At 43.1% G+C, this 71820-nt stretch overlaps 3 protein-coding genes across 3 annotated transcripts in view; all 3 read left to right on the top strand.

Moving 5' to 3' along the window:
* Positions 1-16107: 16107 nt before the first annotated feature.
* GDPD3 (glycerophosphodiester phosphodiesterase domain containing 3) lies at positions 16108-36070 on the top strand. Its single transcript, XM_083379180.1, has 10 exons — positions 16108-16486; positions 16814-16856; positions 16951-17086; positions 18119-18164; positions 18292-18410; positions 20754-20843; positions 21954-22087; positions 29203-29262; positions 29560-29611; positions 35781-36070. The coding sequence occupies exons 1-10, from the start codon at positions 16345-16347 to the stop codon at positions 35916-35918; spliced, it is 960 nt and encodes a 319-aa protein (XP_083235306.1). The 5' UTR covers positions 16108-16344; the 3' UTR covers positions 35919-36070.
* Positions 36071-40762: 4692 nt separating this feature from the next.
* Positions 40763-49337, top strand: YPEL3 (yippee like 3). The gene is made up of 5 exons (XM_083378646.1): positions 40763-40925; positions 44772-44983; positions 46815-46858; positions 48588-48696; positions 48813-49337. Exons 2-5 carry the CDS (start codon positions 44867-44869, stop codon positions 48900-48902), a joined length of 360 nt encoding a protein of 119 aa, XP_083234772.1. The 5' UTR covers positions 40763-40925; positions 44772-44866; the 3' UTR covers positions 48903-49337.
* Positions 49338-65193: 15856 nt separating this feature from the next.
* TBX6 (T-box transcription factor 6) overlaps positions 65194-71820 on the top strand; it is a gene marked incomplete at both ends in the record, with an annotated part of 11592 nt that continues 4965 nt past the window's right edge. The window contains 5 exons of the mRNA XM_083379061.1: positions 65194-65317; positions 66423-66651; positions 69535-69802; positions 70580-70723; positions 71774-71820. The exon at positions 71774-71820 is cut by the window's right edge and continues 24 nt beyond it. Of these exons, the coding sequence (XP_083235187.1) occupies positions 65194-65317; positions 66423-66651; positions 69535-69802; positions 70580-70723; positions 71774-71820 (812 nt within the window). The remainder of the gene's footprint in view (positions 65318-66422; positions 66652-69534; positions 69803-70579; positions 70724-71773) is intronic.

The following is a 71820-nucleotide window of genomic DNA, read 5'->3' as shown; positions in this document are numbered from 1 at the left end:
TTATAGCAATTGCTTAGGAAATGTACAGTGCCTTTGGTGATTAACTGGGATTGTTACTAATTACTGTTAAGAGGAAGGAAGCTCCTTGTGATGTAAGGGCTTTAAAGCAGGATATACTGACCGTGTCTTCACTGTTTCTCAACTTGGATTCTGCATAAGGTTGATAAACTTGTATTCCCCATGTGACTGAGAACTAGAAAACTTGTACAAATTAAATACTTCCTGCAATACAAAAGCCATAATTGGTGTTAGGTTGTGAATTAAAACCAGATCCATCCAGAGGACCTTGGGAAACTCAGATTTTTTTTAGCCTAAATCTAGTCTCCCTTCTCTACCATCACTCCTGGAGTACTTTTTATTCCAAATTTTATCTTTACTCCAAATATTATCTTACTCCAGGTATTATACTCTCACTACATTGTATTCTGGTGAAGTTATCTTTACTATTTGGCTATCGCAGCATCCATGATTAAATGAAAGATGATTGAATTCCAAGCCACAAAGAAATATAATACGTTACCAAAACTGCACGCTACCATATCCTTTGTGTGCTGCTCAGCTTATCTCTGTATGGTTCCTCCAGCCCTATTTAGATAGTAGCAGCAAAATATGAGACATTTTTCATGACATACAAGGATCATGTTCTAGAGCCATGGCTTAAAGGCTTTAGAAAATGTTTGAAATATTGCCATGGGTGAGGGTCCCTTAAAGATAGGCATACAATAGGACATTAGGATATTCTTGCAGGAAGGCAGTCAGACTCAGTGATCTAGTTTGCTTCACAAGCTGAAGAATAACAGCCCGTTCATGTAAGTCAGGGTTTCCAAACCTTATGCTTGCTTTAAGATGTGTGGACTTCAAATCCCAGAATTCCCCAGTCAGCCATGCTGATAGACCCACCCATACTGCAGTACTTTTGAGAAATGGACTTTAAATCATGGGAAGCCTTTTATCCGCAAGGAGACAATCATTAAGGTAGGAAAAACCCAGCCCCTGTAAGGTGGTTTCGTCACTTGCAGATCTCAATCTTGTTTGCTAGCTAGATTATTATGCTTCCATAAGCATTATGATTGTGGCTATTACTTTGCAGGTCATTATCCATGATTTACTCATTAGTACTTAATGACATTCCATGCTTGTGCCATCTGCTTCAAAACATACCTGGTCTTTGTACAGTGATCATCCCATTTCCTAATGTTGACATCAATGTTAATAAACTAAATTGTATGTTTGCTTTTATTTTGTTAATAAGCCTTCGTTATTACCATCCAGTTTGAGGTATTTTCTTTATATATGCTTTTTTTAAAAAAAACAACCCTCCGGTGCCATAGGGCTAGGCTACAAAATACAACTACTGGCAGTTTTCACAGTTCTCCAAAGGATTAGATCAGAAACATGTGTAGGTGACAGAGAGAAACAGGTGTAGGTGACAGAAAAAACTCTTAGGCTGCCTCACTGAAATTAAATTTGTATGCTGCCAGACTCAACAAACCTGGGCAGCGCACAAAGTACCCACACAAACATACATATAAGCTTTTTTTTAAAAAAAAAATAAACTATACAGTTAGAAAGTTAGCATATCATGGTATATAGGCAGTTGGCCAGATATATATTCCTTATAAAAGAAGCATTGAATATTGCACATCGCCACCAACATAATAAATAATGCAGTCCTTTCTATTTTCTGTGTGCGAGTGTGTGTTTGCCTTGGAGTCAGCCAGAGACACTAGTGCCTGCTGTTTTCCTGGCAGCTTTTTCCAGAAATTTTCTGCTCCATTATGCTACAAGTAATACACACCATCAGTTGTTTGTGCTCTTCGTGGAATCTTCTTTCCATTTTAGCTGGATAAACTTATTATAAGAGAGTCTATAATTTATTTCCAACAATCTGGGAGCTTCAAAACTAGTTTTCCCAGCCAGGAAAAGAGTCATTTGTCTCTTATTAATATTAAAAGTGCATTATTTGAAATGAAGCTTAAAGGACAGCCACCTCACCAGGCTGAGTGGAGCATACCTGTAAGCAGATTGTATTATGAGGGACAATAGAGGGAGTATTAATTACTGTTGTTCTTCTAATCCAGACATGTCAAACACAAGGCCCCGGGGCCGGATCCTGCCCACGAAGTGGTTTCATGTGGCCTGCGAAGCCATCCTGGAAACAGTGAGGGAACGGCCCCCACTGCCTTGGCCCTGGCCCAGAGACCCTCCTTCTGCCAGAGACCCTCAGATCTGTCCCACTCCTGCCCAGGACCCCATAGGCACCCTTGATGCCAACGATGTAGAGCTGGCCACGCCCACCCAGTAGGCCATATGCACTCTAGCCACACCCACCCGGTAGGCCACGCCCACCCTGGCCATACCCACCCGGCCCCCTGAGGGCAACCGCAATGCTGATGCGGCCCTCAATGAAATTGAGTTTGACACCCCTGAATCTAATCTAAACAATTGGAGGAAATCATGGCAGAATGTTTGTTGTTAAACAGCTTGAGGTTGTATGACTCACTTTAGCTTCAACAAGAAGCATGCATATATATATACATATATACATATATACATATGCATATACATATACATACATACATACATACACAAATCCAGAGAGAGAAAAAGATTTGAGATGAAATGAGATTCAGTAGTATTCCAGAAACAAGAATTTTCCAGGGGTGTGGTGGAATTATAGCTCCCATAACCCCAAAAGGTACAAAAAGAAGCTGAAACAGGCAAATCAAACAGACCTTCAAAAGCCGTGTTCCTCAATCTTGGAAAACTTGAAAATGTGTGGACTTCAACTCTCAGAATTCTGGGAGTTGAAAGTCCGCACATTTTCAAGTTGCGAAGATGAAGGAACACTGTTCTAAATGCTGTTCGCTTTGCGAGAAATTCTTTAAAAAGCTTGGTCGATGCAAAATATTTTTACTAAGTGCAGAAGGTTGGCAGAAAGAAAAGGAGAGAAAGAGTTTTAGCTCCTCTTTATCAGCCAGTGCAAGGTGTTTTTAGAACAGGTGTTTTTAGCAAGGTGTTTCTATTTCTTTGCAGTCCACCTGTTGCTGAGGCAGGGCAGAATAAATGTTTCTCCTTCAGAAGCCTGTCTGGTTGGTTGCCTGTTATTAGCACACCCAGGGCTTTTTTTTCTCATAGAACGCTCAGAACGGAGTTCCGGCACCTTTTTTGGACGGAACCTTGTAGGGTAGGCAAGGCGGGTTGTATGACATGTGTGAGTTCCGGCACCTTTTTCTTTTACAAAAAAAGCACTGAGCACACCAATGCTTAAATGCATTGCTCATTTGTAGAGCTATTATTATTTCTTAAGAAAACGGAGGACAGTTAAGCGCTGATGTAATACATTATTTGAGCTGCAATGTCACTTGTTCAAACTGCATCTTAGTCATGATCATTAGGGAGCTTTGGGTGAATCACTCTCCTCTTTTGCCTGGGCTGGGCTGGGAAAAAGAGGCTGCAGGTGTGAAGTGCTACAGCTTAGTGGCAAAGCACACGTTAAGTGTGCAGATGGCGCTAGATTGGATTCCGAACACTTCTAGAGAAAGCTTTCTAAAAAGTCCTGTTTAACAACCGTTTAAGTATGTGCCAACAGTGTGCTGCAGCTGCCAAAAGGGCTAGTGCAATCCTAGGCTGCATCAACAGAAAGATAGTATCAAAATCACATGAAGTGATAATATCGCCCAAAATAACATTAAAAAGTTACTTCCAAATCTTTTCAGTACAGACTTAAGTTATAGGATAAAATACACTTGTTTTAGTTTAACAAAAAGAAGATACGAAACTAAAAATATAAAAGATATACAGTACATACCAAACAAATAATAACAATATACAATATCATACTCTCCATCTAAATAAAATATTACCCATTAGTACCAATCCATACATAACACTAGTAAATATTTCTATTATCAAACGTGTACTTTAAATTTAAACAAATACATAAAAACCTACACAAACTCCTCTCCAATAGCACGCAACATTTCTATAATCCAAACACCTAAATCATCAAATCCCAAAGCCAAATATCATTTTTTATCAAGTAAAAAGTCCAAAAATGGTTTCCATATAGAAAGAATAGCAGTCAAATTATTATCTTTCATCAAAGCGGTCCATTTTGCCCTCTCAGCCAGGTCCATTAACTTCACAAACCATTTTTTCCTTGTGGAAATTCATATATCCTTCCACCTCTGTGAATATAAAAACCTTGCAGCAGTTTTTTAAATACATATATACTGCAACGCTCTCTACATGGGGCTGCCCTTGAGGACCACTTGGAGGCTTCAGCTGGTGCAAAATGCAGATGCGTGAGTAGTAATGGGAGTTTCCCGATACTCTCATGTAACACCTCTTCATGAGCTGCATTGGCTTCCAGTTGCCCTCCAGGTGAGATTCAAGGTGCTGGTGATGACCTATAAAGCCCTAAATGGCATGGGCCCGGATTATTTGAGGGAGCACCTGCTGCCAGCATCAATTTCCCATCGTCCTGTGCGCTCCCACAGGGAGGGCCTCCTTAGGGTTCCGCCGGTTAGGGATTGCCGGCGGGTGATTCCCAGGGGGAGGGCATTCTCTGTGGGCGCACCCGCCCTTTGGAACGAACTGCCGATGGAACTTCGGACTGCCCCCGACCTTCGCTCGTTTCGCCGGGACCTGGTTGTTTGAACTGTCTGGCCTGGACTGAGGGGTTTTAAATTAAATTAATTTTAAATTTAAATTTTAACTTTGTCTTAATCCTGTGGGCTAGTATTAATTTAATTCTATTTTATCTTTCCTTTTTTGTATTGTTTTAATTCGCCCTGTGAACCGCCCCGAGTCCTTCGGGAATAGGGCGGTATATAAAATCAATTAATAAATAAATAATAAATATAAGAACATTCCGTTCTAACAATATTGAGCCTCTTAGCCACAAGGTTTCTTGGGACAACTTCAGGGTGCAAAAAATATGGCTTGGGAGGGAAGCGTTTCTTGCCAGGATCTCCAGAGCTTTTGGCCTCTTTTAAGCTTCTAGGCTTTGTTTGTTCGTTGTTTTTGTTTCAGGAAGGTGTTAAGAAGCAAAGCAGAAAGCCATTCTCTTCACCTTTGAACATCCCACCCTCCTCCTCCTCCTCCTCCTCCTCCCCCTCCCTCAAAAGGGAAATTACCTTGCCTGATTCAGGAGTGTTAACTCTCAACACTGAGGTAGCTGTTGAGCTGACAGAAACTGGCCTACTTTGCAGGCTGAATTATGGCAGAGATAATGAGGAAGTCCTTGAAAATCTTCCTACCTGGCTAGAGATTTGCATCTCTAAATATATAGGTAGTCCTCAGCTTACAACCACCACTGAGGCCAAAATTCCCATTGCTAAGCGAGACATTTGTTAAGCGAGTTCTGCCCCATTTTACCACCTTTCTTGCCACTAATTTGGGGAGATGTGATGCTGGCTCGGATGACAAGGAAGAACCAGCTCTGGGGACTTTGGAGTGGGCTCAGGAAGACTAAGGGGATCTGCACCAGGAATGGATGGCAAGAGGAGAACCATTGGAGGAACTACTGGATGAGCGCCTGGCTAATGAGGAGAAGCAGCTGCAGCCAGGAGGCTCAGATGACCAGCCAGTTCTAAAAGAAAAGTCTCTGGTTTCCATTTTAGACTCATTTTTTTAAAAAAATATTCTGAATTAAAATATAAATCCAATATTTTTTTTTTGCTTTGTCACAAGTCCACCAAATATGATTAAAAAAATTATTCTTTCCCATTACGTTCCCAACATACTCTGGAAACATTTTTATACATCTTTGACAATTTATCAGGCGTTAAATACCAACAACACATCATTTTATAGTAATATTCTTTTAAATTATAATTCAGTGTAAATGTTAAACCTTTCATCCAGATGTTTTCCCATTACTCAAGGGTTAGTTCCTTGACCATTGAATCATACTATGTTACACATATTGATTTTCCAAATTAAATGTTAACATTTTATAAACCTTTGCAATAACATGTTCATCACTGGAAAACACTACAATTTCAAATTATTTTTAATGGTTTAATCTGTAATTTTTAAAATCTAAATTAAATCCTTCATTGTAAGTACATAAGCCAGTGATAAAAACACGCCCTTCTGCTTCCAACTCTTCTTTAAACTTAAGGCTGAGTTCACCTTGATCAAAAGATATTATCTTATCATAATGCATAAGAGTTTGGGAAGGCTATCAACTTCTTCAGTAGTCTAGGATCTTCATCTAATTTTGGAGGTTTAAACTAATTTAAAGCAAACAAAAAAAGATGCCCCAGGTCAAGTTTCTAGCAATCATAAGCTTCATTTCATCTTTCACAATTTCCAAGAGAATACATTATGATTATTCTAGAACAGTGAAGTAAAGGTAATCATAGGCCACAAAGTTGCTAGGCAACTGCATTTATGCATCCAAAAGCTTTCTTATCATCATCCTCCCCCCCTCCCACCCCGTTTACTAATCCAGGTAAGAAACATGATCAAACAAGGACAACAGTGAGGGGAGATGAGAATCAGAAAGAGGGTGGAGAAAAAATAGTGCAGAGGGAAGGGGACAGATGTGCAGGTGTAAAAATAGGAAATGCTTAGAAGAAGTGTAGTAATGCCTCTTGGGAATGAAAGAAGGCTATAAACGTACAGAGCAACAATAGCAGCAGAAAAGATGACAATGAACATCTATTCAGAGCTGTTTATCAGAGAAAGAGAACAATCTTTACCACTGTCCCAAAGGTGCATTTTCAAAAGGCAACTGGACTTTTGTTTTTCCTTGAAGATGTTTCACTTCTCATACAAGAAGCTTCTTCAATTCTGAGCTTCTGGGATCAGAAGTGAAACATCTTCAAGGAAGAAAGAAAGAAAGTCCAGTTCCCTTTTGAAAAAGCACTTTTGGGACAACCCTGACCTGAATGACTGAGAATCTCCACAGACACATATTTAAGGCTCATCCAGGTGTCTTGTTTGCCATGCCATAAACATGCCCCGTTGTTTGTGGAGGACATGCCCAAACAGTGTTTCTTCATCTCTGAGGCAACCTGAAGTCAACTTAAGGTCTTCCAGTGTGAAAGTGGTGTTTTCCCTCTCATCCTGGCAGAAAACATCTGCAGTGGACCACTTAGGTTGCATGGAGAGGGAGGGGTTTTGGCACGATGCAGTCAAGGTCAGCAATCTGCTTGGTTCCAATTGGCCCATCAAATCTGCTATGGCAGGGGTAGGCATCCTTGGCTCTTTTATGACTCGTGGACTACAACTCCCAGAATTCCTGAGCCAGCCAAGCTAAGGAGAAATGGAGAGGTTTTCATGCTGAGCCATGCTGGCTCAGGAATTCTGGGAGTTGAAGTCCACGAGTCATAAAAGGGCCAAGTTTGCCTACCCCTGTGCAATGGGATCGCTTCCTCCAGTCACTGGCTAATAAGCCTCTAAGAATATCTGGTTTTAGTTACAAGAGAGACAGAACACCTCCCTTGCACAGCCTCTTCCTTTTTGGGAAGAGTTAGGCATAGCAGTACCTCATGGATGACCAAACATAGGCCCTTAAGGAGATCATTGTTCCCCTTTGGTGGAAAAAAAAACCACTACAAAATCGATAATTCCAATAATGTCTTCAGATCTTACATTTTACATAGGTATATCACCTTCCCCCCCCCAACATCAGATCGGTACAGGTAGTCCTCAACTTACGATTATCATTTATTTACCATTTGAAGTTACAACAACAGTGAAAAAAGTGACTTTTTCACACCTCATTTAAAAAGGTTTTTCACACTTACAAATGTTGCAGCATCCCCGTGATCACATAATCATAATTTAGGTGCTTAGCAAGTAACTCATATTTATGACAGTAGCAGTGTCCCAGGATCATGTAATCACCTTTTGTGACCTGACAAACAAAGTCAATAGGAAAGCCAGATTCACTTAACAACCACGTTTCTATCTTAACTGCAGTGATTCATTTAACAATTGTGGTAAGAAAGCTTGTAAAATGGGGCAAAAACTCACTTAACAACTGGCTCACTTAGCAACATAACCTTTGGGCTCAGTTGTGGTCATAAGTCGAGGACTACCTGTACTGTGATGAAATATTTTGTAGATGCCACCAAGTTGACAGTTATCTGAATTATAGCAAACTGCAATTTTGTTTTGATTCCAACCTAAGCAATCTGATGACGTCTAGGTGGAAACATCCATGGAAGTATTTTGCAGAATTATTACTCTTTGGGATGATTGACAATTCAAAGAAATAATATTAATCCGGGGTTGAATCACCAACCCCAACCTGATACAAATTCAGGAAAGGAGTTGATGGCAGATGTTCTTGTCAGCAAGTGGGAGGGGGAAATGGAATAGGGAAAAGCACCAGGAACACTGACACTTTTCAAGAGAGGTGTCAGTATCGTGTACATATTTTTTACACCCACAGATTATCACTCCTAAATGATCTCATCCGAGAGTTTCAGGTGGATGACAAAATTGTCATCCTCGGGAACCTCAGGGCCTAGGAGATCTCATGAGGAAGAATCTAGCCTACTCCTGAGAGATAATTCAGAAAAATGTAATTAATTACTGAAAACAGCCTTTTCAACAGTCAATAGGAGACCTGACTGGCAGCAGTGACAGTTGTATGACAACCTGCCTGAAGGGTATCAGATTAGAGCAGTCTTTTTCAACCTTGGCAACTTGAAGATGGGTGGATTTCAACGCCCAGAATTCCCCAGCCTGGAAGTCCAGCCATCTTCAAGCTGCCAAGGATGATAAACACTGGGTGAGAGAAACTGATTAATGGCACACACAGTTCTCTTTTCAGTGCTTGTGCACGATGGATGGACCTTCATCCAGAAAACCCACCAAACACAATAATGATAATTCAGAGAATCTTCTGTGAACGCTCCAACACTGGAAGATTTTAAGAAAAGATTGAACAATCTTTTGTCTGAAATGGTATAGGGTTTCCTGCCTGAGCAAGTGATTAACTAGAAGACCTCCAAGGTATGTTAATAATAATAATAATAATAATAATAATAATAATAATAATAATAATAATAATAATAATAATAATAATAATAATTAGTAGTAGTAGTAGTAGTAGTAGTAGTAGTAGTAGTAGTAGTTGGAATTCTCCAGTGTTGGAGCATTCACCACTTCTGGAGGCAGGTTGTTCCACTGGTTAATTGTTCTAACTGTCAGGAAGTTTCTCCTTAGTTCTAGGTTCCTTCTCTCCTTGACTAGTTTCCATCCGTTGCTTCTTGTCCTGCTTTCAGGTGATTTGGAGAATAGCTTGACTCCCTCTTTTTTGTGGCAGCCCCTGAGATACTGGAACACGGCTATCATGTCACCCCTCACCCTTCTCTTCGTTAAACTACACATACCCAATTCCAGCAACCGTTCCCTCTATGTTTTAGCCTCCAGTCCCCCAATCATCCTTGTTGCTCTTCTCTGTACTCTTTCTAGAGTCTCGACATCTTTTTTACATCGTGGTGACCAAAACTGGATGCAGTATTCCAGGTGTGGCCTTACCAAGGCATTGTAAAGTGGTTTTAGTACTTCACGTGATTTTGATTCTATCCCTCTGTTAATGCAGCCTAGTACTGTGTTGGCTTTTTTGGCAGCTGCAGCACACTGCTGGCTCATTTTGAAGTGATTGTCTACTAGGACTCCGAGATCCCTCTCACAGTTACTACTATTGAGCAAGGTACCACCTATACAATACCTGACTAAATGTAGAACCTTACTTTTTTCACCATTGAATTTCATTTTGTTAGATAGCGCCCAGTGTTTGAGTCTGTCCAGATCCTCCTGTATTTTAAGCCTATCTTCTGGAGTATTGGCTATTCCTGCCAGCTTGGTGTCGTCTGCAAATTTGATGAGTTCCCCATCTATCCCCTCATCCAAATCATTAATGAAGATGATGGGCCCAGAACAGAGCCCTGGGGCACCCCACTACACACTTTCTTCCATGTAGATGCAGTTCCATTGAGGACCACAATATTTCTTTAAATATTCTTTATTAATAATAATGTGCTCTTTGGGCTCCATCAGACTGTTTGTTTTTCAGTAGACCTTAATTATTGTGATTCATTATTTTTAACTGGATTAGTCCTTTTTAATAAGATCTTTCACATCTTCTGGTTATTTATACTTCTGAAAGAGGGTACCTATTTTCCATTTATTTAGTTTTGTCATTTATATCTTGCCCACCTACTCCCTTAAGCGAATAGAATATAAAAAGAAACATGGACAACTAATGCTTTATCTGCCCACAAGCTAGTTTTGCAGCAGACTGGACTGGATAAAAATAATCAACATTAAAAATAAATAAATACCTGGAGCGTCCAGCCACAGGTCATTGCAGCATCTTGCTCTTCCAAAAATTGCTTGATGGAAGATGGTCTATTTTTATCATGTCTGGAAAGGTTTCATGAAAAGTTGTGAGATACAATACAGTCGTCCTTGACTTATGACCATAGTTGAGCCAAACGTTTGTGTAGCTAAGCAAAACATTTGCTAAGTGAATTTTATCCCATTTTACGACTTTTCTCCCCACAGTTGTTAAATTGCTAAGTTAGTAACACAGCTGTGAAGTGAATCTGGCCTCCCCACTGACTTTGCTTGTCGAGAGGTTGCAAAAAGGGATCACATGATCCCAGGACACTGCAACCGTCATAAACACAGGTCAGTTGCCACGCATCCAAATTTTGATCACATGATCATGGGGATGCTGCAACTGTCATAAGGGTGGAAAAAATGGTCATAAGTCACTCCTCCTGAGGTGTGGCCCTGGGGCTCAGTTGGGCTTGTTGCTGACATACCTGGTGCCCAGCTGTGTAGCAACGGCCCTGCCTGGGCTTCTCGACGCCCTTTCAGGGTTGGTGGTTGAGTTTCCCAGACTTATAGTTCTGGGTGACTTTAACCTTCCTTCCCTGAGGGGGTCGTCAGAGTTGGCTCGGGAGTTCATGGCCTCCCTGACGGCCATGGACCTGACCCAAATAATTCAGGGTCCGACTCATGGGGGGGTCACACTCTCAACCTAGTTTTTCTATCTGGACAGTGGTTTGATGATCTGGGAGGGGGCTCGCCAACGATTGTCCCCCTGTCATGGTCCGATCATTATCTCCTGGTTGGTCTTCCGTTTTGCTACCCCTCGCTGCTGGGCTACAGAACCGACCAGGTGGTTCCGACCCAGGTGCCTAATGGATCCGGAACAGTTCCAGACGGCGCTTGGGTCTATACCTATCTCCCCCACTCACAGCCCGGCCGACGCCTTGGTGGACGCCTGGGAAAAGGTTGCCGAGGTGCTCGACTGCATTGTACCCTTGCGACCCCTGATCCGGCGCAGGTCCCGATGGGCCCCATGGTTTTCTGTGGAGCTCCGGGAGATGAAGCGTCGGAGACGGATTCTGGAGAGCAGTTGGAGATCCAGCCGGTCTGAATCTGACCGATTGTGGTTGAGAACCACTACAAGGTTTTACCTCGCGGCGATGAGGACAGCGAAGTCTAATTACTTCGCTGCCCTCATCGCGTCTGCAGATAATCGCCCGGCCGCCCTGTTTAGGGTGACCCGCTCCCTCCTTAATCAGGAGGTGAGGGAGGAGCCCTTGCAGGGGCGGGCTGAGGAGTTTAGTCATCATCTTGCGGACAAGATCGCTCAGATTCGGACCGGTCTGGATTCTGACTGGGCAGAGACTGATGGGGAGGAATCGAGCGGTCTTGAGAACATCATTTGGAATGAATTCGATCCTGTGACCCCGGATGAAGTGGACAGGATCATGAGAAGACTGAGTTCCGCCACATGTTTATTGGACCTGTACCCCTCCTGGCTGGTGTATGCAGCTCGGGAGGAGACACGAGGCTGGTTCCAGGCAGTAATAACTGCTTCTTTGAGGGAGGGTATCTTTCCCGCCACCTTGAAGGAGGCGGTGGTGAGGCCCCTTCTCAAGAAGCCTGCTCTGGACCCTGCTGTTTTAAACAACTATCGTCCGGTCTCCAACCTTCGCTTTTTAGCGAAGGTTGTTGAGAGCGTGGTGGCACATCAGCTTCCTTTGTTCCTGGAGGAAACTGATTATCTAGACCCATACCAATCGGGCTTTAGGCCCGGGTACAGCACGGAGACGGCATTGGTCGCGCTGGTGAATGATGTCTGGCAGGCTCGGGACAGGGGTTGTTCCTCTGTCCTAGTCCTGTTAGATCTCTCAGCGGCTTTTGATACCATCGACCATGGTATCCTACTGCGGCGTCTCAGGGGGTTGGGAGTGGGGGACACTGTTTTACAGTGGTTCTCCTCCTACCTCCTGGGCCGCTCGCAGTCGGTGTTGATGGGAGGGCAGAGGTCCGCCCCGAGGCCTCTCGTTTGTGGAGTCCCTCAGGGGTCGGTCCTCTCTCCCCTCTTGTTCAACCTCTACATGAAGCCACTGGGCGAGCTCATTCGTGGTTTCGGGGTGGGGTATCATCAGTATGCTGATGATACGCAGCTTTTTCTTTCCACCCCGAACCAACCCAGTGATGCCCTCGAAATGATGTCCCGTTGCCTAGAGGCGGTCCGGGTTTGGATGGGGAGAAACAGGCTTCGACTCAATCCTGCCAAGACTGAGTGGCTGTGCATACCGGCATCTCGGATGAACCAGTTTTGTCCATCGTTAACTATGGGGGGTGAGGTGTTACCCCCTGTTGATAGGGCTCGCAACTTGGGCGTCCTCCTGGACTCATGGCTCAGTTTGGAAGATCATATAGGAGCCGTGACCAGGGGGGCTTTTGCCCAGGTCCGCCTGGTGTGCCAGTTGCGGCCCTATCTGGACCAAGATGTCCTACACACAGTCACTCATGCGCTCGTGACCTCCCGGTTAGACTACTGCAATGCTCTCTACATGGGGCTGCCCTTGAGGACCACTTGGAGGCTTCAGCTGGTGCAGAATGCAACCGCACGAGTTGTGATGGGAGTTTCCTGATACTCCCGTGTAACACCTCTCCTCCGTGAGCTGCATTGGCTTCCAGTTGTCCTCCGGGTGAGATTCAAGGTGCTGGTGATGACCTATAAAGCCCTAAATGGCATGGGTCTAGATTATCTTAGGGAGCACCTGCTGCCAGCATCAGTTTCCCATCGTCCTGTGCGCTCCCACAGGGAGGGCCTCCTTAGGGTGCCGCCAGTCAGTGAGTGCCGGCGGGTGATCACCAGGGGAAGGGCGTTCTCTGTGGGTGCGCCTGCCCTATGGAATGATCTACCTGTGGATCTCTGGACTGCCCCCGACCTTCATTCGTTTCGCCGGGACCTAAAAACCTGGTTATTTGATTTATCTGGCCTTGACTGAGGGGTTTTAAATTTTTAACTTTTGGGGCTATTAATTGTTATTTAATTTTATTTTAACTCTATTTTAACTTACCGTATATTGTTTTTTAACTTTGTCCTGTAAACCGCCCTGAGTCCTTCGGGAATAGGGCGGTATATAAAACCAAATAAATAAATAAATAAAATAACTCATTTTTTCCAGTGCTGTTATAACTTTAAATGGTTACTAGAGGGATGGTGGTAAGTGAAGAACTACCTTGGTGGAGAATTCTTGGATGCTGCTTAGCTACTGGTCCTGCAGGACCAGTAGCTAAGCAGCATCCAAGAACTACCTTTATGCTATTCCACTGCTGATTCTTTTTTAGCTTTGATGTTTTTAATATATAGTACAATATCATCACATCACCTGGAATGGCAGGAAATTATAATGAATCCAGCACTGTCTGAGTGAACCATACAGAATTAAGAACCCATAGGGCGTTTTAATAATAGGTATAGCTTTCTTCCAAAGAGTGCTCAGCCCTCATTTTAAAATGCTAAGGTTCACCTGCAACACCAGTGACCCATAAGCCAAGATTTCCATTTGTCAAAACCAAGATTACATTGTCACTTTCTATCCAAGCCAAACAGGGAATCAAACAATCATAGGCATGCGCACTCTGGTACAGGGGTCTTCAAACTTGGCCCTTTTATTTTATTTGGCCCTTGGATAGAAAGTGACAATGTAATCTTGGTTTTGACAAATGTAAATCTTGGCTTATGGGTCACTGGTGTAGCAGGTGAACCTTAGCATTTTAAAATGAGGGCTGAGCACTCTTTGGAAGAAAGCTATACCTATTATTAAAAGGCCCTATGGGTTCTTAATTCTGTATGGTTCACTCAGACAGTGCTGGATTCATTATAATTTCCTGCCATTCCAGGTGATGTGATGATATCGTACTATATATTAAAAACATCAAAGCTAAAAAAGAATCAGCAGTGGAATAGCTTAAAGGTAGTTCTTCGCTGGCTGAGGAATTCTGGGAGTTGAAGTCCACAAATCAGATAAGGGCCAGGTTTGAAGACCCTTGCTCTAGTTACTTAAGAGGGGCAGGGCCTGTTACATCCTCAGTGGTTCTCAATTCTGGCAACTTTAAGATGTGTGGACTTCAACTCCCAGAATTCCCTTGCTAGCACATTTGTCAAGACCGAGAAATATTTCTCTAAGAATTTTCTGACCATACCCTGCAGTAATATGCTACATCCATGGCAAAAGGTTTAAAGATGGAAAAAAACACTTCAATGCCCAAATTGCTACAGACATATTAAGGCTGCCCCTGGCATAAGACAGAGAACAAAGAGGAAAGTACCTCAAAAAATAAAAATAAAGGTTGTGACGTCATATGAGATGCACATTAAAAATACTTTCACTAGCATTCTAAGTGGGGCACCATCACTGAACATTTAATTAAGCCCTTAACATTTACCATAAAGGATTAACACAATTTAAAATACATGCAGTCCTCCACTTAGGACCAGAAGTGAAGCCAAAATTTGTGTTGCTAAGCGAGACATTTATTGTGAGTTTTTCCCCCATTTTACGATCTTTCTTGTCACAGTTAAGATGAAGCACTGCTGGTTGGTAACATGGTTGTCAAGGGAATCTGTATTCCCCATTGACTTTGCTTGTCAGAAGGTTGCAAAAGGTGATCACATGGCTCTGTGACACTGCAACTGTCACAAATACGAACCAGTTGCCAAGCATCTGAATTTTGATCATGTGACCGTGGGGATGCTGCAGTGGTCCTAAGTGTGAAAAATCCTCATGTCACTTTTTTCAGTGCCGCTGTAACTTTGAACGGTCATTAAATGAACTGTTTTAAGTGGAGGACTGCCTGTATAAAGATATGAATGCCCTTTAGGGCAGGGGTCTGCAACCTGGCTGAGGAATTCCGGTAGCTGAAGTCCACAAGTCTTAAATTTGTCAAGGTTGCAGACCCTTGCTTTAGGGCAGGGGTCGGCAACCTTGGCTCTTTTATGACTCGCGGACTTCAACTCCCAGAATTCCCGAGCCAGCTATGCTGGCTCGGGAATTCTGGGAGTTGAAGTCCGCGAGTCATAAAAGAGCCAAGGTTGCCGACCCCTGCTTTAGGGGGACGGTGAGCGTTTGGTTTTTACAAGCGATGGGATCCAGATTCTTTGACTTAGGAAAAATTGAAAACAGTTCTTACACGAAGAGTTTTTGACACACACAAATGCCACCAGCTAGCCACCAAGGGGACCACCGTAGGTGTGGTGAAAATATTGTGCTTTCTTTCTCTACAGCTGTCTCAAGAAATAAACCAATCCCTTTTCTGAAGCAAGTATATCGCCATTGGAAGGGAACCTTCTACAGGCCACAAGGCAATCCTCCTTTGTTTATGTAACTGTGGAGATGGGATCTGCGTGGCTTCCAGAAGCCTCCAGGTGTGCACGGTGATGAAGGAGACAGGTGTCCAGATCCGAAAGTGGAGTCCAATTCTTGAGGGCACAGAAGGTAGAAGCAAGTAGGCCCAATCCTGTCTTGACTCTCCTGTCAAGAAAGCGGCTTTTTTCCCCCCACGGGTGTGGCAAAATGACAATATAAGCAGCTTGGCAGAAGGCTGGGAGGGGCCGAACCATGTGTGCCCATTTATGACCATGTGACCTGTACACACACACACACACACACACACACACACACACACGATAAAAACCAATAGGTAAAAAGTCATGATGGGCAGGTGCTGGTAGCAAAGGGGAGGGTTACATTTCTGTCCTTTGCTTCTACACACCCATTAACTCCTGCCCTTCAGAAATTTCACTGCCTTGCTTACCTACAGCATTCAAGATTCATGGCACCAGCAAATCAGGATTTCCAATCTACCTGATTTCACCCACCGACTTTTTCCAGGCTCTCTGCAGATGACCTAATCCCTACTTTTCCTGCTGAGAAAACCAGGAGCGCTTCTCATTCCAGAGCATCTGAGTATCCCAGCTCCTGGTTGCTGCTCCTTGCTTTAATTTACCAAGCTCAGAAATACTAACCATCTGCTTCCTCGTTGCCACGTACCACAATGAGCTGCAACGTGCTCCTCTATGGGCTACCTGCCTTGGGAATCTACGCGCTGGCATCTCACTGTCTTCGGAAGAAGCCACATCTCCTTCACAAACCGCACAGGTTTCCCGTTCGATGCTTGCATGTCTCTCACAGGGGTGGTAAGTTGTCAGGTGTAAATTGGGTATTTTGGATGGAGTGGCTTTGCGGGCAGCTAGAGGGAGGCTGGAGAGGCCAGCATGTCCACCTCAGCTGCAAGTCAAGGATGAATGAGGGAAGCAAGGAGAAAAAGGCAATAAGTCATGAGACTCCTGCCTCTGCTTCTCCTCTTGAGAAGTGGGCAGGTGGGATATTTGCATTTCTTCCTGCTCCGCGGTGTTAGTCTCAAGACTTGTAAAGCCACATTCCTAAAGCCCAAAGCAGAACCTACCTTCCAAGGAGGTAGACTGCCCAAGATAAAGTTTCTTGGAATCTGATTTCCTCTTCAGGTGCTGGAGAGCAGATTGAGAACACTTTGGGCGCCTTTAAAAAGTGAGTAATGCAATCTCCACTCTACCTCAACTTGCCCTTCTTCTGCACTAATCCTGTCCTTCAACTTCTCTTGCCAATCTTTGCATCTTCCCAGTGCAGTGAGCCAGGGGACAAACCTGCTTGAACTCGATTGCCACATAACGAAAGATGGGGTTGTGGTTGTGTCCCATGATGAAAATCTGAAACGCCAGACAGGGCACAACATTGATATCAGCCTCACAAAGTATAAGGTGAGCGTCTCTAGATCCCTGGTCCCCCACATGCTCTGGCTTTGGGTTGTTTATTCAGTTCCATTCTATGACAGATTTTAAGGCAACGTATGTAATGTTCCCAGACTGTTTCACATATACATACATACATACATACATACATACATACATATATATATATATATATATATATATATATATATATATATATATAGTGCTGCGTAACAGAGTGAGCACCTGTTACTTGTCCCAGCTTCTGCCAACCTAGCAGTTCAAAAGCACGTAAAAATGCAAGTAGAAAAATAGGGACCACTACGGTGGGAAGGTAACAGCGTTCCGTGCGCCTCTGGCGTCTAGTCATGCCAGCCACATGACCACGGAGACGTCCTCGGACAAGTGCTGGCTCTTCGGCTTTGAAACAGAGATGAGCACCGGCCCCTAGAGTTGGAAACGACTAGCACGCATGTGCAGGGGAACCTTTACCTTTATCTATATATATAAAAGTGTTAACAATGGAGAGTGTTAATATATATCCCATTGAGCTAGGTTGGGTGGAGTGTGTGTGATTCGCCCAAAGTCACCTCGTGAAATGTATGACTGGGAGAGGGCTTGTCTTTGGGTTGGGCACCATTGTAATGATATAATGATCCTTGACAAAACCACCATTGTGCCATCACAATGCAAACTTCACCACTTTTGAGAGCGCAACACGATATCACATAACAAAAGACATGAAGCTTGGGTCACGACAGAATAAGGCTGCATTTGGATGAAGGTGTTGATCTCCTACAAATGGATCTATCTTGGACCTTATCACTCCTATTTCAGCATTCCAACCACTGCACCCCAAGGGCTTTATCCATTTTCCAGAAACAAGATCACTTCCATATTACTCCCTTTGAACAATGGTTCTAGCTCTATGGGGAAAACCAAAGAGCTTCTCCAAAAACTTCTAGGAAGGCCTGCTCTCCATTCCCTCCTTTCAACACATATGGCAAATCTCTCTCAAAACCACTCTTACCACTCCTTACTCTCATTGGTTGTGTTCCCTAGGATTTGCCACACTATCTGTCTTCTCTGGAGGTGACGTTTGCTCCAGGTGAGTAGGACTATGAGTTGCTTTGGGGGAAAATGCTCTGTGGTAGAAAGCAAATCATCTGTTCTCTTTGTCCCTGAGAAAAATGCTCAGTTCTTTGTAGCAACCCTCAACCTACCCTTCCCAACAGGAAGCTTCTCCCATGGCACTGATCATCAGATTCCTCGTTTGGAAGAGGTTTTTGAGCAGTTCCCTTCAGTCCCGATTAACATTGAAATTAAAGAGGATAATGATGAGCTCATCCATCAGGTAAGAAACCCAACTGAGCTATTCAAATGGCTTTCCTGTCCAACATCTCCAGCACCATTTTACATGGAGCACAGACCTTGGCCAATGTCCACCTTCCAGCCTCTACATCTCTCTTGCTTTTATACCTGTCAACATGAAGCTATGTTATTCACCAAAACAGTCTCCCATGCACAGAACCATATTCAACTTGAAAATCTCTTATCAATTAAGATACAGGACACTTTCTATTTTTCTAGCAGACAAAAATAATGTTAATAGTAGAGGTGTTCCTTGTGCGTCTAATCACACTTGGTCAATAAAAAAATATCCAACCCTACCCTACCCTACCCTACTCTATTCTATTCTATTATTTCTATTCTTATTTCTATTTCTATTGCTGTTCTCTCATTCCTGTAATTCAGTCACATTCCTAAGAATATATAGAACATCCAGGAAGATGTTGACCTCCCAGGTCTCATTCCACTTCTGCAGTTAACTCTTTCATCTGAGGCTGCTCAAATCTGTTGAGAAATTTGGATTCATCATTTTGAAGGAAAAAAAAGTTTGCTACAGGAATGAACTTTCCATGGGTTTTAAAACATATCTGGGATTTTACATAAAAATGGCAGCCATAGAGGAAAGGAAATAAGTAATCAAAGGCTTACATAGTGTCAAGAAATATTCACAACATTGAATTATGGAATCATAATTTAGAGCAGGAACTGGCAGTCTTCTCCTGAGAGATAACTAATTTTGTATAAGGCTTTCAGTTTTGCTAGGACCAGGAATATCACAGGCTGCCGGAGTCACCAAAACCAAAAGAATCACAATTTTTTAGGTCCTTTTGACCATATAACAACAGAGAGTCCTCAGTTTACAACCATTTGTTCTGAAGTTGTGAAGAAAAGTTATTTATGACCCGGTCCTTGCACTTACAGTCATTGTAGCATCCCCCTGATCAAAATTTGGACACTTGGCAACTAGCATGTATTTATGGAGGTTGCAGCGTCTGAGGGTCACTTCATCCCATTTGCAACCTTCTCAGATGGCTCCCAACAAACAGGGTCAATGGGGGAAGCCAGATTTGCTTAATGACTGCAGTGATTCACTTAATCATGGCAAAAAAGTTGTAAAATCGGGCACGACTCATTTAAAAATGGCTTATCAGTGGAAATTCTGGTCCCCATTGTGATTATAAGATGATGACTACCTATATTTTATGGTACTGTGAACTTGGAAGCTTTAGAGCAGACATGTCAAACACAATTCCATTGAGGGCTGCATCGGCATTGTGGTTGCCCTCAAGGGGCCGGGTGGGTGTGGCCAGGGTGGGTGTGGCCTACTGGGTGGGTGTGGCTAGAGTGCGTATGGCCTACTGGGTGGGCGTGGCCAGCTCTACATCGTTCGCATCAAGGGTGCCTATGGGGGCCTGGGCAGGAGTGGGACAGATCTGAGGGTGTCTGGCAGAAGGAGGGTCTCTGGTCCATGGCCAAGGCAGTGGGGGCCGTTCCCTCACCACTTCCAGGATGGCTTCGCAGGCCACATGAAACCATGTTGCGGGCCGGATCCAGCCCCCGGGCCTTGTGTTTGACATGTCTGCTTTAGAGGCAGTAAAAGAATAAAGAGAGCTATAATTAGCCTATGGTCTTCAACTTGTCATCTTTGTGCCGAGAGTACAGGTGGCCACAGTCCTGGCTAGCGGATTGGGAGCCCGACATACAGGTATAGTCCTTGACTTACAACAGTTCATTTAGTAACTGTTCAAAGTTACAATGGTACTGGGGAAAAGATGACTTGTCATTTTTCCCAGTTATGACAGTTGCAGCATTCCCGCGGTGACGTGATTTACATTCGGAAGCTTGACAACTGATTCATTCTTATGACAGACGCAGTATCTTGGGGTCGTGGGATCCCCTTTTGCAGCCTTCTGACCAGCAAAGTCAATGGGGAAGCCAGATCCGCTTAACAGCCCTGCTACTAATTTAACAACTGCAGTGGTTCACTTAACAAACACGGCCAGAAAAGTTGTAAAATGGGGCAAAACTCCCTTAACAAAATTTCTCACTTAGCAAATGAAATTTTGGGCTCCGTTGTGGTCGTACGTTGAGGACTACCTGTATTCATATCAGTGTTCAGATCAAGGTGTTAGAAGAAGCTGAATGTCTGTAGAGCTCCACAATATAGTAGGAAAATGCGTAAGACTACCTTTGCCCAAATCAATGCCCAACAGAGAAACCCAGATTGGTGGCTTCAGACTCCCTTTTCACTCATCTGATTGGTGCTTCTGCAACTAAAAACTTGACATTCCTTCTAGAAATCCGTTATCTGAGTATGTGTTATTTTGCCTTCTTCCTGTGAACACAGGTAGCGCATCTTGTCCAGAAATACCATCGTTCCCACATCACCATCTGGGCCTCCGTACAGAATCGAATACTTAAAAAATGCCACAAAGCTGTGCGTACCAAATGTCTTTTTCTCCAGTTTCACACCTTATGTTTACAAACCCTTTTTTTGCTTAAAGCAGGGGTCTCCAAACTTGGCCCTTTTATGACTCGTGGACTTCTCCCAGAATTCCTCAGCCAGCCATGAGGGCCAAGTTTGAAGACCCCTGGCTTAAAGATTCAGGATGCATAAAGATAATGTAAGTTTTTTTTCAATTCTTCAGACAGCAGTAAATAAAGTATCCCTTAACAGAAGTCCTCCTCTACTTACAAACATTCATTTAGTGACCTGGTTACCATGGTGCTGAAAAAAAGTCACTTACCTCACACTTACAAACGTTGTAGCATCTCCACTGTTACAAATTCGGGTGCTTGGCAACTGTCCTGTATTTATGACCGTTGCTGTGTCTCAAGAGTCATGAGAGCCTCTGACAAGCACAGTCAACGGGGGGAAGCCAGACTCGCTTAACAAGTGTGTGATTCACTTATCAACCACAGCCAAAGTGTCATAAAATTAGGCACAACAACTCACTTAAGACCACCTTATGTAGCAGTGGGAAAGTTCCTGTCACAATTGTGGTTGTAAGTCGAGGATTACTTGTAACACATTAGAGCACGGGGGTCAAACTTGCCGTGTCACGTGGCATGTCGTGATGTATCGAGACTTTTTCTGCATTGCCGGAGCTGGGGTGGGCATAGCCTCAGCACAATGCAACCAGCCCGTGGGCTGGCAGTTTGACACCCCTGCATTAGAGCATGGTTAAAAACTCCCCTCCCTTTCTCCTTTCTCTCCTTAAGCTTTCTTTGTAGACCAACATGTTACACCTGCTTTTTCTAATTCTGCATAAGCATCAGACAGCAGTTCCCTACATCCACCAAGCAAGATGGAAAGACTGTGTTAAGCAGTTGTGTTTGCCAAGTCAGGGCAAGAATTCCCTGGGGCATTTGGATACTCAGCGAGCTAGAAAACAAAGCAGTGGGATGAAGGGCAGAAACCTTCCTAGGACTTGAAGTGTAGGCATGACGGTAGGCGGTATATAAATTAAATTAATAAAATAAATAAATAAATAAAATAAAATCCTCCCACTGTCTAAAATAAAAATAAATGTTATTTATCCTCCAGAACAAAGACATGCCCTACATCTTCTCCAGGAAGAGAGTCATCGCCCTGCTTTGTCTCTGGTATCTTGGACTCCTGCCCTTCGTCCCTCTGAAGGAATCGTTCCTTGAATTCGTGCTGCCTTCGATCATAAACAGGTGACAGTCACTACAAGGGTGGGTGATTCAGGCAGAAAAATATACAGACTTAGAAACTTGGTCATCTATCTACCGTAATGATCAGACTTCGGAAGTCGCGGGCCCTTCAAACAGAGCCGTGTGCCAGCTTTGGAGAAACACTTTCCTGGCATGCTAATTCTGAGAAAAGGGAGGGTTATTTTGTGTCCACATCACACAATGGCCTTTCTGCAGGACCAGTAGCTAAGCAGCATCCAAGAATTCTCAACCGAGGAGAGCAGAGAAGTAGGCAACCTTGGCTCTTTTAGGACTCGTGGACTTCAACTCCCAGCATTCCTGAGCCAGCCATGCTGAGGGGAAAGGGAGAGGTTTCCAAGCTGAGCCATGCTGGCTCTGGAATTCTGGGAGTTGAAGTCCACGAGTCATAAAAGAGCCAAGGTTGCCTACCCCTGGTCTATCAGCTCCAGTGAGCCATGGCCAAGGCTGCCCTCTCAAACCCTTTGCTCTGGCTTTGCTTGCGTTTTGTATGAGACATCCTATCTCCAGCTGCTCCTGCTCATCCAATACAGCTAGTCCTCGACTTACAACAGTTCATTTAGTGACAGTTCGAAGTTAGAACGGCACTGAAAAATGTGACTTACGACCATTTTCACAATTACCACCTTTGCAGCAACCCCATGATCATGTGATCAAAATTCAGATGCTTGGCATCTGGTTCATAGTTATTTATTTATTTATTTATTTATTTGATTTGTATACCGCCCTTCTCCCTAAGGACTCAGGGCGGTGAACAGTGAACATAAATAACAGAATGCACAATAGTTATCTTAAAACAATAATTAAAACAGAACCCATCAGACCAGATCGGATTGCTTAAAGAGATGTGTTTTTAGGTCGCGTCGGAAGGAGCAAAGGTCGGGAGCCATCCGGAGCTCAACCGGTAAACGGTTCCATAGGTCAGGCGCGCTCACAGAGAACGCCCTCCCTCTGGGAGCTATGACCGTTGCTGTGTCCCAAGGTCATGGGGTTGCCTTTTGTGACTTTCCAACAAGGAAGTCGGATTCATTTAATAGCTGGATTGCTAACTTATCAACTGCACTGAATCACTTAACAACTGTGGCAAGAAAGGTCGCAAAATGGGGCAAAACACACTTAACAAATGTCTCACTGAACCACAGAAATTTTGGGGTCAGTTGAGGACTACCTGTGCAATCTGATAAGGTTGACATGTGCCAGGTCCCATCCATTAATCAATGTCATCTGATGGGATCCGAGCCGTGTGCCTTTTCTATTGCTGTTCTATTGCTGTTCCTGTGGGACAACATTTTTCCAAGATCCAAATGGCCCTGCCTGTCGGTCTTCTGAAAGGCTAGGAAGACCAGCCTTTTCCCAGGCATTCAGTCCAGAGATGTGGGGAGTCCTTCTGGATCAATTGCTTCTGTCTGCAAGCTGCCTCTATTTGATTATATTTTATTCTTTTGCCAGTTGTCATTTTATATGCTACTCTGAGCTATATGTCAATCAGTGACCATGGAGCATGTATTCATGAGCCGTTAATGGTCTAGTAGTTAAGGCACTAGGCATGAAAGCCTACTGGATGACTTTGGACTAATTGTCAGGAGGCTGTGAGTTCTAGTCCCGCCTTAGGCATAAAAGCTGGCTGGATGACTTTGAGCCAATCACCAGGAGACGATGAGTTCTAGTCCCACTGTAGGAATGAAAGCCAGCTGGGTGATTTTGGGAAAGTCAATCTCTCTCAGTCCAACCCACCTCACAGGATTATTGTTGTGGGGAAAATTAGGGAGAGTAATTGGTATGTTCCCGACCTTCAGTTATTTATAAAAAATAATAAAGATGGGAAACAAACAGTTTGTTTAGTCTAAAGAAAAGATGGACTAGGGGTGACACAATAGCAGTATTCCAGTATTTAAGGGGCTGCCACAAAGAACGGTCAACCTATTCTCCAAAGCACCAGAAGGCAAGACAGGAAACAATGGATGGAAACTAATCAAGGAGAGAAGCAAGTTGGAATTAAGGAGAAACTTCCTAACAGGGGGGACAATTAACCAGTGGAACGGCTTGCCTTCAGAAATTGTAGGTGCTCCAACACTGGAGGTTTTTAAGAGACTGAACAGCCATTTGTCTCAAATTGTGTAAGGTCTTCTGCTTGAGCAGGGGGTTGGACTAGAAGATCTCCAAGGTCCCTTCCAGAAATATGAATACAGTAGTACTCTTTCCCCCTTCTCAGATAGCTTCTCCCCTTGCCACTTCTAGAACCAGTAAACATTTCACTGACCATCAACAGAAGGATGGCAACTACGTAGGATCTTTCGCTTCAGAGGCAATTGCTGTGAAGCATAGCAAGAAAAGACTGGATTTTTTTTTTATAAGGCATAATGTTGACTCTTTGAGAAGCAGGAAGTATTAAAATGCAAAAAACACAAACCACCAAAGGAAATAACTCCCAAGGTTTCAAATTGGAATTATTTGAATCTCCTTGAAGTTCCAATATCTAAAAGGAATTCTGAAGGAAAAATGATGGAGGCTGGTGTGGAGGAGAAGCGACTTAGCAAAATTGCAGGTGCCTCGGGTTGTCTTCTCCTCCCATCGGAGTCTTCCACCCAGCATCAACACAACAGAGTTGCCAATAAATGCTGCAACCTTTGACACAGCTGTGGGAGGAGAATGGAGGAGATGCTCTTTTGCAGCTCTGCAGCCTCCAGCAAATAGTTCAGCAGCCAAACAAAAGACTGGTGTTTTCCTTCAGGAGCAGAGAGTGCAAAAGGGAAGTATAGCAATGCAGCAACACAAAGCACAGTATAAAAAAATTGCAAGAGCTCTACATGCAGCCATTAACAGGGAAAAAAAGAAGAAATCTCAGAGGCAACTTAAGACAGAGCAGGCTTAAGAAAGAAATGTTAATGCATAGTAGTAATAGTCTCGAGGACAGTATACAGCAGGGGCTCCCAATCTTGGCAACTTTTAAGATGTGTGGACCTCAACTCCCAGAATTCCCCAGCCAGCTGCTGTATACAGGTAGAGCTCAACTTATGACCACAGAAACCAGAAAGTTCATCATTAAGTGGTGCAGTAATTGCGTGAGATCTCACAAGAAAATACTCAATTCTACCTTCTTTTTTTTTGCCATGGTGGTTAAGTGAATCACTGTGGTGGTTAAATAAGTCATCACATGACTGCAACCTGTGACCTTCCCTGCCAGCTTCCCCACTTGCATCTTGGAAGCTGGGATGGAAGGTCACAGACGTTGTCCTATGATTGTCAAGCGTCCCAATCACAATCATGTGACTGACGGTGGGGATGGAGAGACGGTCGTAAGTGCAAGGGCAGCCCTAAGATGCTTTTTTTCCCCCAACTCAGTCGTAACTCTGAACAGTCACCAAATGAATGGTCATTAGTGGGATGGAACAATGTGTACCTGGAGCAGCAGAAAACCTTGGACCACACAAAGTTTTCCCAAAAAGAAAAGAGAGTGCAGTCTCTTAATCTGAGCATTTTTTTAAGAAAGCCAAAGTTTTGCAATAGTAGTGGAGAATATCTGTGGCTCGGGTGTAGGATGAGGGTGAAGGTTTTGGTTTTTTTTAATAATATATTTTATTAATTTTTTAACATGGTCACCTTAATAGTCGGTAAACAGTGTGTTGTCTGGGTTTACATTTAAAAAACGTTCGCTAACGATTGGTTTCTATGATCTATAATCCACAAAATAGCTTTACTTAATTTCCTCTTCTTCCCATAATGTTCTCTTTTACCAACCTTAACACACTTCTTATTGTTTTGATGGATAACAATTGAATGTAAATTTTTTTCTAATATTTCCACAAATAATGATCACATCAATATAATATTTCTTTTCTATCTAGTCCAGACATGTCAAACACAAGGCCTGGGGGCCAGATCCAGCCCGCAAAGTGGTTTCATGTGGCCCGTGAAGCCATCCTGGAAACAGTGAGGGAATGGCCCCCGCTGCCTTGGCCCTGGCCCAGAGACCCTCCTTCTGCCAGAGACCCTCAGATCTGTCCCACTCCTGCCCAGGCCCCCATAGGCACCCTTGATGGGAACGATGTATAGCTGGCCATGCCCACCCAGTAGGCCATACACACTCTAGCCACACCCACCCGGTAGGCCACGCCCACCCAGGCCATACCCACCCGGCCCCCTGAGGGCAACCGCAATGCTGATGCGGCCCTCAATGAAATTGAGTTTGACACCCCTGAATCTAATCTATAAAAAACTATACAGTTAGAAAGTTAGCATATCATGGTATATCGGCAGTTGGCCAGATATATATTCCTTATAAAAGAAGCATTGAATATTGCACATCGCCACCAACATAATAAATAATGCAGTCCTTTCTATTTTCTGTGTGCGAGTGTGTGTTTGCCTTGGAGTCAGCCAGAGACACTAGTGCCTGCTGTTTTCCTGGCAGCTTTTTCCAGAAATTTTCTGCTCCATTATGCTACAAGTAATACACACCATCAGTTGTTTGTGCTCTTCGTGGAATCTTCTTTCCATTTTAGCTGGATAAACTTATTATAAGAGAGTCTATAATTTATTTCCAACAATCTGGGAGCTTCAAAACTAGTTTTCCCAGCCAGGAAAAGAGTCATTTGTCTCTTATTAATATTAAAAGTGCATTATTTGAAATGAAGCTTAAAGGACAGCCACCTCACCAGGCTGAGTGGAGCATGCCTGTAAGCAGATTGTATTATGAGGGACAATAGAGGGAGTATTAATTATTGTTGTTCTTGTAATCCAGACATGTCAAACACAAGGCCCCGGGGCCGGATCCAGCCCACGAAGTGGTTTCATGTGGCCCACGAAGCCATCCTGGAAAGAGTGAGGGAACGGCCCCCACTGCCTTGGCCCTGGCCCAGAGACCCTCCTCCTGCCAGGGACCCTCAGATCTGTCCCACTCCTGCCCAGGACCCCATAGGCACCCTTGATGCGAACCATGTAGAGCTGGCCACGCCCACCCAGTAGGCCATACGCACTCTAGCCACGCCCACCCAGTAGGCCACGCCCACCCAGGCCACACCCACCCAGCCCCTTGAGGGCAACTGCAATGCTGATGCGGCCCTCAATGAAATTGAGTTTGACACCCCTGATCTAGTCATTCTGGTTGCCTCATCATAGATCCCGCTTACCGTTCTTGTTCACATTTGTTTTTCCCACAATAGTCAAGACATTCTTACTGGTTAAGATTTTCTCAAAGTTAATTACATTTGGATACTTGATTCTATTTTTTTCTCAGGTAAACCATCCCATAACTTTTACCTTACTTAAGGAATAAATAAGAGGGGGGAAAAAGAGGAAAAAAAGAACAAGGGTAAAGAGGGATAAAAAGATAGAATACTACTGAAAGTCCAAGGTTCCTCTAAGCCAGCGTTTTCCAACCTTAAGAACTTGAAGATGCGTGGACTTCAACTCCCAGAATTCCCCAGCCAGCATAGCTGGCTGGGGAATTCTGGGAGTTGAAGTCCACACATCTTCAAGTTCCTAAGGTTGGGAAACGCTGCTCTAAGCTAATACATATTTCCAAAATTTTTCCATTCTTTTTTTTTTACCATAATTAAGAATGCATTTAATCTTTAAATATTGCATTTAATAAATCTAGTCATTCTGGCCTTTTAACTCTTATTCAAAACAATTTTTTCAATCCATTGTAATTTTCTTAAAATCAATCACACTTAAATATCTAAAATATGTCTAAAATATGAGGGTGAAGGTTTGTTTCCCGAGCTTCCCCGAACGCCGCTGAAGAGGTTACCTAGCCTGGTAACAAAATGTTTGGAAACCCGCCCACAACCTGAGAGAATGAATCTTCACCCTCAAGGCCGAAAGTCCCACCTGTTTGTTCCTGCAGGTACACATTCCATCACATCAAGAGAGGACAAGCTGTATAGGAAATTGTAGCAAAACAATGTTGGCTTGTTTTTCATTCAATCTTATCTGATTCTCAGAGACTGCGGTTTTCTTGGCCAGGTTTTTCAGAAGTGGTTTGTCACCCACTCCTTCCTAGGGCTGAGAGAAAGCGACTGGCCCAAGGTCACCCAACTGGTTTTGTGCCTAACTTGGGGCTAGAAATCCCAGTCTTCTGGTTTTGAGCCTAATGCCTTAACCACTATGCTAAACTGGCTCTCTTAGAATAATAACAGTATAAATGCTGCCATAAAGTAACAGTAATCGAGGAGCAATAATGTATTGCAATAGTCATTACCACAGGAATAGTATGGGGTTAACAATAGAATGAGGGACCCGGTGGCTCAGTGGGTTAGGACCCTGAGCTTGTTGATCAGAAGATCAGCAGTTTGGCGGGTCGAATCCCGAGTGCCACGTAGCAGAGTGAGCACCTGTTACTCGTCCCAGCTTCTGCCAACCTAGCAGTTCGAAAGCATGTAAAAATGCAAGTAGAAAAATAGGGACCACTACAGTGGGAAGGTAACAGCGTTTCGTGCGCCTTTGGCGTCTAGTCCACAGAGATGTCCTTGGACATCCTCGGACAAACGCTGGCTCTTCGGCTTTGAAACAGAGATAAGCACCGGCCCCTAGAGTTGGAAATGACTAGCACACATGTGCGGGGGAACCTTCACCTTTACTAACAGTAGAATAGAATAGAGGAAGTACTCCTGTATCATTTTGTTTTTAGCAAATAAAACATCTCTCATGGGAAGACATAAGAAAACCACCTGTCCAGGGTCCAATGATTCTGTGTCTCTCTTGGATCTGAATCCATCTAACTGGGTGCAGTTTAACAAAGAAACTTAATGCACAAGGCATTCAGTTACATCAGGTCTCACAGCTTGGGGCTTTTCCCCTATAATGTGACTAACGCCTAAGTTAATTGGACAGGATAAAGTTAAGCTGATCTTCCTCACATGTTCTCTTTCATGTTCTGTAGAAGTTTAGTTGTGAAGAAAAACAGGGCAGGTGTGTAAAAATTATTCTAAGAGTTTCTCCCGTCAACAACCAGATGCGTTTGTCATATGTTTTGTAATTCATGGATTCTTGGGGGGGGGGAAGTGTGGGATCCAAAATTTTAGAGGAGGAACAGCAGGAAACCAGCAGTTGTCAGGAGCTTGTTAATTTTGCCACCTTTTTGTTTTGTTTAATCGTAGGACTTATTTTCCAGTGGAAAAGGGAAGACTTGGATCACTACTGGCAAAATTTACCACCAAGTGAGTGACACAGAGCTGTGGTTTTAATTGTTTCGTTGCTACTAAGTATTCCTTTCCTTCATCACCTTCTCTCCTTTCCCAGCAGGAGAGTTCTTAATGAAGCCCCATAACCCAAGCCAGCTGTTTCCCTGCTAGAGACAATAAATTTCAGAAAAATAACCCCTCTCTCCCCAAGTGAGACTATGATTTTTCTCATATCTAGCTGTTTTTCCCTTTTTCTGCTGGGCTCTGCAATAGATAAAGTAGAGTGGTTACACCTAAACCTCTTGTATTGCTATTTCTTTCCTTTCCCAACAGGGTGGCAATGCATAAACAGCTGTTCAAACATCTGGAAGACAGAGGAATACAAGTATGTTGGGGAAGACTGAGAAATCAGAATTTTGGGTGGCAGCCTAGTCTCTACTTCTGGGGATGATCAGAATTATTATTTATTTATTCATTTATTATTAAAGTTATATGCCGCTCATCTCACTATTAAGCAACTCTGGGTGGCTTACAATATTATAAACATTGATATAAGCAATTAAAACATCAAAAGAGAAAAAACTTTGGGCATCAAAAGTTAAAATACTAAGTTAACAACAAAGCGAATAAAATGAAATGTGTACTCCGGGTGGAGTTGGGATCTTCTAATAGTCTACTAGCCACCTTGGAAATGAGACCACCTCCCATTGGGGCCCCAGGCCAGTTGGCAAAGTCAGGTTCTTTCGGAAGGCCAAGAGGGCGAGGGCAGATCTCACCTCAAGTGGCATGACGTTCCAAAGGGCAGGAGCCACAGCAAAAAGGCTTTCCCATTGGATCTCACCAGCTACAATTCCTTGGCCAACTGAATCCAGAGCCTCCCACTCCTGCCAAACTAAGTAGGGAGGGCCAATCCCATCAGGGTGAGACTGTTTTTCAGATAACCTGGACCTACATGGGGCTTTAAAGGTAATGACTAACACCTTGAATACCGGAAGCAAATCAGCAACCAATGCAGTTCGTGTAGCAGTGGTGTAACATGGGCCACTCTAGGGACCCCTAAAACTGTTTGCGCTGCTGCATTTTGTGCCAGCCATAGCTCCCAAATGCTCTTCAAGGGTAGCTCCACGTAGAGTGGATTGCAGTAGTCCAAGTGCAAGATGACCCCAGGCCCTCAGTGGCTGAGCCTGAATTAAAACCTGAGTTGGAACAATTGCCAAAAAAAATTTGCTATTGGCCTAGCTAACAGGGGTGTATGTTTTAGCTTCTGAGTACAGATAGTCCCTGACTTACAGCCATTTGTTTAGTGACTGCTCAAAGTTACAACAGCACTGAAAAAAGTGACTTATGACCGTTTTTCATACTTACAACCATTGCTGCATCCCTATGGTCACGTGAGCAAAATTCAGGCAACTGTAGTGTTCGTATTTATGACGGTTGCAGTGTCCTGGGGTTATATGATCACCTTCTGCGATCTTCTGATAAGAAAGGGAACAAGATTCACTTAACAATTGTGTTACTAACTTAACAACTGCAGTGATTCACTTAACAACCATGGCAAGAAAGGTTGTAAAATGGGCAAAACTCGCTTAACTGTCTTGCTTAGCCACAGAAATTTTGGGCTCAATTGCAGTCATAAGTCAAGGACTACTTCTACTCCATGTAGATCCATGAATGTGGTACATCCACAGAAATCTCCATGTCTTGCCTGATCATTTCTATATATATATATTTGAAGCTTGCATGCTAGAAGCCATTTTGAATTCTCAAACACAATCTTTTTTTCTCTCTAAGAAAACCACATTTGTATTTTCACCAACGCTGTAAGAAAGGATGAGGAAGAACCAACTTCCCAGTTTTCCATAATCATTTTTACAGGAATGTTCATACTATAGTATCAAAATGTCAAACATGAGTTCCAGTCCTAAAAGCTTGGCTATCCTCTTTTAACAGAAGATTAAATTGTGGGAAATTCTAATAATGTGGAATTGCTAACCACGTTAAAGACTTCACCTTTCCAAACTCCAAGTTAGAGGCGTCCTACCTCTAACACCCTCTACACCAGTATCTTTTAAACTTGGCAACTTGTGTGTGGATTTCAACTCCCAGAATTCCCCAACCATTCTGGGAGTTGAAGTCCACCCATCTTAAAGTTGCCAAGTTTTTAAAAAAACACCCCTCTACTCTTTTCTAGTTTCCCCTGTGTCTGTGACATAGGCTAATGCAACCATACTTCACAGGGTTTATTTCAGATAACCAATCACAAGACTTTTTCTGCAGCTTGTTGCTAAGGTAGGGATGGCAGCAGAAGCAAAGATTCTTCTTCTTCCCTGCAGTGACAAGATGCTTTGCACTTGGTCTGCTGAGGAAATGCTGGAGAAATAATTGTACATATAAATAATAGACTTTTACAAGGGAAATCTGGTTTCAGACAGTTCTCTGAAGATTCTATATTATTACTATATAATATGGAATGGAATGGAATGGAATGGAATGGAATGGAATGGAATGGAATAGAATAGAATAGAATAGAATAGAATAGAATAGAATAGAATAGAATAGAATAGAATAGAATAGAAGCTGGAAGGGACCTTTGAGGTCTTCTAGTCCAGCCCCCTGCCCAAGCAGGAGAACTTATGTTTATATATCCAGCCAGATGTTTAGACTGGATTTGGCAAGAACATAGGATAGGCAGATACAGGTAGTCCTTGACTTAGGACCACAATTGAGCCCAAAATTTCTGTTGTCAAGTAAGACATTTCTTAAGTGAGCTTTGCCCCATTTTACAATCTTACTTGCCAGTTATTTTTTTTTATTAAAGAATTTTACAGATACATTTTAAACATAAAAAACATAAAAAGCCATCCCCCCCACCCAGTTCCCCCTCCCTCTCCCTCCCCCCCCCGACTTCCCAGAGCATAATACAGGGTATTGACCCTAACAATCTTAAACTATAATATGCAAACTAACTATAATAACATTTTGAGTCCTATCGCACTTTAACTCTCCTTAAAAATAACTAAATAATAACAAATCTTCTAAATCTAATACTCATTCAAATGCTAAAAGAAACTTTTTGGTCCCATATTTATTCTGGATATAATCAATCCATCTTCTCCATTCCAGAATATATCTTTGTTGCGAATGGTCTTTCAAATATGCTGAGATTTTCGCCATTTCTGCCAGGTTCGAAGCTTTTAAAGTCCATTCTTCTATAGTAGGCAAATCCTCCTTCTTCCAATATTGTGCTACCGAAAGTCTTGCTGCCGTTATTAAATACAGCATCAATTGAGTTTCTATAGCAGTACAGTCTATAGTAATACCCAGCAAAAATAATTGTGGAGAATGTAAAGTCGCGTGCTTCACATAGAGACGGACACAGAGCTGAGGTAAAGATGAGTTTATTCTGAACAGAATGAACTGGGGAAACAGGGAAGCCTGGCGTCTATTTGTACCTGCCCAGGTGGATGGCATCCAATCAGTTCAAACCTGGGCTTCCTGCCAGTGCAGGTGACAATGGGTGTAGATCCTGGCTTCCCACCAGGCTGACCATGCCTGGGGCTGTCAACAGCTTAAGTCATTAGGCTTATCCTGAGTGAGCAGTTATCGCCCGGAGCTGTCCAGCCCCTCTGCTGATCTGCACCATCAGCCTCCTGCTGTGCTGTCCTTTGGGTATGCTGGGAGGCATACACTGCAGAGAAAATTTTATCTTTTTCTTAAAATATCTTCTGCATATTCCACCAAATTTTAATCCAAAAAGCTTTAACTTTTTTACAAGTTCACCATATATGTTAATACGTTGCATCATCACAACCACACCTCCAGCATTTAGGCTGATAATTTGAATACATAGATGCCAATTTCTTAGGATCTAAATGCCATCTATAAAACATCTTATAAAAATTCTCTATTAAATTTTGTGGCTGTGTAAATTTTACATTTCTGACCCAGATTGTTTCCCAAGTATCCATCATTATTGGTTCTTGAATATTCTGAGCCCATTTTATCATACAATCTTTAACAAGTTCCGTTTCTGAATCTAATTCTATCAATGCATTATATATCCTTCTTATATGTGCAGGATTTGATCTCTAATTTGTTTAATCAAATTTTCATCTACTATAGAAATATCAATTTTCTGATCCTGTTTCCATCTAGCTTGTAACTGCCCATACTGAAACCAAGTTTGTACTATCTTTTCTTCTTTTAAAATATTAAATGGCTTTAATTGCCACATATTTCTTTCCAATCTAAGAATTTCTTTATATGTAGTAAACATCATGCTTAAATCCCACATTTATATATTCTATCGCATATTTAGGTATTGCCCAAATTGGAATTTTAAGGTTCAGCTTATAACAGACATGTCAAACACAAGGCCCGGGGGCCGGATCCGGCCCGCGAAGTGGTTTCATGTGGCCCGCAAAGCCATCCTGGAAACAGTGAGGGAATGGCCCCCACTGCCTTGGTCCTGGCCCAGAGACCCTCCTTCTGCCAGAGACCCTCAGATCTGTCCCACGCCTGCCCAGGCCCCCATAGGCACCCTTGATGCGAATGATGTAGAGCTGGCCATGCCCACTCAGTAGGCCATACGCATTCTAGCCACGCCCACCCAGTAGGCCACGCCCACCCTGGCCATACCCACCCGGTCCCTTGAGGGCAACTACAATGCTGATGCAGCCCTCAATGAAATTGAGTTTGACACCCCTGACTTATAACAATATTTTTTCCAAACTCGCAACAGGGCATATCTTAATATATGTGTCTTAAAAACATTATCCACTTTTTTATCATACAATAAATAAGCATGCCAACCATATAACAAATCATATCCTTCAATATTCACTAATCTCTCTTGTGTTAAATTGAACCAATTACTAATTGATGATAATACCGCAGCTTCATACTATAATTTAAAGTTTACTTTAAGACCACCTCTTTCACGTGCAACTTGCATTATCTTAAGTTTAACTCTTGGTCTCTTCCCTGCCCAAACAAATTTATTAATACCTCTCTGCCATTCCTCCAAATATGAATCTTTTTTAAGTATAGGTATCATTTGAAACAAAAATAAGAATTTAGGTAAAACATTCATTTTCACAGCTGCAATTCTTCCCAATAAAGACAATTGCAATTTTTTCCAACTATCTAATTCTTTTTGTATTTTTAACCATAACAATTCATAATTATTTTTATATAATTTCACATTTGAAGTTGAAAGATATACCCCCAAGTATTTGACCTTTTTAACTATTTCAAATCCTGTTAGTTTTCCTAAAACTTCCTTTTGTTCTTTGGTCATATTTTTAGACAATATTTTAGTTTTTTGCCTATTTACCTTAAATCCAGAGACTTTTCCATATTGTAAAATTATTTCCATTAAATCTATAACCGATTGAGTTGGTTGACCTAATGTAATAACCAAATCATCCGCAAACGCTTTCAATCTATAATCTTGATCTTTAATTTTAATTCCCTTTATTTTCTTTGATTCACGTATCTTAATCAACAATATTTCCAATGTTAAAACAAACAATAATGGCGACAACGGACAACCCTGTCTTGTACCCTTTTCAATTTTACAAGCTTCTGTTAAGCTACCATTAATTATTATTTGAGCTGTTTGTTTTTGATATATTGCCCTAATAGATTGTAAAAACTTACCACCAAACTCCATTTTCTCCAAAACCTTAAATAAAAATTGCCAATTCAATTGATCAAACGCTTCTTCAGCATCCCAAAAAATCAGCGCTGCAGGGACTTGATTATTTCTTTCCAAATATTCTAATAAATTTACAATATGTCTCACATTATTTTTCATTTCCCTACCACTTATAAAACCTGTTTGATCAGAATAAATCATTTGCTGCATAACCCCCATTAATCTATTTGCTAAAATCTTCGCAAATATTTTATAATCATTATTTAAAAGCGATATAGGCCTATAATTTTTAAGTTGAACAAGATCTTGATCTTCCTTCGGAATCAAAGTTATAAATGCTGTTTTCCACGATGGAGGCTTGCCACAGTTATTAAGTGGATCATTGCGGTTGTTAAGTTAGTAACACGGTTGTAAAGTGAATCTGGCTTCCCCACTGACTTTGCTTGTCAGAAGCTCGCCAAAGGTGATCCTGTGACTCTGAGGCATTGCAACCGTCATAAATATGAGCCAGTTGCCAAACGTCTGAATTTTGATCACATGACCATAGGGATGCTGCAATGGTCGTATGTGTGAAAAAATGGTCATAGGTCACTTTTCCACTGCCGTTGTAATTTCGAATGGTCACTAAACGAACTAGGTTTGAAGTCTATCTGTATTACAGTTGTTTGGTGGTGTTAAAAGCATCATCGCAGGATCTTCCAGGTAAAGCTGCCTCATGCAACTGACTGATGGTGATTTTTGTCAATATTGCTGGTCTTCCAAGAGTTGCTCCAGAAATTTTGGGATTGCAGCAAAGGCACCTCTTCTGCTCGGTACTGTCTTGGCTTTGGTCATTTTATTTCCCATGTCTGCATTCTGGGATTGTATTTTTCCCTTTTCCTCTTTTCTGTTTAAGATTCTTCTGTGGGTTTTGAATGAAGAAAAAGACTTTGAGGAAGCCTTTAGCTATGGAGTCTCCGGAGTCATGTCTGACTACCCAACTCTTCTTCGGCATTACCTGGATGCTCACCCGCCACCACCTTCCCAGGCATAAATTGCTATCTTATCTTAGAATCACCGTTGACATTTCTGGTGGGGAATGGAGAGAGAAAAAGAAGATGAATGTGAACGATCGGTATACCTGTGTATACTGTAATTTTGAAAAGGAAAAAAAAATAACAATTCTGTTACCGATGTGGGGCATTTTCAGTAGCTGAGTAACATATTACGTACTGAAGCAAGGGACTGAAGATAATGCGAGGCTACTGTTTTGCTACAATCCTGCTTGTAGAACACTGACATTTTCATCATTCACCTCCTGGATAATCGGAACAAAAAGACAAAGAAGGAGGACAACTCTCTCATTTAACACTCAGCAAAACAAACAGAAATAAAAAAGCACTCGGTAAAGAATAATCAACTTTCTTTTTCTCCTGAGGGGAGTGCTTCCTTTGTAATAAATAGGCCACAAGGTTAGTTTGGTGTAGTGCAAGTGGTCTTGAAACTTGGCCCTTTTATGACTTGCGGACTTCAGCTCCCAGAATTCCTCAGCCAGGCACGCTGGCTGAGGAATTCTGGGAGTTGAAGTCCGCAAGTCATAAAAGGGCCAAGTTTGAAGATCCCTGGTGTAAAAACAGAATTATAAAGACACTGAAAGGATTAAGATTAAGGTGGCACAATGATGTGATTTTTTTTTCATTGTCAAAATACTTTCCACAGATTTTTTTTCTAGAGCACAAATATGGAATCCGTGAGTCTCCAGATATTGTTGGATATTAATTCTCATCAGTTTAAGCCAGCAGGACCAATAATCAGAAACAATGGCAGCTATAGCTGCAAATCTTTTTAAACCAAGCTTAGATGGCATTATGTTAACCTCCACACATAGGTTTTACACTCATGGTACCAGTGCTCTTACTTTTACATTCCACAAATCTCATTTCCCAATCTAAGAGGTGAGCCAATCTCAGAATGGTAATAGAATTCACACCTGGCCAGAGACTTCCTCCGTATTATTTGGTAAGATGTTCCTTGGCTGAGCCCTAACACTGAAAAACCGGTTTTGCCAGCTAAGTCCCAATTCAAATTAACTGCACTGTAAAAATTGAGGTCCCCATAATTATCATTCATTTCACTATGTAACATATCCTTTAGTGACAATAGTCTGAGTCTATATCAATTGCCTTTTCTCTGATCAAAGTGCTTGTCCTAAGAAGCTACACTATACTGTACTATGTTGGTGCAAAATTGTAGGAAATTGGTCACCACCCAAAGGGGAAGGGAATTATAGATATAATAGTGGCAGAAGGACACCACAATTAAACTTCTTATTCCTAGAATTGTTGCCTAGCAGAAGGGAGGGAGGTTCATGGACTTGGAGAGAAATCATGGGGATATCATTGAAAATTCAGGTCTCCAATTCGGTTTAGTCAATACTGTACATCAGGGATATCCAACCTTGGCAACTTTAAAACTTACGGACTTCAACTCCCAGAATTTGCCAGCTGGCATGGCTGGCTGTGGAGTTCTGGGAGTTGAAGTCCATAAGACTTAAAATTGCCAAGATTGGGAACCTCTACTGTACATCATCCCTTCCAATCTGATTATGATTTACTCATGTGTTATCAAGTTGGCGTTGACTCTTAGAAATCACATAGATATGAATTAATAGATCACATTGTACTATTTGGACAATAAATAGAATCAATCTTAAATACATAAGTTTTATCCTTTTTCTCTTGGTTTGAAGACTTGGGTCTCTTGGTCATATGTCCAGGGCTATTCTCACAAGCAGAATACAGAATAACAAAATTGGAAGGAACTTTGGACATCTTCTAGTCTAACCCCCTGCAACCCTATTACAGACAGATGGCTCTTCAGACTCTTCTGTCCAAACCCACTCTGGGTGTGTTTTAGAATGAGAAGTAAAAATAAAAGTTTTCTGAAGAAGCTGCATAGCTGAGTGGGAATTGGTACCCAGGTCTTCCCACTCCTAACCGCTAGGGGACACTCCCTTTCAAATAAATATTTGCTAGAGCTGGCTGCAGTTAAGCCAAGTAAACAGTATAAAGAAAGGCAAAGGCAACAACTTGGAAAACACCCACAATCACACAAGCTGTATACGTGCAGTTCTGCAGCTAACTTAGCAAGTAAATTCATTTCTATCTCCCATTCTACTTCATTTCAAACATATCAACGTAGCTCATAGAATCCAGCTGACAAGGTGGGGGGTCACGTATAAAATCTCTAGCAAAAAAACTACAAGGTTTTTAGACTCCCGTGGAATCCAATTAAAAAGAACCACATTGACGAAGACTTTTATTAGAACCACTGGATTTCCTTAACCAAAGTCAATCTTCTCAAATCCAAGGACAAGATAATTGCAGAATGTAGAATATCTATCTTCCTCTGTGCAGAATCAGCAGTTGCTGGTTAGAAAAAGGTTACTGCCATGCCGATTAGATCATGTTGCCTCTTGATAAGTGGGCACTCATTCATGTTTTGCATAATATTACAATGTGCTGTGTTCTACCTCATACAGGCTGGAGGTAGGTAAAAAGCATGTTTCTCTATCTGGACTCAGATCATTTTTGTTTATTTGCATCCCACCTTTATTACATTTACAAATAACTCAAGACAGCAAACATATCGAACACACTTTCCTCCTATTTTCACCACAACAACCCTGTGAGGTGGGCTGGGCTAAGAGAAAGTGATTGGCCCAGGATCATCCAACTGGCTTTTGTGTCTAAGGAGGGACTAGACCTCATGGTCCGTTGGTTTCTAGCCTTGTGTCTTAACCACTAGCCCTGGTCATAAGCTGCCTATTCACTTTTTTAAAAAGTCATTTTATGCAGCTGATAAAACAGGCTGCGGCCATCACAACTGATGCCCCAAATGCATATATTAATCTAATCAGCAACATTGGACTTGGTTTCAGTGCAGCAGCATGGTTATTTTTCTGGCATTAGCCAACTTGTGGAACTGAAGTCATTATATGCAGATTCAGATCCTGCATAACCATAAAACTTTAATCTAGTCTACTTTGTTGCAGGCATGCCAGACAATTTCCTTCCTCCTGACATCTAACCCTGACTCACAATGAGGAAGTAAACAATGACCACCTTCCCCTCCCAGACCAATGTTGTCTCCTTTGGCTTGCAGTGGTTTTCCAAAATACCCAAGCACAGAATAATTGTTCAGATCCCACCATATACAATTCCCCCCCCCACACACACACACGCCTCCTTTTTACTGGAATGTAGAGTCTGCAACTTCTGAATTTAATAAGATGCCCCCATAAGATAAAAGTCGTTGGCACTGTTTGAATTTGTTCTGCCAGCAGCAAGATCTGACTGCTGGGCCAGTGATGGATTGTATTGCAAATCAGGGCTGTTTCCAGAGGAGGCAGAGGAGGAGAGGACCTGGAGCTTATGGAGTGAAGGAGCTGGATGAGGCTGTCGGCAGGCCCAGAGGAAGAGAGAGAGGCTTTTGGAGGAGTTGGTGGCGGCGGCAGCAGCATGCTCCATGGGTGAAAAGAAGCAAGGCCTCTTTAAAGAAAAGGTGGAAGAGTCAGGATCAGAAAAAGGAAAGAAGTCGAGGTTGTCAGAATACAAGCTAACTTGAGGGCTAGTCCACATGGAGCCCCATTTCCATCTGTCCTGTTTGCCATCGTTCACTCCCTAGAGACTAAAATGGACAATGTGAAATTTGAGCGGGCCACTAACAAGAAGTATATATCGGAGATGGTGACCCTTTGAGAGCTGTATGCAACGAAATTTCATTTTGATGTATGCCGATTGGTGTACATTCAAAGTGACAATAAAGTTACCATGCTCAAGGTTGACTCAGCCTTCCACCCTTCCGAGGTAGGTAAAATGAGGACCCAGATTGTTGGGGGCAATTAAGCTGACTTTGTAATAATGACGCTTGGGGTGTGTGTGAAAGCCCTAATAAGCAGGCATATACATAGAATGAAGGCTACTGCTAAGCTTGTAAGCCGCCCTGAGTCTTCGGAGAAGGGCGGGATATAAATGGAATAAAAATAAAAATAAAATAAATAAATAAATAAATCATCAAGATGTGGTCTGCCTTGGGGGAAGAGCTTCTACTAGAGCGATGATGGTGTTTCTATTTGTTTACATTTTAATATCCGGATTTTTATTTTATTTATTTATTTATTTATTTACTTTTTAAAAAAGCGTTATTACCAGCAGAAAAGTCAACTTCAGCACCGAGACGTTTGCAGGATCCTCTGTTTCCTCGGTACAAAATCTGCCAAGGCACGGAAGGCTATCATATTAAAGTGTATTAGCGCCCATCTGCAAGATGCCACTTTCGCTGTAAAAATAAAAAAAAAGACTAAGACTAAGACAGGGGTCGGCAACCTCGGCTCTTTTATGACTCGTGGACTTCAACTCCCAGAATTCCTGAGCCAGCATAGCTGGCTCAGGAATTCTGGGAGTTGAAGTCCACGAGTCATAAAAGAACCGAGGTTGCCGACCCCTGGACTAAGACGTCGTTTCCAAAGGAAAAAAAAAGTTTCCCCCCTCCCTTCCCTTCCCTCCGGCCGCCCGACCGTCTGGGCGCGAGGCACTCTGCACGCGCCCAGAAGCCCGCCCGTCGCTTTCCGGGCCGGCCCACGCGCGGCTCTAAGGCGCCGCCCAGCCACGCCATCTCTGCCGACGGCCGCGCCCCGCCCCCGACTCCGTGCCAAATCAAGACGCGGCCTCCCCCGCGTGCGCGTGTGCGTCCGTCCCCCCTCCCCTTTTATCAGCTCTGCAGTTTATTTGCATAGCCGGCCCCGATTGGCTGGGCGGAAAGAGGAAGGAGCGGAGGGGGAAGCCCGCAGAAAGGAGGAGGGAGGGAGGGAGGGGGAAGAAAAGGGGGAGGAGCCACCTTTGTTTCACAGCCTGGGTTTGTAAACAAGAGGAAGTCTAGACTCCCAGCTGAAGCTCTCGGCGGGGGGCTGCGGGTCTGTCGGCGGGGCGACTCCCCTCCCCAAAAGCCGCATCGAGGCACCATCCCAGGCGGGGGCGCTTCGCCGTTGCTCTTCGGACAGGTGAGACGGGGAAAAGGGCTTAAAGGGAAGCGGCGGCGCCCGTGGACGCGTCTTCCCCCCCCCCCCCCCGCGAAAGGCTGGCGGTGCGTGGTCGGTTCTCTCCGGGTGTATGTTATCAAAAAGACGCCCGGCGTCCCTTGGGTCCTCCCTTGCGGGAATGAAGGGAGGGGGAGGCATTGGGTGTCTGTGGGCACCGATTTCCACTGACCCGCTGACCCCCGCCTGAAAAAGAGGGAGATCCTCCGAGCTATCGGAACGGATCTGATAAGCCGGAGAGGGAGGAAACGGGATTCCGGTGGGTTCTTTTCAGAGGATTGCCAGACAGTTATTGCCCTCGTCCCGTCCACGCAAAGAGAGCCTGTTTCCTGCGATAACCAAATGTACCTTTTTGTTATTTCAGCAGGGGATTTATCTCCTCCCCTCGCGGTTGGCCCGCATCCCCTCTAATCCCCCAGGAAATGCTATAGAGAGAGGGATCCGTTTTCGAGAGTCTCTCATTCGGGATCAGGTGGCATCTTTTTATCTATTGAGCAGTCGGGGTTGCGTTTTTTTTGTTTTTGTCCTTGGAGGATAGTTTCCTGCACACTATCGATTAGTAGCCAAACGACGGAACTGTTTATGAAAGCTGGTTTTAACCCTCCCTTAGTCTCTCCCAGCAAGTAGATTTCTCTCCTTTCTCTGTCCATCAGTCAAGGGAATTTACATTTTTCCAGCTGCTGTTTTTCAAAAGTTTTAGTAGAAGGAGGGGGTGCTGGTGGTTTACACCTCCAACTTCTTTCCATACCCTTTTTTCCTTATTTTAAAAGTTCACATTTTAGGAAGTTTTTAATAAACATAAATGCTTGGATGAATGGTCCTACAATTTATACGGAAATATAAAATTTGGCCTATTACTCAACAACTGCCTCCTTCTGATCTCGAAGTAAAAAATCTTGCCATTTACCTCTGGCAGAGAACACAAACACAGTTTTCAGTTTATGACTCTCATCCCAGCCCTATCATCAACTGTCCCACCCCCTGTATCAACCTCCTCTTTTTCTACATGCCTATTTCAAGCTTCCTGTTTAACAGTTATAAAAGTAAGTAAATATAAAGTGCACGTGATTGTTACAATAAAAGGAAACCAAGATACTTCAGCTTGTCTCATGTCTTTCTCTATTCCTATTTTTCTCTCATGAAAGGGTTCCCAAATAGCCTATTTCTGGGTATGTTTCTACAGGCACACTGTATTTGATATACCAAATCCACTATATTTTCTTGAGGTTCAAAGCATTTCAATATCTTATCATGCCCATTTATTTCTTACTTGCTATACCAGAGTCGAATTGCTATATATAAACAAGTATGTTGTTCTTAGAGCACAATATATCATGGCAATAATCATCTTTTCCATTATCAGCACAGAGACTAAAGTCAGATAAGCTCAATGTTTATTTATAGGCCTCCCGTATAAAACAAATTAGCTTAGGAAAATCCCTCCTCATACCTGGCATATATTTTCCTTATCATATTTTAAAAAGCTTTATTATCTAGTGAAATAAATGTGCAAAAGGTAATATTTGAATTATATGGTCCAGTTCATTTGGTGTTCAGACAAAAACATATACGTATTTCCTGTGCACATCTAGTAGAAAAGCAATTAATAAATTGCTGGTAAACAAGATGCCTCCCCATTAGTTATGGCTAGTATGTTTCTGTTCTTTCTTAAGACTGTCTTGGATGTTGTTTAGAAGACAATCTCAGTTTGCAACTGTTACTGGCAAATATGTAATTTATTTAGAAGAACAATATTTTGTGTTACAGTTCCTTGGGAACTTTGATGACATTTTTATAAGGCATATAATGGGAGCACATTTAAGATTTTTTAAAAATCTTTTTCAAAATTGTAAACAAATCCTTTTTTTAAAAAAAATAAAGGAACTGTATTTTTTTTAAACAAAACCACTTCCTTCTTTGTTTCCTTCCTTTCACTTCTTCCTTTATTGCTCCTGTCTAGCTATTCCTCACATTCATCCCTTGTTATATTCCTCTCTTTCCTTGGCCTACCAGTAATTTCTGTGTTCAGTGTAGATTCTTAAGAGAAATTATGGGGAAATTTTAAAAAAGGTGGGGAATAAAAAACCTCTACGCCATGGCCACACATGGAAAAGCAGAGGTTTGCCTGTAAGGTAGATATTCATAACTTGCTTTAAGTTTAAAGCTTGCTTAGGAGGAAGAGGGGAAAATGTGGAGGGGGTGGGGGATTAAGTTGGATCTTTAAGTTCTCCCAAATGCTAAGATCTTCTCTAAAAAAATAGTCAAAGCACAAATCGAGCTTCCAGGGAGATTTTCCTGGCTCAGCATTTCCTTGCTTGCTTGACTGGCTGGTTTGCTTCCCTTTGAAGGAAGCACCTTTCTCCTCCTCCACCATGAGGTTCCAGACAACCACTCCACCCACCCGCTTTGAAAACCAAGCCTCCATCCTTCCTTCTAAAGGTTTTCCTCTTACCCGCCTCCCCTCAAATTCCTCTCCAGCTGATTGGTTTAGCCCACTGTATTTCCTAGCAATCCCATCACTCTGCTCCTCCCTCCTCTTCTCTCATCTTCAAGGCTGCTTTGTGTCTACCCCATTCTTCTCCAGCTAGCTGTCCCATGTGGTGCCTTATTCTGTGTCTCCAATGCCTCTGGTTTGGCTGCACTTAAGGGCCACACAATTCTCCAAGCCCTTTGTTGTGTTTCTTTGAAGCTGCCCCTTGCCATCATGTAACATGATTCCTCTAGATTCCTTCTGCCTTCTTCCTGGCTTAGCAGCAGATCCCTTCACCATTTCACAACTCCTAATGTTGCCTGCTATTCGGTGACAAGCTGTTGATGTCTGTCTTGACATTCCCTTCCCTCTCAACCAAGCGGATGTTAGTTGCCAGTTTGGTCTAGTGGTAAAGGCACCCAGCTATAAACCAGAAGTCTGAATTCTAGCCCCACTTTAGGCATGTAAACCAGTTGGGTGGCTCTGGGCCAGTCACTCTCAGCCCAGCCCACCTCACAGGGCTGTTGTTAAAAAAATAGGAGGAAGATTACAATTACAAAAAACAATAAAGGTGGGATACAAATAAACAGAAATGATCTGAGTCCAGACATACCTTGAGACCTTGAACTATTTATAAAAATAAAGGTGGGATTATATATATATATATATATGTATTTGAACAAAGGCCCATGCTGCAAAAGTGAAAACTGCTCATAGGTTTGGGGTCTGTGGCTGGTTATAATACTTGACAGTTATGTGCACAATCTGGTAGAATAAAGAAAACGGAAAGCTGTTTTTATAAGAAAAGTCTAGAGTTTACAGCGAGGGGTGTCCATGGGTACTAGGACAGGGGGGTCTTCAAACTTGGCCAATTTAAGACTTGTGGACTTCAACTCCCAGAATTCCTCAACCAACGTGTTCTGGCTGAGGAATTTTGGGAGTTGAAGTCCACAAGTCTTAAATTGGGCAAGTCTGAAGACCCCTGTATTAAGAAGACCTACCCTGAAATTAATTGGAAGGGTGGCTTGGAAAGTTAAAGCCTTATTCCTAAGGTAGTTTTCTTTCATCACGGGATGATCAGCTGTGACCTACATCCTGGGGTTAATTACAGGCTGAGTCTCCCAAGAAGCTGCCGAGGGAGGGAGGGAGGGAGAGCATGAGGGAGGGAAGGAAAGCACCACGTGGTATTGTTTTTGTTTAGATACCAGACTGGTTACACAGAACCTGGCCAGTTTCCAGAGCTAAGAAGCAAAATCTTGGCATTCTGACTCTAGGTCTGTAAGCTGTCACTTCTGATAGGTTCTCTGTAGGTTGGTGATCTGCCTCTTCCTCTTTTTTAGGGCTTTCATCTGCCCTCCCCCAACATCTCCTCCAGGAGCTGTCTAGCTCTCCACAACTCTCCTGCAGCTTTTCTCCTGGTGTGACTCCCACCACAATGGTGAGGCTGTCCAAACCCAAAACTTTTCAGGCCTATCTGGACAACTGTCACCGTCGCTACAGTTGTGTGCATTGCCGGGCCCACCTGGCTAATCACGACGACCTCATCTCCAAGGTACAAAAAAAGGGAATGAGATAACCCTGGTACACCCCTCTAGAGAAGATCACAGCACCCAAGGGAAAGGGGTTGCTGCGCCTAGGTTAGCTCATTTTAAAAGAAAAAGGGAAACATAAGGCGGTTTATTGCCAAAGGAGGAGAATGTAATACGGAAGGGCGACAGAGAAAGGACAGCCATATTTTCTTATACCCCAACGTAAAAATTACTCCTGTGGATTTTCTGTGTTCCTTTAAAATTTGTCAATCCTCTAACAAGTACAGGTAGTCCTCAGTTTACAACCATTTGTTTAGTGACCATTTGAAGTTACAACAGCACTGAAAAAAGTGGCTTACAATTGAACTGCGTGGTGACCAACTACTGCAGCATCCCCACGGTCAGGTGATCAGAATTTGAATGCTTGACAACTAGCATGTATTTACGACGTCTGCAGCATCCCAGGTCATATGATCACCATTTGCAACTTTCCCAGCCAGCTTCTGGCAAGCAAAGTCAATGGGGGAACCCAGACTTGCTTAACAATCACAGGCTTCACTTAACAGCCACAGTAATTCCCTACAGTAATTGCAATTGTGGTCATAAACTGAGGACTACCTGTAAGTCATTCCAGGACCAGTGTCAAATAATATCTTAAAATACTTTTTACCCTAACGTAGCAATATTAATGTTTTAAGTTAAATACAGAGGCTTGGGAACATAGATTATAATTAGAATAGATCAGACATGTCAAACACAAGGCCTGGAGGCCAGATCTGGCCCGCAAAGTGATTTCATGCGGCCCGCGAAGCCATCCTGGAAACAGTGAGGGAACGGCCCCCACTGCCTTGGCCCTGGCCCAGAGACCCTCAGATCTGTCCCACTCTTGCCCAGGCCCCCATAGGCACCCTTGATGCGAACGATGTAGAGCTGGCCAGGCCCACCCAGTAGGCCACACCCACTCTAGCCATGCCCACCCAGTAGGCCACGCCCACCCTGGCCATACACCCCCCCCGCCCCCCCACCCCTGCAACCGCAATGCTGATGCGGCCCTCAATGAAATTGAGTTTGACACCCTTGGTATAGATTAAGCAAGCCAAACTCTGGCCGGTATGGTTTATTGGAGAAATCAGCACCTCCCAAGCAAACCACCATTTAGATCTAGAATTTTCTCCTCTGGGAATAAAAACAGACAAAGAAGGGGAGGGCCGTCCTCCAAGCAGCCACCGCCAATTGCAACATCACATCTCTTTCCGGAGCCATCTTCCAGATGCTGCAGAATTTCTGAGCAGTAAAAGATGGGAAATTATTTGGGACTAGAAGAAGGCATGAAGAGAAGGGTGTGTGTGTGTGTGGGGGTTTGTTTACAGAGGGCAATGGGTTCTTTCAGAGATGCCTGCCTAGGCTTGCCAGCCACCTCCACCCCAATTCTCAAGAGCTTTCAAGGGCAACAGGTCTCAGCTGTGGCTGATTAATCATTAAATTCAGTTTCATGGGTTTGAAAGCAAACTAGAGAATCAACAAGGAAACGGGGAAGAGAGAGCGATGGCCATCAGCCAAGCCAGGGAGGGGAAGATAAGCAGCTGATCTGGAACTAAAGTCTACAGAAGATGATAAAAACAGCTTGATGATAAAAACAGCTTGAGACAGGCTGAAGGCCGCTCCTGGGATTTGGGTTCCCAAAGTGTGTGTGTGTGTGTGTGTGTGTGTGTGTGTGATAACCAGGGAGACAGAGTGGCAGGATGAGAAATAACTGCGGAAAAGTACTCAGGGTTGATGGGAGGCATTTGTTTAAAATAGGGACAGGAAAGTATTTTGTTTTTTAACAATGCCCCCTTCCCCTTTTTGTTACAGTCTTTTCAAGGAAGCCAAGGACGGGCATACCTATTCAACTCTGTGTGAGTATCACAAAAGAGGAACATATTTTGGAAGAAAAAAATAAAATAAAACCTGCACTCAGGTTTTCTCTCCCAAAGGACCTCTAGCTATGTTAAGTGGCATTGTCTGGGGCCAGGACAGATGAGATGGTTGTTTTAGTTTACCATCAGAAGAGCAGCAAGTCTCTGCCGTATCCTAATTCTATGTCTGAATGCTCATTGAGCTAGTACTCTCAGGCCCTACTATACTGCATCTTCTATAAGGACTCCCAGACTCAATTCATAACACCTTACCTGATAAAATATCCGAGAAATGCTGATCTTTTTTTTTTACATGCAACTACTGTTACCAGATCGGTATAAAATAACTTCCCTGAATGTGGCCAAATTCTGTTTTACTGTATGTAAAAGTAGGCAAACTTTAATGGCCCACTGTTAATCCACCACCAATTACAATAAATTATTCTGCCTGTCTTTCAATTTTATTTTTTACTATTAATTATTGTCTTAATGCTTTTATTTGCCGGTCAATAAAGATTGATTGATGGAGGTAGTAACTCTATTTAGTCAGTACTCTAACACTAGCACTAACCACAAGGACTTTGGCCAGCCAGAGTCCTCTGTTGAGAAAAATCTAGCTACCTGAAAGAAAAAATCTTGCACTGAAGTCTTTCCCCTACCACTGTCCCTACGGGGCATCTGTAGATTAAAGGGTCAACAGAAGAGACAATCTCTCATTTTCCATGGATGGGAGCTGAAACAAAGGAAAGCAGAAGCAGTTAAGCTATTAAGATAGTAGAAATGAGAGAAGGAAGGAAATAGATTTCAGTAAAAGATAACTTAATAGGCTAATCCCCTTTTCCAAAACAGTCAACCCAGCAGGAATGGGGGCTATTCAGATACAATTCAAAAACATATAAGAGACCTTCAAAGCAAACTTAAAATACTTCAGGACTAGTATTGATTGGCACATTATTCCAAACTGAAACTCACACCTAATCAAAGAGGGTTATTTCCCAGTGATCCCATAGGAATAAATGAACACTGCAAGTGAGTTACTCATACAAGTAGCTACTCATACCTTGTTGCTATTTTGATAGCAGAGCCACAGCCTGGAGGCTAACCAGATCCTCTCCTAATATGCAGGCTGTTGTTTGTCCCTGTGCATTGCACACTTGACTTTCACCATAAGGTTATAAACCATTTGGGGTCTCCTTTCTCCCCAGCTCCAGCCTGTCTCTGTGGCACTACACTTCAAAAGACCTTGGTAGACCCCCCCCAAAAAAACCAGAAACCCTACCCTCCTTTCCAGATGGGGGTTGTGGGCTGACCTCCCTCATTGGGTGCTGTTTCTGAAGTCACTGAGTGACTCTGAAGCTGGACATAATCCAAATGCTGGAATAATCTCCATCTTCATATTCCAGTTTGTGAGAAAGTTTTGGGCTAGTTCTTGTCCTGGTGTATGTCCAAACCAACCTAACAGAACTGGGGGAAATCAAATCCAATCCCACCCTTTTTCCCACTGGAAGACCAAACCAGCCTGAGCTTTGTCAAGCACCCACAAAGGGAATAGAATCATTATGGCAGTGACGGGTCCAGCTTCAAAGAACAATGCCATTCATTTCATCCCTCGATTGGTTTCCATTTTCAGTGATTTCAAGGCAAAGTAGAAGTCGTACTAGGAAGACGATTGGGTGGAGGGGCCCTCTTAAATCCAGATGATATTGTGCTTTCTTTTGGCTCCCTACAGAGTGAATGTGGGATGTGGCCCAGCAGAGGAACGTGTTCTGCTGACGGGCCTGCATGCTGTAGCTGATATATACTGTGAAAACTGCAAGACTACCCTTGGATGGAAATATGTGAGTCTCCTGCTTTGTGCCTTCCTCTTCCTCTGCCTCCTTAAAACAATTGCACCCCCCCCATAGCTGGCTCCCACCTGTATTGTTCCTTTCTCTTCTTCTTCTTCTATCTACAGGAGCAGGCCTTTGAAACTAGCCAGAAATACAAGGAGGGCAAATTTATAATTGAACTGAACCACATGATAAAAGACAATGGCTGGGATTGAAAGCCAACCAGCATCTTTGGACAACTGTATGTAGGGGGTGGTGCCTAAGAAATGTCAAATTTCCACCAAACCTGCCTCTACCTTCTCAACCATTGGATTGCCATCCCAGGCACCTCCAGGGGCACCTGAGTTGTGAAGGAGGAGGCGGTGCTCCTGCCAGAGACACATACCCACAGCTCAGTCATGTTAACTTCCTGTGGCACAAGGTGGAAGCTCCGGGACACCGTTAGGCCAGGGACTGTGTGCAAGCAGGGACTGGGGTGGGGTGGGGTGGGAGGACTACGGCTGGCTGTTGTCCAGAGAGAAATACTGTATTAAGAGAAATACAGAGGGGAAATGTACAGTGCGAGGGGGAAGGGAAACGTTAGGCGTGTACAGTACTTGTGTGTGCGTGTGCGTGTGTATGTATTATATAAATAAAAGTATTGGAAGTGATGGAGTTTTTTTTCTTCTTCCTTCTGCAGTATGGTAGTTGGTAGATTGGCGCAAGGGAGACATGATAAATTCCTTGGGCTGCTCCCTGCTTAGCTAATTAAAGTTAAGGCTTGGGTATTTTTTTTATTAAAAAGTTTTACAATACATTTTAAAATACAATAAACTCCCTCCTCCCCCTCCCCTCTCCCCAACCTTCCCCCACCCTCCCCTCCCCCCTCCCCGACTTCCCAGAGCTGAATACAGGGTATAGTAATACAAACATAAGGTAAAATATAAAGGTAAAGGTTCCCCCGCACGTGCGTGCTAGTCGTTTCCGACTCTAGGGGCCGGTGCTCATCTCCGTTTCAAAGCCGAAGAGCTAGCGCTTGTCCAAGGATGTCTCCATGGTCATGTGGCCGGCATGACTAGACACCAAAGGCACACGGAACGCTGTTACCTTCCCACCGTAGTGGTCCCTATTTTTCTACTTGCATTTTTATGTGCTTTCAAACTGCTAGGTTGGCAGAAGCTGGGACGAGTAACAGGCGCTCACTCTGTTACGCGGCACTCTGGATTTGACCCGCCAAACTGCCGACCTTCTGATCGACAAGCTCAGCGTCCTAACCCACTGAGCCACCGCGTCCCTTATAAGCTAAAATATGCTAACAACAAAAAAAACATTAAGTTCTATCGGACCTTAACTCTCCATAGTCATAATATTAATAAAGTAACAAATAACTAATAAAAATCCACTACTTATTCAAATGCTAAATGAAACTTTTTAGTCCCATATTTACTCTGAATATATTCAATCCATCTTCTCCATTCTACAATATATCTCTGTTGCGATTGGTCTTTCAAATATGCTGAAATCTTTGCCATTTCTGCCAAGTTGGAAACTTTCAAAGTCCACTCTTCTATAGTCGGCAATTCCTCCTTCTTCCAATATTGTGCAACTAAAAGTCTTGCCGCCGTAATTAGATGCAACATCAACTTAGTATCTATAACAGTAGTATCTGTAATAATACCCAATAAAAACAATTGCGGAGAAAACTTTATCTTTTTCTTAAATATCTTTTGCATATTCCACCAAATTTTAATCCAAAAGGCTTTAACCTTTTTACAAGTCCACCATATATGAAAATACTTTGCATCCTCACAACCACACCTCCAGCATTTAGGCTGATAATTTGAATACATAGATGCCAATTTCTTAGGATCTAAGTGCCACCTATAAAACATTTTATAAAAATTCTCTCTTAAATTTTGGGCAGTATTTTTATTTTTATCCAGTTGTTCTGAAACATTCAAGACTTTCTGTGAGCAGTGGAACACCACCAGCAAATCAGGATTTGTAGCTGTTTCACTAGCCGTATGTTGTTTTTCTAATTTATTAGATTTTTACCCTGCCTTTATTATTATAGCAGTGGACATACCTTATGCTCCTTCCTCCCCCTATTTTCCCCGCAACAGCCCTGTGAGATGGGTTGGGCTGAGAGAGTGACTGGCCCAAACCCACTCAGCCTAAGGCGGGACTAGAATTCACATTCTCCTGATGATTGGCCCAAAGTCACCTATTTGGCTTTCATGCCTAGGGCGGCACTAGAATTCACAGTGTCCTGGTGATAGGCTCAAAGTCACCCAGCCAGCTTTCATGCCTAAGATGATACTACAACTTACATTCTCCTGATGATCGGCCCAAAGTCACCTATTTGGCTTTCACGCCTAGGGCGGCACTAGAATTCACAGTGTCCTGGTCATAGGCTCAAAGTCACCCAGTCAGCTTTCATGCCTAAGATGATACTACAACTCACATTCTCCTGATGATTGGCCCAAAGCTATTTGGCTTTCGTACTTAAGGTGGCACTAGAATTTACAGTGTCCTGGTGATAGGTTCAAAGTCATCCAGGCAGCTTTCATGCCCAAGGACTAGAATTTACGGTCTCCTAGTTCCTAAGCCAGCACCTTAAACACTGGATCAATTTGGCAATACATTCTTGCAATATGTTCACAATTCTTATTGAGAGGGAATAATTGCCTCTAAGCCTGCGTAGAAGTCACAATCTGTCAATCTATCAAAATATTGTGGAGGAATGGGGCTGTGTCACAGAAGAAAATATGATTCATCTCAACTCAAGGTTGGTGGTACCTAATTCTAATCACACTGCTCCCCTGCTATAGCTGAGTTCTAGAAGGCTAATAGCACAGGATGAGTGGACAGGGTCCAAATCATATTATGTGGCTCCGTTTATTAAGACAGACTGTCCCTCATTTAGCCCCTGAAAGGTCGACTCAGCCTTGCTTGAAGTACAGATAATTCTTGATTTACAACGAAACTGGGATCATAATTTCGGTTGCTAAGTAAAGTAGTTGTTAAGTGAGTTACACCCAATTTTATGGCCTTTTTTGCGAAGTTGTTAAGCACTTGTTAAGTGAATCACACTGTCATTAAGCAAAATATAGTTCTGAAGCCCAAATGAAGCAGCTGGCTGAAAGTAAAAACAATTTGCTAAAGAAGATTATGGATTAACTTCACCCAGCCTCCCTTTGGAGCAAGCTGACGCCAGCTCAGCTGAAAGTAAAGACTCCAAGACCCAATTGGACCATTATCAAAACACATTGCACACCCCTTTCATAACTCAGAGTGAGAAACCAACCAAGGGCAGGAGAAAAAGGGCATACAATTTGAACTCTGGTCTAAATATGGCTTTATTCCTAGATTCTGCAATAGCTGATCATTGTTTTTAGAGCTTCTTTGGCAACTGCATTAAATTGATTTAGTCATCCAATTTAGTCCTCAGCCTTATCCTTGATTCTTTGCTACTAATTGCTGAATGCAGTTATAAATAACAACACTGATGCCCTGTGGGAAGCTTTCACATATTGATCTTGGAGTCCTAGTGGACAATCACTTAAATATGAGCCAGCAGTGTGCTACAGCTGCCAAAAAAGCCAACACAGTGTTAGGCTGCATTAACAGAGGGATAGAATCAAGATCACGTGAAGTATTAATACCACTTTACAATGCCTTGGTAAGGCTACACTTAGAACACTGCATCCAGTTTTGGTCACCACGATATTAAAAAAAATGTTGAGACTCTTAGAAAGTACAGGGAAGAGCAACAAAGTTGATTAGGGGACTGAAGGCTAAAACATATAAGGAATGGTTGCTGGAATTGGGTATGTCTAGTTCAGGGGTAGGCAACCTTGGCTCTTTTATGACTCGTGGACTTCAACTCCCAGAGTTCCTGAGCCATGGGAGTTGAAGTCCACAAGTCATAAAAGAGCCAAGGTTGCCTACCCCTGGTCTAGTTAAATGAAGAGAAGGATGAGGGGTTGCCACAAAGAAGAGAGAGCCAAGCTGTTCTCCAAAGCACCTGAAGGCAGGACAAGAAGCAACGGATAGAAACTAGTCAAGGAGAGAAGCAATCTAGAACTAAGGAGACACTTCCTGACAGTTAGAACAATTAACCAGTGGGACAACCTGCCTCCAGAAGCTGTGAATGCTCCAACACTGGAAGTTTTTAAGAAGAGACTGGACAGCCATTTGCCTGAAATGGTATAGGGTTTCCTGCCTGAGCAGGGGGTTGGACTAGATGACCTCCAAGGTCCCTTCCATCATCATCATCATCATCATCATCATCATCATCATCATCATCATCATCATTTTAAATGGTGCTCTCCATCCTTCTGTGGTTGGAGCACTTTTCCATTCTGGACAGCATGGCTAATGGTGAGGAGGAATAACAGAAGTCGAAGGCCACAAATAGCTGGAGGGAGAGGAGACTCACTGCACTGGCTTCTGGCAGCAATTCTTGCAAAGGGATGCTGCTGCCTTTAGTCCAGGTTCCTACCAAATTAACCTGGGACTCAGTGCAGTATACCACAATTTCTCTGCATTTTCTAGCCTTTTATTAGTTCATTCCCATTTTAATCCCAATCCAGTATGCCTTCAAAGGGTGTATCACTTCCAACCCCAAAAGATTAAGCTGCCGTACAATATAGGTAGAGGAATAGGGAGAGGAAATTGGGGTGGGGGGAGGGTGTTAGGTAGCTTTCTATACCTTGTGTGCTCAGCCAAAGGATGTGTGTTTCTGGCATGCAACAGAAGCTGCACAAAGGCCTGATGACCTATTTCAGCCACTTACGGCTCTTTCCTTAAAAAAAACGTATTTCTCAAAGCCTCCCTCTGCTGGCCAAAGCATAACCTCGCTCTAGTTAAGGATTAACCTACATTTGTCATTTGTAAAGCCCGTTGGAGGACTTCTTACAATTACACCATCCCATCACACAATACAAAGAACTATTCAAATACTGCTTTACATAGCCCAACATTCTCCCTTTCAACAACGATGGGCAAATTTTATATTTTAGCTATTCTGAAGATTGTGCAACAGCAGCCAAAAAAGCTAATACAATCCTTGGTTGTGCAAACAGGTATAGAATCAAAATCACATGAAGTATTAGTATTGCTTTATAAAGACTTAGGAAGACCACACCTGGAATACGGGCACCCAATTTTGGTCACCACATTACAAAAATGATGTTGAGACTTTGGGAAAAGACCAGAGAAGAGCAACTAAGATGAATAAGGGCTTGGAGACAAAAAACATATGAAGAACGGTTGTAGGAATTGGGTATGGCCAGTCTAGAGAAAAGAACTAGGGTTGACAATGATAGCAATATTGAGTAGTTGAGGGGCTGCCAGAAAGAGAAGGGGGTCAATTCATTTCCCAAAGCACCAGAAGGCAAGACAAGAAGCAATGGATGGAAACTAATCAAGGAGAGAAGCATCCTGGAATTAAGGAGAAACTTTCTAAGAGTGAGGAGAATTAAGCAGTGGAACAGTTTGCCTTCAGAATTTGTAGGTACTTCATCACTGGAGGTTTGTAAGAAAAAACTGGACAGCCACTTGTGTGAAATGGTCTAGGTCAGCAGGAGGTTGGACTAGAAGACCTCTAAGGTCCCTTCCAGCTCCATTCTGATTGATTGAAATCTTATAATCAAAAGTAAACTGATGCAGAATATGGAAGTTCTCTTTAATTATGTTGTCATCAGTGGCTTTATTTCATCCTTCAGAATTTAGGAAAACGCAAGTACTGTCCTAATCTAGAGGAAGAAATGCACACACGTGTGCACGTGCGTATGCGCGCGCACACACACACACATACAAACACAACAGATAATTATTTTGAAGGGGATGAGTGGGAGACAGATCCATTCATATAAAGAATGCATGTGCGAAGAGTAAGATACTTTACCATGCTCTTGATTTCACAATAATCCAGAAAATCATGTCTGTCTAAATCAGATGCAAGTAAATATGATTTCCACTAACTCTCAATCAGGATAAGTCTCCTGCAATTGCTTAAGAGGAAAGGCCGTATCGGTTCCTTGTTTTAAGGGTTTGGATGCTCACAGAGGACCATTCTGAGGTCCACTGCCCATTTCTCATCTGTTTCTCCTGAGTAGAAGAAAATGGCCGTTGAGAGTGGATAGAGAAGGGCAGTGAGGAAGGGTTGCAGCCAAGACAATGGTCAGGTAAAGGAAATCTGAGCCCAAAGCGGACATGTAATTTGAGAACACATTTCTTATTTTCAGGGGAACACGGTACCTGTATGTGATCACACATGACATCACTGTTACTTTTACCAGATGCCATGCCGATAGCCTATTTCTTTCACTAAAGAAACAACAGAAACTCTTAGAATTAAGTTTTAAACATTTAACATGCCAAATGTACTATTAAATTCAGATACAAATGTCACCAGGAGTGTAAAGAAACCATTAAATAATATCCATATATGGGTCTTTGCTGTTAAACAGTAAAGAAATAACCCACATCTTTTCATTAAAAACAATTTCCCTCAAAGATTTCCTTCATCCTTTGATCAAGTGTGCAAATGCTTCTTTAAAACATTTACATAGCCACCTATCTTATACTGAAAATAGTTATCACAGGGAACTTACTGAAACTGCCTTGATTTATATAGAAAATAAAATCAGGCTGATTTTAAAAAGTATGGTATTTAAGATTAGCTATATGGTACCTGAATAGTATGAGTTAGTATCAGTTCTTCAAGGTAAATCAGATTAGGAAAGAGACACCTTAAGAATCTCTGGAGTTTCTTTTTATTAAGGGAATAATCACAGAAACTTGAAAGCCTGTCAGAGATTCTGTCTTCCCCCCTAGTATACCAAAGAGAATCAAGGCAGAGCAATCTTGAACTTCTTTCTCAACCCTTCCTTTCTTTCAGGGGTAAACTGGTATTTACCTAACAAATTCCTTTTCTACAAGACCATCTCTTAAGAGCATTACCAATGCTTTGCTGGAACAGATTCCTGGGCCATGCAGTGCAGCAGGTTGTTCTCACAGAAGAAGGCAGCAGACTGCACAAGGAGGCCCACCTTCTTCTCTCAGTAGATGGCCCTCACAGGCAGCCATCCTGCCATCAAGGCTAATAGCCATTGATCCCCATGACTTCTGTGAATTGATCTAACCTTTTTTTGAAGCCAGTCAGGTTGGTTGCCAGCCCCAGATCCCGTGGTAGCAAATTCCAAAGTTTAATTATGTGTTGTGTAACCACATTAATCCTTTTGTGTCTCCTGATTCTTTCAGACATCTCCACAGTTCAGATTTTCAACTTTGGCAATAACCCACTGATACCAACACCAATCACTAAAGACCATATTTTTATATTTTTAATATTTGGCCAAACAGCAAAGATTAAATTCTGACTTAAATCTAAATCACAGAGCCAATTCTGGACACAACCTTGCTTTCTGTGTGGCCATCTCTGAAAGGATTTCCAGCCAAAAGGAGGAACAGTGGAGACAAATCCACCACAGGAACTGAATGAAGACAGGCCCTTAACTTGCTTCCATTGTATCTCCCTCAGCTATACAGTAGTGGCCAAAATTGTGGAAACCTTTTGGAAAAAGTGCATTTTTGAGGTTTGATGGCTAATAACACCACTTTTTTTTTTGGAGTAGTACCATAAAATTAGGGACGCGGTGGCTCAGTGGGTTAGGACGCTGAGCTTGTCGATCAGAAGGTCGGCAGTTTGGCAGGTCGAATCCCGAGTGCCGCGTAACAGAGTGAGCGCCTGTTACTCGTCCCAGCTTCTGCCAACCTAGCAGTTCAAAAGCACGTAAAAATGCAAGTAGAAAAATAGGGACCACTACGGTGGGAAGGTAACAGCGTTCCGTGCGCCTTTGGCGTCTAGTCATGCCGGCCACATGACCACGGAGACGTCCTCGGACAAGCGCTGGCTCTTCGGCTTTGAAACGGAGATGAGCACCGGCCCCTAGAGTCGGAAACGACTAGCACGCATGTGCGGTGGAACCTTTACCTTTACCATAAAAATATATATCAATGAAGAGATAATTTAATCAAGAATGTAATGCAACATAGTTTGTTCAATTATCTGTACTGTACTCTATGAAAAGTTATAGCCAAATAACCAGAAAAAGGAAACACAACTTGCTTAGGTTGATATCAGGTAGCTTTCCTTCATCTGATTGTAGCCAATGAGCATGAGTGTTTAGAGAGCCAATCAGGTGTTTTGGCAATGAGCCAATCGGATCACAGTAGGACTCAGTTATTGATGTCATGTATTGAAGCTGAGAGGAGGACATTTGTCGGTGTGTTATGTGATCACTATCAAGTGGGTTGGGTTTTTTTTGTGTTCTTTCATTTAGTGAGCTTGTAAAATGTAATAAAATTAAAGCAATGGTGCAAAGAGTTGACTGGTTGCCCAGAAAGCGATGTAAAATAGCATTATTAAGTGAATAAGGCTTATAAAGAAATTAGAAGAAAAATTGGTGGAAACTTAACCAAAGGTGGCATTCCTACTGTACACTTTTCCCAAAAGGTTTCCACAAATTTGGCCACTACTGGATATCTATACTTTGTAAATACAGATGTGTCCATCCAAATGTGTTTGTCATACAGGACAGGACATTTGTGCACTGTAGTTCCCAAGAGCATCAGGGACACTTCTGCAGATACAAACCATCCACATCTCACCTAAGTTTTAGATCAGTGGGGAAAGAGATTTGTATGCTATTCTGCCATGCCTTTAATTTCTGGTCCCAAATTCTTTTCATATCTGAGTCATAGAATATGGACTGGAAGAATGATTGCAGGAATTGGGTATGTCTAGCCTAGTGAAAAGAAAGTCTAGGGGCGACACTGTTATGTACGGGGATGAAAGAACACAAGCAGCGGCTCACTGACACCATCAGGTGGCGCTGTGCTGTGACAGGATTGGCTGACTAGCGCTCGGCGGGAAAACCAGATAAAGGGATTGGCCGCGAGCACACCTGGCCAGGTATATAAGGGGCACAGGTGACCCCTATTGTCCGTTGAGTACTTCCACCAATAAAGAGCTGCCATGCTGAACCCTTTGTCCATCGTATTGCCATGCGGTCGAGAACCCACAATAGACACGACAGCAGTGTTTCAATATTTGAGGGGCTGTCACAAAGAAGAGGGGAGACAACCTAGTCTCCAAAGCACCTGAAGGCAGGACAAGAAACAGTGGGTGGAAACTAATCAAGGAGAGAAGCAATCTGGAACTAAGGACAAATTTCCTGACAGTGAGAACAATCAAAAACCAGCTTGCCTTCAAAAGTTGTGGGTTCTTCATCACTGGAGGTTTTTAAGAAGAGATTGGACAGCCATTTGACTGAAATGGTACAGGGTCTCCTGCTCGACCACGGGTTTTGACTAGAAGATCTCCAAGGTCCCTTACAACTCTGTTGTTATACGTTCTATGAAAAGAATTGGTGGATGGATGTGGCTGCTCCGAATCATATTCCAGATTTCCTGCACTTCTTTTATTCACCTTAAGAGGGCACTCCAATCACATAGCAAGACATCACAGGGGGTTATTACCATTGTACTGCATTGCCTTGTTTTCATCTGCTAGAGAGGTGGGGCACACTATTTTTCACTTAACCCACTTTTTTTGAGGGAGAGAGAAAATGCAATGTTCATTCAGTTGCATAGCAACCGCCTCTTCTTGAAGTCAAAGGAAGGGAAATAAATATTAAATGGATGAAATTAATTTTGTCTGCCATGTGCCCTTAATTCCTATAGTCACCACTTGTTAAATTTTGCTTCAGCAACAAAAATCACCTGCACCTACCTATTAAGCAATGATTCCAAGGAAGCATTTTTAATCCCTACTTCCCTCAAAACCTAGAATTTCCGGTTAATGGTTCTAGATTGTACTTCCTTCCTAGAGGAACTACACTGGGTTTTTTTTTTAAATATCTAGCTAAAATAAGTTGGGGTGGTGACCAAGCCTGTTTTTCTCCATAGCAAATTGACTCATGAGTGACTCTTGGACATTCAATTCTTGGAAAGATGAGTAAACAACATGTGCAACTAGGAAACTACAGCAGTGGCCAAAATTGTGGAAACCTTTTGGGAAAAGTGTACAGTAGAGATGCCACCTTTGGTTAAGTTTCCACCAATTTTTCTTCTAATTTCTTTATAACTGTAGCCTTGTTCACTTAATAATACTATTTTATATCTCTTTCTGGGCAACCAGTCAACTCTTTGCACCATTACTTTAATTTTATTACATTTTACAAGCTCACTAAATGAAAGAACACAAAAAAACCCCAACCCACTTGACAGCGATCACATAACACACTGACAAATGTCCTCCTCTCAGCTTCAACACATGACATCAATAACTGAGTCCTACTGTGATCCGATTGGCTCATTGCCAAAACAAGATGACACCTGATTGGCTCTCTAAACACTCATGGCTACAATCAGATGAAGGAAAGCTACCTGATATCAACCTAAGCAAGTTGTGTTTCCTTTTTCTGGTTATTTGGCTATAACTTTTTATAGAGTAAAGTACAGATAGTTGAACAAACTATGTTGCATTACATTCTTGATTAAATTATCTTTCCATTATATATAATTTTATGGTACTACTCCCAAAAAAGTGGTGTTATTAGCCATCAAATCTCAAAAATGCACTTTTCCCAAAAGGTTTTCACAATTTTGGTCACTACTGCAAACAGTAGAAATTCAGCTAGAGTCAATCTTTAGAAAAGGCCAATTAATGGAAATATTTCAATAGTATTTATGAATATTATTTTATATCTTTCCTCCCCTCTCAAGAATTGAGCAATCATAGCCAATGCAACAAATTTTCATTTTTCTGCCAGAAATCAGGAATGGGATCAAGCACCAATAAACTGCAAACAAAGCACATAGGGATCTGGAGCGCCTAGATCGGTTATTGTATCTCAGATTATTGTGAGGGGGATTACATAGAGGAAAATTTTCATATCACACTAGTTGCCCTATGATATTTGAAGAAATGGCTGGAGAAAAATACAGAGAAAAAATAAATACGTCCTCTAGATTCCAGTTAGAAATTTTAAGCATGATGGTTCTCTTCATTGAGAAATGGAGAGTTTTGTGGCACTTTAAAGACTAACAAATGGCTGTAAACCCTCCTTCAATGGAGCTTGACTTTTGGTGATCATTCTCTACAAGACAGTAACATCTTCAGGAACGATTTGAAATCTCCACTCTCCAAACTTTCTTTGCCACTAATTTTATTACCTGATTTAGTGGAAGAATGCCCCAGCAAATGATTTTGGTTTCAGTAACTTCCACTTTAGCATTAATTCCCAACTTGTCATGCAAATTCACTTTCTGGACATTACAGAGGACATTTGTATGCTTCTTGCATGCTTTCAACAAGAACACATGGCAAAATCCATTGTTTACTGCAAAGCCCTTAATCATCACCACTCAGATGTAGGGATCTAAGTCAGAACTTTCTCAAACTACAATACTGTGGGAGGAAAAACACCAGATAAAGAAGACCAGATTGATACCTAAGAATAGTTCACTTTTGGAGAGGACTAGAAGAACATTGCTTCATTGTTTATTGTCAGCTACAGTTCCTCTAAGGCAGGGGTGTCAAACTGCCGGCCCACAGGCCGGTTGCATCATACAGAGGCCGCGCCCACCCCAGCTCCAGCAATGGAAAAAAAGTCACGATATGTCGTAACACGTCACGTGACGTGACGGGTTTGACACCCGTGCTCTAAGGAAACAATGTTTTATAGCTCATTCTGTAAAGTAACAGTTCATTTTCACAAGCCTTGATTTATTTGATTTCTTAAAATTGCACTTTATCACTTTATAAGTAATTATAAAGTAATTATAAGTAATTATAAGTAAAAAAAAAGGAGGTGAACATTCCTAATTCTTCTTCCTCCTATTATTCCCCACAACAACCACCTTGTAAATTGGGTTGGGGTGAGAGACAGTCAACCAGCCAGTTTTCATGCCTAAAACGGGATTAGAACTCACAGTTCTGATTATTGACCCAATGTCATTTAATTGGCTTTTAGGCCTAAAGTGGAATTAGTACTCACAGCCTTCTGGTTTCTAAGATGGAACCTTAACCACTGCACGAAACTGGCTCTCTTAATTATATTAAAAAGAGCCAATCAGATTAAAAGGTTAATCAAGGTGTTTTAATGGGGCCGACACAGGAGCCAGCTCAACAGCAGACCCATATGTGCCCCTATATTTGTTTTGACAACACTGCTGTCTTGCAACTCCTACTAATGTCACCTACAGGCTTTGTGGTTGTTAATTCACTAAGTCATGTCTGACTCTTCATGATCCTACGGGCCACGGGACACCAGGCCCACCTGTCCTCCACTGTCTCCAGGAGTTTATTTATTTATTTGTTTATTTATTTATTAATTAATTAATTAATTAATTAATTAATTAATTAATTAATTAAATTTTTATACCGCCCTTCTCCCGAAGGACTCAGGGCGGTGAACAGGGCATATCTTAAAACTACAAAAATACAAAAATTAAAAAAGAATTAAATTATTGCCCACAATAAAAACAATAAAAATATATATAAATATTAAAACCCTAAGTGATTCCCCATCAGGCCAGGCCAGCTTGTTCAAATAAATGGGTCTTTAACCCGTGACGGAAGGAGCGGAGATCCGGTGCCATCCGGAGCTCAACCGGCAGCTGGTTCCACAAAGCCGGAGCGCCCACAGAGAAGGCCCTCCCCCTGGGGGCCACCAGCCGACATTCTCTGACTGGAGGCACCCTGAGGAGGCCCTCTCTGTGGGAACGCACGGGGCGGAGGGGAGTTGACGCTGGCAGCAGGTGGTCCCCGAGGTATTCCGGACCCATGCCATGTAAGGACTTAAAAACCATCACTAAGACCTTGAACCTCACCCGGAAGACAACTGGTAACCAATGCAGCTCGCGGAGCAAAGGTGTAACATGGGAGTACCGGGAAACTCCCAAGACAACTCTCGCGGCCGCATTCTGTACCAGCTGGAGCCTCCGAGTGGTCTTCAAGGGAAGCCCCATGTAGAGAGCATTGCAATAGTCAAGACGAGAGGTCACGAGCGCATGAGTGACCGTACACAGGGCATCCCGGTCTAGATAGGGCTGCAACTGCCGCACCAGGCGAACCTGTGCGAAAGCCCCCCTGGTCACGGCTACTACATGATCTTCTAAGGTGAGCCGTGCATCAAGGAGGACTCCCAAGTTGCGAGCCCTATCTACGGGGGGTAAAGACTCACCCCCCATAGAAAGTGATGGAACATTTTGAATGTCCTGGGATGCCGGAATGTACAGCCACTCAGTCTTGTCAGGGTTGAGTTGAAGTCTGTTCCTCCCCATCCAGACCCGAACCGCCTCCAGGCAACGGGACATCACAGCGAGGGCATCACTGGGGTGGTTTGGGGTCGAAATGAAAAGTTGGGTATCATCAGCATATTGATGATATCCAACTCCAAAACCACGAATGATCTCACCCAGCGGTTTCATGTAGATGTTGAACAGGAGAGGCGAGAAAACCGAACCCTGAGGAACTCCACAAACGAGAGACCTAGGGGCCGATCTCTGCCCCCCTGCCAACACCGACTGCGAACGTCCCAGGAGATAGGAGGAGAACCACCGAAAAACTGTGCCTCCCACTCCCAATCCCCTGAGACGCCGCAGCAGGATACCATGGTCGATGGTATCGAAAGCCGCCGAGAGGTCTAATAGGACCAAGACAGAGGAATATCCCCTATCCCGGGCCCTCCAGAGATCATTCACCAGAGCGACCAATGCCGTCTCCGTGCTGTACCCGGGCCTGAAACCCGATTGGTACGGGTCCAGATAATCCGCTCCATCCAGGACCAGAGGGAGCTGATGCGCCACTACACTCTCAACAACCTTCGCAAGAAAGCGAAGGTTGGAGACTGGACGAAAGTTGTTCAAGACAGCTGGGTCCAAGGCAGGCTTCTTGAGGAGAGGTCTCACCACCGCCTCCTTCAAGACGGTGGGGAAATTACCCTCACTCAAAGAAGCAGATATCTTCTTTGCCCAATTTTATGTGAATTGCGTCAACAAGACTATCCAACCATCTCATCCTCCTCCATCCCTTATCTCCTTTTGCCTTCAAACCTTCCCAACATCAGGGTCTCTTCCAGTGAGTCTTCTCTTTTTTCGTTAGGTGGCAGAAGCCTTCAGCTCCAGCATCTGCCCTTCCAAAGAACAATGAGGGGGAAATTTCCTTAGGATTGACTGGTCTGATCTCCTTGTAGTCCAAGGAACTCTCGAGAATCTTCTTCAGGACCACAATTCAAGAGCATCAATTCTTGGGTGCTCTGCCTTCCTTATGGTCCAGTTCTCACAGTCATACATTACTACTGGGAAAACCATAGCTTTGACTTTTGTCAGCAAGATGGCATCTCTGCTTTTTAATATGCTGTCTAGGTTTACCTTACTAGCCCCTTTTCCAAAACAATCTTCCATCAGAAATTCCCCACTGCCTTCCAGAAAGATTGGGCAATAAGTCAATGCATAATAGTGACAATGCAGCAATAAATGGGCACAGATCTAATATGAGAATTAAGTATGTCTCCCCCACAAAAAAACAGTGGAGCCCCTCCCCCGCTCCTTCTCCAAATTGCTCTGTCTCTGATCTCATGGCAACCATCCACTGTTCTCACTGACTCTGCAGTGTTCAGCCACCATTTTTTAAAACAGGAGGATGTGGCAACATTTTTGTGGTTCCAACGAACTAAGGTTTTGATCAGAGGATGTGTGTTGATCATGTCACTAATGCAAAACTTTCTGTCTCACAAACCTAAACCCCATTTTTGTGCACAACCATTAAAGGTAATGTGTCTTTTCAGTCAAACGTCTGGAAACAGAGCTGCCAAAAGTCTTTGTAAACGAGATGGGTAGCCAATGAATTTCATTCATTCATTCATTCATTCATTCATTCATTCATTCATTCACAAATAAATAAATAAATATCACTGAATTTTTGTGGCAAGTGATAAGTGATTTGATGGGCAGCCAATTAATTTCATTCATTCATTCATTCATAAATAAATAAATAAATATCACTGAATTTTTGTGGCGATGATAAGTGCCTTTATTTTTTTTTTCAACTTCACAGTCCAGCTTCAATCCTGCTTCATTTTTGAGATCAGTCAAGGCCACCTGGGTGCTGCCATAACTTTCAGCTTCTTATTACTGTCCACCTCTTATATTTCATATGTTTCTGATCTCCCATTTAATTATCTCCCTTCCTTCTTTATATGTACCAGGAAAAGCACACACATATTATAATAAGCATCTTAGTCTTAAGATACTAGAAGCTTCTGCTGTTTTCCTGCAACATAGAAATTTAAGCCAGCCTATTTCAATCTGGGTGTGGATTCTGGAGGTTTATTTGCAACAGAAGATCTTTGGCAGAAACTAACGTTTTGTAGTCTAACATAACTCCCTGGACAGCAATTCTCGTGACCCATTAGAACTGCATTTCAAAAAACTGTCATCAAATGACCCTTCAAGAATCTGAAGTATGGTTCTGTCACCGTACCCTATAGCTGAGAAGATCTCACTTGCCTCTCCCAGGATCTGGCAGTCTTTTGCAGCTGTCCTGCCCAGCTGTGAAAACATCTGGATGATAAATGACTCTGGCAAACTCTCCCCGCCCCCCTTCACTCACTTGTAAACCAAGGATCCCATAGGTCAGGATCAATCAGGAAACTTTGGAGTCAGGGTGTTAATTAGGCAATTAGGAGGATTCAAGGGGTGGGCGCAGAAAGAGATTCAGCCACCACTCTTAATGAAGTCTGAGATGGAGTTGGGAAGCCAGACTTAAGTGGGAGATGGTCTGGCTGGGCATCCCTAGTTCTGAAGGAGGAGCAGACGGAGACTGGGGAGGGCAGCTGGGCCTAGAAGCAACTTCCCAAAAGAGGGCAGAGGGCCGACGTAACAGGGGAGGCAGAAGGAGAAAACCGACCTTGGGAAGTAGAGGGATCCTGACAGAAATAGCTGGAAGGTGTGTAAAGATGGGACATCCCAAGGCTGAGCCACTGCTCTGCTGCTTCTTCCCTGCAGCTCCCCTGCTACCAGCCCCAAACCCCTCCCCTCTTGAGGTGTGAATGTGCCATTTGGGGTCTCACTTCAAAGAGCCTTGGCGGAATCATAAATACAAGCCCCCAACCAGGGGCGCTTCAGGGAAAGAGAGGATTTGGAGGGGGACACATCCCAGACTTGCTTCAAGAGACCAAGCCAAGGAGGTTTGGCTCCCAGCTGCTGAAACAGCTCCTACCTTTCTGCCTCTGAGCCCGCCCTCCTTCCTTCCTTCCTTCCTTTCCTTCTCTCCCCAAATCACATCCAACTTTGCTCCCCAAACCAACTTTCCAGCCTCCAAGCCTTCTCCTCTACCCCCACCCTCAAGGCAGGAGCTCTGGCTTCCAGCCTCACCTGTTCCCATCCACAGGACCCCCACTCCCTCCCCAGGGAAGCCGGTCCTGCCCTCCAGCCTTCTGTCCACCCCCCATGTATCACCCATCAGAGGTGTTCCCCCAATACGGGGGCTCCTATGCTCTGCGACCGCCACCCCCTCCTGGAGCTGCCTATCCCCAGAGTCAGGCACCCCAATATGAAGCCTTCAGATACTCAGGTGAGAAATTGGGAGATGATGTGGCAAAGTGGCGGGGGAAGGAAGAACTGGGTCAGGGTAAAGCCGTGAATGGGAGGGAGCGAAAAATGCTGGTGAGGATTGTGGGCTCAAGAACATATTCATTTAGCCATTACGCTCCATGGTGGCCTGATCCAGAGCCAGGCACCATGATTCAGTCTGTCTACCTGACAGGGCTGTTGTGTGAAAGGGAACGGGATAGAAGAAAAAGCATCTGTGCCTTCCTGGAGTGTCTCTTGAGATGGATATGGTGGGACTGTGAGAGACATTTAAGGAAGAAGATGGGAATTAAGCATCTCTGAAGACTCAGAGGAGGTTAAAGAAGTAGGAATCTGGCACGGAGATACTTTCTTCTTGTATAAGAATGTAAAATAAAACCAGCAATGTTTTGGGGACACCGGGAGAGAAGGTGGTAGCCAGGATGTTTACAATAAGAGGGTCAAGCAAGCTGATTCCAGGATGTAACTAACTATATTAGAGTGGAAGAATGGACCCAAAATGTTTCTGTTGTGAAGTCGCCCAGAGTCGCCCAGGGTATATCATGGGTAGCAAATAAATTCTATAAATAAATAACATCAATCCAGAATGGGTGAGCTGGAATCAGACAATGAGGATTAGAAGGCGAGGCTATTATATCTGTGGAAAAAGTGGGACCTACATTTTAAAAAAAAAGAAAAGAAAGGGAGGGGAGGGGAGTCCACTAGGCACCCCGAGGATGAGAATGGTCCTCAGATGAAGGGGAAGCAGCTTGTGATTTAGACAGGCCAGTGGGAGGTCAGGGCTGGGGAGAGCAGAAAGGGAGCTGAGAAATGGAGAATTCCCATAAATTGTTGGCTTTTGCCCACCACCCCCATCAGCTGGATATTTAGCACCCAAGACCAACTGGTCAGGGAAAGGTGGAGAGGGGGGGGAGAGAAGAAAACGGGCGGAAACCAGCAGGAGAGTGACAAATTCCTTTTGAGGATGCCCCCTCAGTAATGCCTGCAGCCCCCTCCTTACCCTTAACTCCACATGGCTCGGCAGCCGATGCCCCTCGGTTCTCTTAACCCTCCCCTCAGCACTCTTTTCTCTGCGTTTTTGTCAGCAGAGCTGGAAGCGGCTCCCAAACTGGAAGGCTTCTTCCCAGGCTTGGACCCTCCCGGGCGCCTCCTGCCCCCAACCCCTGGCCTCCCTTATGGATCGTCTCAGGCGCTCCCATCAGGCCCCCCCACAACTTCACAGCTACCCCCTGGAGTACGGATGAGCCTGGAGAACAGCGAACTCTGGAAGCGGTTCAGCGGCATTGGCACCGAGATGATCATCACCAAAGCAGGCAGGTGAGCTGCTGGTCCATCATCATCTCTCTCTCCTTGCAGAGGCAGGGATCAATCTTGGATCATGTAAATCAGAGCTCCGGATGACTGTTCTTCTGTCCTAAAGTTAAAACATCTCCCCAATAGACGGATGCCGTAATCTTATCCTTCCCTACTCTGAAGTAAGCCCTATAAAGTTCAGTGGCTCTTGTTTGTATATAAATATAGATAAGATAACTTTTATTGTCTTTTTTTTTTACTGTGGGCACAACGGCACACATCAAAAATGAAATTTAGTTGCCCACTCTCCAAGTGGAACACATACATGACACACACCTAACCATACTATATACACATAGGTATAGACCACACCCCTACATATACAAAACAAATAAATATTAAATATTAAATACTGTCCATCTTGAATATATAATGGAAGGAGGAAGCTTGAGAGTTCACAAGGTTAATGCTGTATGGAATGAAACTATGGCTGAATCTGGACGTTCTGCTACGGATACCACGAAGCCTCCTCCTCCCAGAAGGTAACAAGGAAAACAGGTCTTGAAGAGGATGAGTCGTGTCCCAGATAATCTTACGGACCCTGCTCAAGCAACGCTTCTGTGCTATGTCCTGGATGGAGGGGAGGGAAGTGCCAATGATCTTTTCGGCCATCCTCACCACTCTCTGCACCGTCTTCCTGTCTGAAGCAGTGATGCTTCCAAACCAGACTATACAGAGGGTTATGACTGCAACCAAAATTATTTTTAACATACTAGCTTTGCATATGTTCACTGGGCTTTTTTTGTGTATGTGTGTCTCACTGGAGCTGGCAGGGAGGAAGACTATAATGCAAAATATGAAAATTGTTTATAGAATTCACTAGTTTAGGGATCTATGGCCATAACACATATCGATGAATTATAGTTTAAATAGCTTGCAAATGGGATTTGACAAGTTCACCAAGGATAAGCCTTGGTGGAGCAGTGGGCTAATGCCTCCTTAAGTAACACCAGCTGCCTGCAATTAGTGCAGGTTCGCATCCCACCAGGCTCAAGGTTGACTCAGCCTTCCATCCTTCCGAGGTAGGTAAAATGAGGACCCAGATTGTTGGGGGCAATTAAGCTGACTTTGTAATAATGCCGCTTGGGAGGGGTGTGAAAGCCCTAATAAGCAGGCATATACATAGAATGAAGGCTACTGCTAAGTTTGTAAAGCCGCCCTGAGTCTTCGGAGAAGGGCGGGATATAAATGGAATTAAAATAAAAATAAATAAATAAGCAATCTAAACCTACTTTCTCTGTTACTAAGTCTAAGCTGGACTTAGATGCCTGAATGGTCCCTTCTAATTCTCCACTTCTAATATTTTAAATGAAGCCTCATGTTCAAAGGCAGTATACCTCCATCATGCTCATATTGTAAGTTCTGTTTAGGATGCTGATGGAAAATAATGTACTTGATTAGACTGTTAATTTGATTTAGCAAGGCTCTCAAGACATTAAGAGAAATAAATCTTTTCTCTGTTACTATTTAATTAAGTGACCAAAGAAAGAAGGAACCATGGAATTAAGGAGAAACTTCCTAACAATGAGGACAATTAACCAGTGGAGCAGCTTGCCTGAAGAAACTATGGGCACTCCATCACTGGAGATTTTTAAGAAGAGACTAGACAGTCACTTGTCTGAAATGGTATAGGTTCTCCTGCTCAAGCAGGGGGCTGGACTAGAAGACCTCCAAGGTCCCTTCCTATTCTATTCTATTCTATTCTATTCTATTCTATTCTATTCTATTCTATTCTATTCTATTCTATTCTATTCTATTCTATTCTATTCTATTCTATTCTATTCTATTCTAAATTTTGCTGAGTTATTACAATAAAAGCAATATTCTGAGAAGCAGGTGTACCTTTTGGGTACCGGAGAATAAAGGGTTAACTGAAATGAATACCATGAGCATCCCTTTTTGTCTTTAATTCCTAGTATAAAAAATGTTTCCTAACATTGGGTCTCCAGCTGTTGGACCATTTTAAGTCACTGCAGACCAGAGATGAGCTGATCTGGTGAGAAACAATGTTGGGAATTTATAGTAATTGTATGAAACCTATATAGATGGGTGAAGGGAGAAATGAACTAGAAAGACTGCATCCCAGAAAACTGGGAAAGAATATTCACTGCTCTAGGAATTAAATGAGAGTGTTTTGTATGTTTTCAGCTTTCCAAGGAATAATCAAAAGCCATTTGTCATGCACAGGATCCTAACATTCTTCCACTAAAGTTAGTCCTCACCTTAAAAGCATTCATTCAGAAATCCTTTAAAGTTATAATGGCACTGAAAATAATGTTTCGTTCAACCGGTCCTCGCACTTTCTTTCGCAGCATCCCCACAGTCCCGTGATCAAAATCCGGGCACCTGGCAACCATTGTATATTTCCAACCATTGCAGCATCCCAGTGTCAATGCCATCTGCAGGCTTCACAGCTGGCTTCCCACAAACAACATCAGTGGGGGGAAACGGATTTGCTTAACGACAGTGTGATTCACTTAACAACTGCTTAACAACTTGGCAAAAAAAAGTCATAAAATTGGGCGCAGCTCACTTAACAACTGCTTTGCTTAGCAACCGAAATTATGATCCCAGTTTGGTTGTAAGTCAAGGTCAGAGTTGACCTTTCAAGGGCTGTCTGTCTTTTCTTAATAAACGGAGCCAAATAATATGATTTGGACCCCGTCCACTCATCCTGTGCTATTAGCTTTCTAGAACTCAGCTACAGCAGGGGGGAGTGGGGCGTGTAATTAGAATTGCCTACCCACCAACCTTGAGTTGAGACGAATCCTAATTTCTTCTTCGGTGACACAGCCCTGTTCCTCCACGCTTTGAATTTTTCTAATCCATGTTTTAATCACTTTTCAGGCGGATGTTTCCACAGCTAAAAGTTGCAGTCACAGGCTTGGATTCTGAAGCTAAATACCTACTGCTGGTAGACGTCGTCCCTGTAGGAGGCTCCCGCTACAAGTGGCATGGCAAAAAGTGGGAAGCCAGTGGCAAGGCAGAATTACCACCTCCAGACCGGGTTTACATCCATCCTGACTCACCTGCATCAGGTGCCCACTGGATGCGTCAACCTGTATCCTTCCATCGGCTGAAGCTCACCAACAATACCCTGGATCCTCATGGACATGTATGACTGGGGCCTGAGATTGGAGGAAAGATAAATGGGGAAGAGGGGATATACACCCAGGAGATGATAATTGATAGAGTACACTTATAGCCCAAATAAAATGATTTAGAAGTGGGGACACATGTGGGAGGATCTTTTAGGCTACTAACTATGAGGAGTTATAGTTAAGCTCAGGGCTTTTTTTGTCATAGAACACTCAGAACGGAGTTCCGGCACCTTTTTTGGATGGAACCTTGTAGGGTAGGCAAGGCAGGTTGTATGACATGTGTGAGTTCCGGCACCTTTTTCTTTTACAAAAAAAGCACTGGTTAAGCTCCAGGATTTTGTAAATCCAGTGACAAAAACGAAGCAAAATCTTTCCCAGAGGAGCACTACATTTTGAAATTCAAAGTAAACAAATTCTATAGCAACCATGCAGTATTTAAACTTAGGTTTTGTTGGTATGTGTTGGATTATTATTAAAAAAAATTGTTCATGGATGTAAGGCATGAAACAACTTAGCTCACTGAGATCCCTCTAGAAAAATGACTTGGAGATTTTGTTTTGTTTTTTTGGCAGATTGCCATGCCTAAATTCTTACTCTTCCTTTTAATTACAAAATGAAGTCATATTTCAGGTTAATGAATCATGCAATTAGAATCATCTTTTGTGCTTTGCCCAGAATGACAGCAGGCATAGGCAGCTCAGCTTTGCAGAGAACTAAAATGGAGTGGGGAAATGGAGGAACATAAGATGGCCAGGTAAAATAAAGCTCATTGTCGATTCTTCTCTTCTTAGTTGATTGTTCATTCTATGCATCGTTACCAGCCCCGAATACATGTGGTGGGAGCTGGAGGGCGCCGCGGAGCAGGTGGTGGCTGTGCTTCCTTCACCTTTCCTGAGACGCAGTTTCTGACTGTCACAGCTTACCAGAACCCACAGGTGAGAGACCAAGAGCAGAGTTTTAAAAAGTGTTTTTTTATACTGTATGTTAAATAGCGGGTTCTTTGGTGCAGGAATGAAGACGTGGAACTGAGTACAGGGTAACTCATCGTTTATTTCGTGCAGTAACTGTACTGGGGGAATGACTGCAACTAGCCACAATATATAGTCTAGCCCCTAGGTGGCAGACAATAGGTTTGAATCAACCATTGCTGCCTGGAGGTAGCCAATTGCAGCACAGGAGACTTGTAGTCTGGGTTGCTGAGCCGTTAGCTGCTCCAGCAACCCATGTGGTGTTCCCTCAAGAGCCCAGTACACAACACTGTAGACCAGGGGTCTTCACACTTGGCCCTTTTATGACTTGTGGACTTCAACTCCCAGAATTCTTCAGACAGCATGCCTGGCTGAGGAATTCTGGGACGAAGTCCACAAGTCATTAAAGGGCCAAGTTTGAAGACCCCTGCTGTAGACTTATTCTCACTGTCTCCTGGCAATTGGCCCAAAGTCACCCAGCCAGCTTACATGCCTAATGCTGCACTAGAACTCACAGTTTCCTGGTTTCTAGGCCAGCTCCTTAAGCATTACATCGAAGTGGCTCTAGATCTCTTTCTAAGAAATCTCCGCCAGACCACTAATTGGTACTTAAATCTACCGTGGGCAAAACCCATTGTCAACTTTATAATTTGTACAGGGGCTATTCTAAACATACATTATTGTCCCTTGTCCCTCTCATTTTCAGCTTAGCTAGGATATCTCCCAAATCACATTTTTGCCATCTTCTCTTGCATTGTGCTATTCCTGGCCTCCAAGTACACATACACATATGAATTTTGCACACAGAAACAAAATTTAAAATCCTACACCCCCCCAAACAGATTGAGAGTAACATTAACATACGTTTATGCTTATTTCAGAAATAACCCTAAACTGGGTGGAAAAAAAACACCAAGGCAGAATGTATGTATTACTATCAATATGTATAATGACTTCTATCCTTTTAATTCTAACGTATACATTTGTTATTTCTTTTACTCCTCGCCGTCCATTCAGATCACTCAGATGAAGATAGAAAGCAATCCTTTTGCAAAGGGCTTCCG

This window comes from Vipera ursinii (assembly GCF_947247035.1).
Source record: "Vipera ursinii genome assembly, chromosome: Z".
Classification (NCBI taxonomy): domain Eukaryota; kingdom Metazoa; phylum Chordata; class Lepidosauria; order Squamata; family Viperidae; genus Vipera; species Vipera ursinii.
The sequence above is the reverse complement of the archived record's forward strand: the minus strand, read 5'-3'. Positions and strand labels throughout refer to the sequence as shown.

Excerpts from the sequence above, each read along its gene's own strand:
- GDPD3 (XM_083379180.1), top strand. The coding sequence starts at position 16,345 with ATGAGCTGCAACGTGCTCCTCTATGGGCTACCTGCCTTGGGAATCTAC. Across the intron at positions 17,087-18,118 it reads TCAGCCTCACAAAGTATAAG|GATTTGCCACACTATCTGTC; the intron begins GTGAGCGTCTCT and ends TGTGTTCCCTAG. Across the intron at positions 18,411-20,753 it reads ATGATGAGCTCATCCATCAG|GTAGCGCATCTTGTCCAGAA; the intron begins GTAAGAAACCCA and ends CTGTGAACACAG.
- YPEL3 (XM_083378646.1), top strand. The coding sequence starts at position 44,867 with ATGGTGAGGCTGTCCAAACCCAAAACTTTTCAGGCCTATCTGGACAAC. Across the intron at positions 44,984-46,814 it reads ACGACGACCTCATCTCCAAG|TCTTTTCAAGGAAGCCAAGG; the intron begins GTACAAAAAAAG and ends TTTTTGTTACAG. Across the intron at positions 48,697-48,812 it reads CTACCCTTGGATGGAAATAT|GAGCAGGCCTTTGAAACTAG; the intron begins GTGAGTCTCCTG and ends TTCTATCTACAG.